This window comes from Triticum aestivum, chromosome 7A (genome assembly GCF_018294505.1).
Source record: "Triticum aestivum cultivar Chinese Spring chromosome 7A, IWGSC CS RefSeq v2.1, whole genome shotgun sequence".
Taxonomy (NCBI): Eukaryota; Viridiplantae; Streptophyta; class Magnoliopsida; order Poales; family Poaceae; genus Triticum; species Triticum aestivum.
The window spans coordinates 379,270,293-379,342,381 of NC_057812.1; positions in this window are offsets into that span (position 1 = coordinate 379,270,293).

Here is a 72,089-nt window from a genome sequence, read left to right on the forward strand (position 1 = left end):
GACATGATAGTTGTATTAGTACTACAAAATTTCTCATTCATTTAAAACATCATCCGTTGGCACTTTATTCAAAATTCGTCTTTCACAGCTAATAAAAAATATCTACAACAACACACACAGTTGTTTTCTAGGAACCGTTTGCGATGAAAATATCTGGGTCTATTTAAGTCTCCCTCCTTAAGCTTCACCGGCTCGTCTGCTCTAGTGCCTGCAACCCCCGAATCCACGAAACCCGATCCCCATTCCCCCACCCCCTTCTTGCAAAGATGACACCGTGGAAACACTTCATGAAGGGCCGTACGATGGCCGCGTCCCCCCCGAGCGCCGCCGCCTGCGCCGAGAGTGCGCCCGCCTACGCCAAGAGTGCTGCCGCATCCGCATTGAGCGCGGCCACTTCCGCCGAGAGGGCGTCTGGGGCAGTCGATAGGGCAGTTGCAGCAGCCGAGATGGCTGCAGCAGCTGCTGCGACGGCGGCTACAAACGCCGTGAGCGCTCGAGCTACCGTCTGTGGCGCTGATGTCGCCCTAGCCCGGGTCGAGGCCATCCACGCCAAGATCGAGGATGCACACACCAAGATATTCCAGGCCACCTCGGACTCCAGCATGCAACCCACGTCTGAAAAGGCGGCGGTGGCCATGGAGCACCTGCTTCCTCATGAGGTCGCCGAGCGGGAGCTGGAGATCAGGAGGCGGCAGAGATCGAGGAGCGCCGAGAGGAGGAGTTGCGCGTAGCCGAGGTCGAGGTAGAGTAGAGTCTGTCCGTCGAGGAATCGGTGCTGGAGTACCAACGCGGGCTCTGGCGCAGCCACTACTACGAGTACTACAACCTTGAGGGCGGTGCCGAGGACGAGGACGAGGACGAGGACACGGTCGACTTCAGCAGGGGGGACGCGGAGTCCACCAACGGCGGCATGTCGCCCGGACAAGTCATCGACGTCTCATCTCACACCGGTGATGCATAGGCCGGCGCGGTGGCGGATTTTTAATTATGCGTACTTAGGCTTTGTTTTTAATACTGGTCTTTTGTTAGAGCAATGTTTAGGTCAATTGGCTCTGTGTAATTACTGAAATTGCTCGATTCAGTAAGTGTGGTCTGTCTGCTGTACGCTCTTTTGTGTGCACAAATTAGCAAGCGATGTTAAATTATGCAATGACATACCCGGGGAACACCAAAATTTGAATTATCAAACTCATCCCGTGCGTGTAAAGCAGAAGAATCATTTGCGATGCACACAATCGTTCAAAGTGAATGGTCCGGCGGCACCGCGCGCGTTCAAAGTGAATGTGCCCATGCCTTGAGACCAAAATTTGAATTATCAAACTCATCCCATGCGCATAAAGCAGAAGAATCGTTTGCGATGCACACAATCATTCAAAGTGAATGGCCCGGCGGCACCGCGTGCAAAGTTTCCCTCCACATTTCCAAAGTTTTGGCCTACTGCCAAAATATCTACCCTTGCCCCCTCCCCCCCTCCCCCACCCCCTTTTCTCCCCGACCACAAGTCACATTCCCCCTGTTTCCTCCTTCCTTCCTTCCTTCCTAAGCTATAGCCGCTCCGTCGCTCTCACCGTCTCACATCCTACCGCCGGGGTCGCCAGGGTCTTCTTCAAAGACATCTCCAGCGGTTCCTCCTCCGGCAACTACTCCTTCACCACCCGGGTATGCCTCTCTTCTCTCTCTCAGGCTACGACTTGGAATGAAGGATTTTTTACCCGGAGGTCGATTTGAGTCGTTTATTCCTCTTGTAGCTCCCTAAGACCATCAGTGGCAACGAATGGAGCATGGTGGCTGAAGATCTATCTGCTCGTTGTCACCATCAATCTCCATGCGTGAAGCTACTTGCGTTTGATTCTGTGGACACTGGGAGGAAGTTTCTGGCATGTGCAGAGAAGGTTAGACCCTCTTCCTTTGTTACAAATCATTTGTTAGATGTGATTCAAACACTGTCACGGTCCCAACCCATTCATACCACACCTTCAACCAAACGCATCCTAAGACAGTGTCACAGTTTGTACCTAGTATCTTAAATTGTTGCCATCTCATCAGCGGTGCCATTAGAAATTTTTCTGGCACCGCTTCAGCAGTTTGTGGAGCCAACTTTGGTCCACACATCGGAGCAGCCAAGCAGTAAAATACTAAATCTTTATGGCACAAAGGAACTGGGCATCGAAGCAACTACGTGCTCTAGAGTCCGGGTCCCTGATTTTTTTTCCGCTACATCGGTTCGCCAGTTCAGGGCACCGGTGTGAGATGTAGCAACAATTGTCTTTACACCAGTTTTGGCATACATAGTGGACGACCTTAGTGCTATTAGTTTTATGTTACTCAATTTGTGCATGTACACACCTGTTAGTATCAATTGCTGTCATCCAAACACTGTCACTGTGCTGTTGCAGTTATATTTACCTTCCTCATAAAATGTTCAATTTGTTATTTATTGTACATGAGTAAGAACTTGTAGCATCGTTGTAGTTAATTATTGCTTCTGACGTTCCAGAATTTGGTTGTCTTCTCAGTACCAATTATTTCATTTGCACATTGATATTTTTGAGAAGATATGTCATAATTAACATGTTTCTTTAGTTTTTCAAAATAAGCATTGGTGATTTTCTATGTTGCTACAAACCCATTCCCCTACAATTGTTACTGATCTAGTTTTAAATATTATAGGATGAACAGAAGTGTTCTTACTTGGAGTGGGTTGATCAAGAGTGGCCATAGTCTTTGAAGATGTGCCTAACGAAGCTCTGGAGCATGCATGAGGAAGTGAACACAACTAGGCTTAGAGAAAGTCTTGTCAACGCTGAAGCATATTTCAAGATGCGGGATAAAAAGTTGAAGGTGGAGACTGAGCTCAGATTAAAAAAAAGACTTTCCTAAGATGGTGTTGGCGAAGGAGGAGGCACTTTCCCAGTTGGCCCGTGCAAAACGGGTTCTTACTAAACTGAAAGCAGAGGTGGATAAGACGAGCCTGGATGATCTCGATTAGGGAAATGAATATATTGTTATGAAGTTGAACTAGCTATATGTTGTACTGTGCTGTTTTCATGTAGCTATCGTACTGTGATATTATAATATATTGATGTGCCTGATATGAAATTGGCAAACAGTCGTTCAATATGAAATGTGAATTTGCGTAATACTGGAATTATTAATTGTAAACTAATAAACCTGCTAAATGTGTCATGGACCTTTGCAAACGGTTCTAGCAGTTAAAGCGGTTGCGATGGATAGCCTAATGCCACACAGTTTTCTTGGTCAAATCATGTGTGATATAGTTGATAAAAGCAAATAGTTAACCAAGGAAGACCATGTGTGATAGTTACACCTTTCACACACGATCCTACACATAAAACTGTGTGGGATTTACGTCTGAACGGAAATGTTTTCCCTGGATTGACTGTGTGGGATGTACATAAGAACAAAACCATATTCCTTGGATTGACTGTGTGTGATATACATACGAGTGGAAATGTTTTTCTGGGATTCACCGTGTGATGTACATACCTATGGAAATGATTTTCTTGGATTACCATGTGGGATGTACATACCTACGGAAATGATTTATGGGATTCACCATGTGGGATGTACATACCTACAGAAATGATTTCTGGGATTCACCGTGTGGGATGTACATACCTACGGAAATGATTGGGTTTTCATGCCTCGCTCGATCGCACACGGCCCCATCCTGGATCCCAGGAGGGCCTATCCCCGACGGTTTCTGGGTCGTGTGGGAAGGACACCCTATCGCAACACTCACTTGGCGACGGTTCCAAATGCCGTCGCGGAAAGGGGTAAAAAACTGTTTGTTTAGGACCGACGCACACCAGTGCTTGTGCTGCTTCAGGTGGTATTCGAGCCCCGTTGATCCATACTAGTTCTTGTTGTTCTCTTTGAGAGTGGGCTGCAACAAGCAATGGAGAAATTGGAGAAGAGGATGGATTCTGCAGAACAACAAATCAAATAGTTGTGTAAAGATCTTAATCTGTGATTTGACTAGCTGGTTGAGATGATAACAAAGGGTGTCCCCCTGCTGCCAATGAAGGAGATTCATCTAAAAAAGAAGAAGATGTTAAACAAAGAAGGAGAGGTAATCTTGGAGCAAGACTGCCACTACAACGTGTTGTTCAACGTGCTTCAAGAAGACCAATTTATGTTGAAGCTTCTGTAGGGATATCGAAGAGTACCCAACCCTACATATGTGAGGGATACATACAAGGTGAAAGCTGAGATCCCAACTATTAATGGAAATGTTATTATTGAAGGGTGCCTAGATTGGTTATATAAAGTGGAGATTTTCTTTGAGGTCATGGAGGTTCCGGAAGATCGTAGAGTTCCTTTGGTTGCATACAAGCTGAAAGGAGGAGCCGGTGCATGGTGGCACCGCGTTCAAGAAGAGCGCATGTTGAGAGGAGAACCTCGTGTGAGAACTTGGCGGCAAATGAAATGTCTTTTGAAGGGGAGAATTTTACCCGCTGATTATGAATAGATCCTATTTATCTAATTCCAAAATTGTGCCCAAGGAAATAGGACCATTTCAGATTACACGGAAGAGTTTCTAAGGCTACAAGTGAGGTGCAACCTTGCCGAAATTGAATATCAATAGGTTGCAAGGTACATCAATGGTCTCAATGATGCTATTCAAGATCGATTGATGATGCAACAAATCTGGTCCATTGATCAAGCAGAAGCTCTAGCATTGAAGACCGAGAGGTTTGCGAGGACAAGAAAGACAACTAAGGCTCCATATCCTCACACCGAATGTTCGTCTAGGGATCACACTTATAGATCGGTAGAAAAGACCGCTCCACCAAAGGCAAAACAACCCATCTCGAAGCAAACTAGGGCCCAATCTTTCACGAATTGGACAGGGATTCCTCGAAGAACACGACGAAGACGGGGAAGAACAGGGAGAAATCACAAGAGGAACACTCAAGAACAAGTCCAATCACACATCCACTAGACTAACAAACACACAAGATCACAAGGTACATGAACAACAAAGGGAAAGATAAAAGGTAGAGTTCATCCCAAATCCAAGGGGAGATGACGTCTTGATGATCTAGATGATCCTTCCCACAATGGGGTCTTGAATTCCTCGGGATCTTCTCACATGTTCACATGGAGGTCTTGAACTCCATGGGAGTGGTCTCTCTCTCTCTCTCTCTCTCTCTCTCTCTCAAGAATAGAAGGTAAGGAGAAAAGCTCAACTAAGATGAGCTATCATATTTGCCGACCCTAGAAAGGAGGTGGAGGAGGTCTATTTATAGTCTAAGCCATAGAGGGGTAAGTGAGGGGCAAAATGGGTACACGGGGCCTCGTCCCAAGTCACGCATGCAGGCACATTTCGGATGATCCGGGAGGTGGTCCTGATGATCCAGGCGTCGAGGGTCTGGATGATCCAGGTGGGGGTTCGGATGATCCGGCTTCGTCTGGGCTCGTGCTGTAGTCTTCGGGCGCGTAGCCGGATCATCTGGGCATTGTCCGGATAGTCTGGGCAAGTGCCGACCTACATTTCTTCTCCTTTCTTCCGTCTTCTTTTCCATGGATCCCTCGCGGATGGTGTAGAAGTACACGTGCGCTCGTAGTGCTCCTCGTTGATGGTGAAGCTTTGGTAATACCTATGCATGCATACGGGAGGAGTGTCAAGTAGTATACCATCCTCAAAGGGGTCAAGTGAACACATGTGAAGGAGATGATTCACCTTTATGTATGTGAAGTAGAGGTCGCACGTGTCACTTTCCAAAGGGACTCTTGACATGGTGATGTCCTTAGGATGCTTCGCATCATCCCCTCCCACTTGGGAAAGATCCGACCTCGGATGGAAAACCATATCACCATTGGAAAGAGATGGCATCGCTGTGTAGAAGTGGATGACCACCAAGTACTCGTCATCTTGATGCTCAAAATGGGCACTCTCCAATGTCACACCATCTTGGGATTCCTTCAAAAGGAGCAAGGACAACAAACACTTGGAAAAACAAATGTGGTTGGCATTAGTGCAAAACCAAGCATTCAAGTGATGATTCACCGAACAAGTGTCGTCATAATGCATAGTGGTGTGACAAAGGATTGTGGCATGTCATGTAAGCATATGGATTGAGCATAATGGAATGCATCATGGAAATAAGCATGCCACTGGGAGGTAGAGATGCTAATATTGTGACATGTGAACAAGCATCTACCGCAAAGTCATAGCAAACATGCACAAAGCGATCAATGAAAGGTCTATGGTAGGCGTATGAATCATTCACAAGACCAAATAAAATGTAGTGTCTAAACACATGGGGCAAGTGCAAGACAATCCAAGCATAACATGCATAGGGTGTAGTGAAGATAGTCTGGCACTCAATACAATAGAAGAGCAATTGTTCATCATGTGTGGGGCAATCAAGGCAAGCATGTAGCGATCAATGGGGCATGGCATATGTGAAGTGATGACATTGTTGCAACCAAGCTATTTGATAGGAGCAAGTAATCCAAGAATTGGATGCAACACACAAGGTATACATGTCACAAGGCATGGCAATGTGGCAATGATAAGTCGAAGCAAGATCTCTAGCATGCATCTGATATTTCATGGTGCAAGCAACGCATGTAGTAGGATCCACAATATTCATGCTCATGGTTTGGGGGTTCTCAAAAGAGAAGGATATCACTTTGAAAGCATGTCCTTGTATGTCCTTCACAAAGCCGAAGCATAAGCAAATGCCGTGTAGAAGTTGTTGGGTTCTACGGTAGGGTGCATCGATTGCAAATTAAAATTTTCCTACGCGCAGAACAACGAAGAACATGCTACGGGAGATGGATCACAGATCGTTACCACTAGATGCGCAGTGCCGTGCAGCGGAAGAAGAGTTGGGGCAGCGCGTCTCCTCCTCGTCCGATTTCCCTCGAACAGCCGGTCGTCTGTTCCCACGTACAGGTTCGGCGGAGCGGCGCAAGTGCACCACCTCTAACGGTATCCACGCGTGCAGGAGGAACACTGTGTGGCGGACTGCTAGGTCCGATCACAAAGTCAGCGGTCGAGTGGAGGTGGCTATTCACAACACATGCAAACCCTAGTGACAACGCCAAAGCGATCAATCTCATGAGTGTGCCGCACCCCCACTTTATATAGGCGTCCGTCGTGGGCTCAACACTTGGGCCTCGCACGGACCCTAACGCCCAAAATCTGTTCGGCCTGGATCCGAGTCCGAGTAGGATCACTTCTGACTCGTGGAGTCGGACCGGGCCTCACAGGTTCCTTCCCTTAAGCGCGCGACCCCTTAGGTTCTCGTTCACTTGGTTGCGAGTCATATCACATCCGAGTTAGTTGGTCGGTAGCGGCCTCTAGCAAAGCGTGCCGACTCCAAGTGTCTGATGAAGCTTATTAGGCGAACCCATACATCACACATCTGTTCCCTTTGCCAAACGATATATATTGTCGGGCTCAAGGCGAGTCTGTCATCCTTGTGCTAGCCCTGACCTCTTTCTTGTTCCAGTGATGTCGACCACAAACCAGATTATCTCATAATCCTAATCGCATGGCCATGCTTATCTTGGTTGGATCACACGACGGGCCCAGAGTATATCTCTCCCGATCGGAGGGGAGAATCCCATCTTGCTCGACCATCTCTCGTAGCATGGGTCTGGACAAGCCCGAAACCAACCTTTGTAACTACCCAGTCACGGAGTAGTGTTTTGTTGTCCCAAAGCAAGTTTGTCACCATCCCGAGTACATGCGCTAGCTCATGTCTTAGGACATAGAACATATGTTGTACTAGAGACTCACATATGACATATCGCTGCGTCTCATAGTTGGGTCTGTCCGACTCGGACCTTATCTCAACTCGGATCCGACTACGTCGAATCTGACCAGATCCTTCTGAGTCCATATTATCCTGTTAGCATCCAATACTCCATGGCTAGTGAGACCAAGTCATTGACCGTGTCATATGTTAGTCTAGTCGGCTGCGCGTCCACACATCCCTTTCGACTAGGGACCTTTTAGGACGTTCACCATACAATGCATATTCCCACAAACAAGTCATGTACTTGCTAATACACATCATTGATAATGTCCAAGGACTATCTTTATTCATAAACACATAGGAAATATCATCATACATGATTGCCTCTAGGGCATATCTCCAACAGAAGTGAGTCATGGTCAAAAGTATGAGGCTCGCTCTCAAGAGCGCGAACAGTCAACTCACTTGAAGTGGAGGTTGACATGAAGTCGAAGCATCCTACACATGCACACAACAAGGCAAAGAACATATGCGTGTGATAGATAAACAAATCATCCATCATGATGGTTCTCTTCTCTTGCACATAACCATTAGTAGCAAAAGTGCATGAATAATATGATGCAACAACCTTAATGTTCATGGCACTAGGTATATGGTGCAAAGAAGTAAGACAAGTATGATTTACAAGAAATATGTTAAAATCTCCAAATATATGCAGGAAGGCTATGGGGCATTCTCATTAGCAAGACTAAAATCACTGGTGCACTCAATACATGGCAAATCATCTAGCATGAGAGAGGCAACATATGAAGGTATATGACAAGAAGCAATAGGAATCATGTGCAAACCATGGCAATAGTGGCTATCAACCGCAAGAAATGAGCAAGTAGGAATCGTGGGTGATGCACTAAACAAAGCAAGCATATCAATCATGTCGTGCAAACTAGTGGATCGAAGATGCAACACACTAGGGGAAGTCATGGCAATCATGTCATGTGAGAAATAGTAGGCATAGGCAATGCACATGACATATCACATGCACGAACACAAAGCAATATCGAAGTATCATCATAGGCATGGGGTACAAGGCAAACATGGTAATAACAAGCAATATCTCCACCAAGCTTGCAAATACACATACAAGCACTAGAATCATGAATCATGAATCATGTGAGATGCAAAGCATGGGTCACCAAAGCATGTCATCCAAATGGAAATGTGCATATCATGAGAAGTGAACATGGCAAGATGGGCATAGAATATGTAATGAACAATAACCCATAACATGCGAGGGCCATGTAGAAGAAATGTGCGAAGTCCTTGCGCAATTGAAATGGTGTAAAAGAATTCATGGGATCCCAAGTCATCGTTGCCCTCAAGATCTCATTTCATCAACTCATGGGATTGCGTGGTTAACGAATATGTGTGATGACCTAGACAAAAGAGACACAAACCAAAGAAAGTGTGTGCGTGGTAAATGTACACATCATCCATCTTGATGTGTATGTGCACATGAGAGTTAGCACAAAATAAGCATCACTCAAAGAAATTTGAAGCATGGCACATGAAAATGTCATCCATCATGAAAGAATAGTTGTTATGTATGACACGATGGGGACGCAAACTGAGCATGCAATTATATATAAGGCACATTAATAGCATTTTTATTCATGGGGAACATATGGTGCACATAATTATCGGGATCATGCAATGGAGATCAAAATCTCCTAACATGTATGTGGAAACTATGGGGGTGTCCTCATGAGTAGTAGTGGAAACACCATATGGAGAATATTGAAAACATGGAAAATAATACATGTCTGAAGCTAGGTGGTCATGGCATGGCATATGATGGAAATGATGCAAAGGGAGCATATCAATATCATCACAAGAAAAACAAATGCCAATAACCATGGGCTTGTCATCTATGCCATAAGTTCAAATTGGGTTTATTTTAATGGCATGTGCATAGTTACTATGATGAGATTGCAAATATGCGATATGGTTGATCTCATGAATAGAATATGACAAGTGATGACCCGCATGTATAGGGGATCAATCGTAGTCCTTCCGGTAAGTAAGAGTGTCGAACCCAACGAGGAGCAGAAGGAAATGCCAAGCAGTTTTTAGCAAGGTATTTTCTGCGGGCACTGAAATTGTCGGTAACAGATAGTTTGATAACAAGATAATTTGTAATGAGAAAGTAATAGTAATGGTAACAAAAGTGCATCAAGGTGGCCCAATCCTTTTTATAGCAAAGGACAGGCCGGAATGGTCTATGATAATAAGTAAAATGTTCTCGAGGACACACCGGAATTCCATCTAGTCACTTTCATCATGTTTGTTTCATTCGCGTTCGCTACTTTGATAATTTTATATATGGGTGGACCGATGCTTGGTTGTTGTTCTTACTTGAACAAGCCTCCCACTATGATTAATCCCCCTCGCAAGCATCCGCAACAACGAAAGAAGAATTAAGATAAAATCTAACCATAACATTAAACATGTGGATCCAAATTAGCCCCTTACGGAATAGTGCATAAGCTAGGGTTTAAGCTTCTGTCACTCTATGTAACATCCCAAATTCTAAATTTTGGAATGTTATAATAAATAGATAGATTGATTGATTGTTTGATTGTTGTGTGAAATTGAGTGAAATTCAAAACCTTTTTGAAAGTTAAATGAGAGGGAATAAAAGGACTTTCCCAAACTTTCATTTTGCTTTCTGATCTCCATGAATTCAAATTATTTTCAAATACAAAACCCTTGAGCGAAGATGATATGACTTCTTCCCTTTAAATGGGGCTCCTAAGGTCGGGGAAGGCTCTGATTACCAACTTGTAACGCCCTCGATGCGGCTATAGCTCCCACGTGTCGAGGCACGACTTAGAGACATAACCGCATTGAAAGCAATGTCGCAAGTTAGGCAATCTTCACAACATCCCATGTAATATAAATAATAAAGGGGAGATACATAGTTGGCTTACACTCGCCACGTCAATCAAAGTACATAAATAGCATTACAACATCCAAACACTCATGGCCCGACTACGGCGCCAAAATGAAAGATAAACCCAACATGCGACACGGTCCCGATCACCCCCAACTGGGCATCACTACTGATCATCAGGGAAAGACACGTAGTATCGTTGAGAGTCCTCACTGAACTCCCACTTGAGCTCAAGCGCGTCATCTGGAGCGGAATCATCAGGCCCTGCATCTGGTTTGGAAGTAATCTGTGAGCCACAGGGACTCAGCAATCTCACACCCTCGCGATCAAGACTATTTAAGCTTATAGGTAAGGCAAGGGAAAAATTATGTGGAGCTGCAGCAAGCGACTAGCATATATGGTGGCTATCCTGTTCGCAAAAGAGAGCGAGAAGAGGAGGCAAAGCGCGAACGAGTAACTAGAGGGCAATCCTGCGGCAAACATTACTCCAACACCGTGTCCACTTCTCGGACTCCGCCGAGAAGAGGCCATCACGGTAACTCACACTATTGATTCATTTAAATTAAGTTAAGGTTCAAGTTATCTACAACCGGACATTAACAAATTCCCATCTGCCCATAACCGCGGGCACGGCTTTCGAAAGTTCAAATCCCTGCAGGGGAGTCCCAACTTAGCCCATGACAAGCTTTCACGGTCAACAAAGGAATAGACCTCCTCCCGAGACATTCCGATCAGACTCGGTATCTCAGTTCTTCAAGACACTTCGACAGGTTAAAACAAATCCAGCAACACCGCCCGAATGTGCCGACAAATCCCGATAGGAGCTGCACATATCTCGTTCTCAGGGCACACTCAGATTGTCTAAACTTCCGGTAGGCCAGCCCAGAGTTGCCCCTGGTAGCCACCGGCGGCTGACGAGTTGGACCAACACTCAGAGGAGCACTGCCCCCCCCGGGGGGGGGGGGGGGGTTAAATAAGATGACCCTCGGGCTCCGGAAACCCAAGAGAAAAAGAGGCTAGGTGGCAAATGGTAAAACCAAGGTTGGGCATTGCTGGAAAAGCTTTAATCAAGGCGAACTATCCAGGGGTTCCCATTATAACCCAACCGCATAAGGAACGCAAAAATCCGGGAACATAACACCGATATGACGGGAACTAGGGCGGCAAGAGTGGAACAAAACACTAGGCGAGAGGCCGAGCCTTCCACCCTTTACCAAGTATATAGATGCATTAAGATAACATGGAAATATAACGATATCCCAACAAGTAAATAATGTCCCAACAAGGAACGGTCTCCAATCTTCACCTGCAACTCGCAACGCTATAAGAGGGGCTGAGCAAAGCGGTAACATAGCCAATCAATGGTTTACCAGGACATGGTGGGTTAGAGGTTTGACATGGAAATTTGGGAGGCATGATAAGCAAGTGGTAGGCATCATAGCATAGGCATAGCAAAAGAGCGAGCATCTAGTAAAGCAAAGATAGTAGTGATTTCGAGGGTATGATCATCTTGCCTGCAAAGTTGTCAGAGTTGACTGGATCCTCGAAAGCAAACTCAATGGGCTCCTCATTAGCGAACTCGTCTCCCGGCTCTACCCAAACAAGACAAACAAGCAACAAGGACAGAATCAACCACATGCAAAGCTCAAACAATGATGCAAAGACGGTATGATATGCGGGATGCGATGCGGGATGCATATGCAAGATGTGACAAGGAACACATGAACCTGGCCTCAACTTGTAAATCAAAGTGTGCCACTGGAAAGATGAGATGAAATCGCTTGAAAACTATATAAAGAACGCCGGAATCCGAGTTACGGTTTGGAAATGGCAAGCGATTCAAATATGACCACGTTCTGCGATTTACAGCAAGTAGCCATCTAAATGCAACAAGATGAACATGCTACAGCACCCAAACATGGCATCAAAATACATGGCAGGGATCCATTCAAGAGGCTTAACAAAAGTCTAGCACTAAGCTACGCCCAATTCATCCATTAACAGGTTCAAACAAGCATGACAAAAATGCATTTGGCAAACAGATCTCAGACTTAGTGAAATTAACACTTGTCTGGAATTTCAGATCAGATAGCACTCTTTGGAGCATGGAAACTATGTGCTACAGGACCTGAACATGGCAAAGTAAAGAATTTCATGGAGCTACTCAAAGAGCTTAACAAAAGTCCCTTAGTGACCTTGAGCCAAAAGGGATCAGAAAATACATTTGCAAGCATGTGAACATGGCAAAAACATAATCAGTTCACAGACTTGGTGAAAACTCGAGCATGCTGAAAACAGATATCAAGTAGGCATGTTTACGAGCTCGATGCACTCACTAAAGAGCAAGTCATGACAATCTAAGCATACACCCATCAAGAATACACAAAATACAAGCTAGACATGGCAAGAACAATAACATAGCATGCACGGGTCAACTACAACATCATCGGCAAAATTGCTAACAAGTAGGCCATCTGCCCAGATTCACGAAATAGCAAAAGTAGAGCTCGATTGACTCAAGCTAGGGTGCTCCATAATTGCAAACAAAGACATGGATGGATAGAGCATTACAAGATTAACAAAACATCCTTACTGATCATCCTCAAAAGAGGCACGGATCACTAGGAAACAATATGAACATATGACCATATGAGATAAACAGTCCAAAGACTTAGTGGAAATGCTAAGTCCCTGAAATCAGCATTAACAAATGCTCCACTTTGCAAGCTCGTGCTAGTCACCACACACATCACAAAAATACATGGGTTGCACCTCTGGAAAGATGACAAAACCCTTAACAAAACATATGTAGAGCTCATGGGCATAACATGCACACAATAATCATGGAAAAAATGACAAATATCTAAATGGAGCAGCAGATCTGACAATTATCTCAAATGGCACTCTTCCAACAGCATTTCGTGCATAAAGGTGAGCTCAAATAAAAATGATGCAATGAGATGAAATGATGTACTCTCTGAGATGAACATTTTGATATGCTACACGCCCAAAACGGAGCTACGGATGAGGAGTTACGACACGATGAACATAGGCAAAAAATTAGGGTTAGGGACGGAAAATCAACCGAATCTCAGATCTGGATCGGGTTTGCACGCGGTTCAAGGTTCGTCGCCGTTCCTACCGGAGTTGACGTCCGAGTCGGCCGGATCGGAGGAAGACGACCGCCAGGGTCAAGGTGGAGCGAGGAGGAGGCCGGCCGGAGCGTGTCGGGGCGGCGAGGCGCGTCGGCGGCGAGGTCGGCGAGGGGCGGCGCGCGGAGGCCGGCCGGAGCGCTGAGGCGGCGGAGCGGCGAGGTCGGGCGCGGCGGACGGCAGCAGAGGCGGCGGTGCGGCGTACGGTGGCGCGGGGGCCCGTCGGGTCGCCCGCGGCAGTGGAGAGGCGCGGCCGGGCCGGGGAGGGCCCCGCGCGGGCTGAGCGGGCCGGCGGCGGCGATGTGGGCATGCCCGCCACATGGCACGATGGGAGTGGGAAGCGGCGATGTCCGGCGCGCGGACGGACGTGTCTGGCGCGCAGATGAGGAGCGGGGCTAGGGTTAGGGTGGTTTGGATCCGGAATTTCAGGGAGGGGATATTTATAGAGGTAGGAGGAGCTAGGAAGCTCCAAATGAGGTGCGGTTTTCGGCCACGCGATCGTGATCGAACGCTCTAGATGATGGAGAGGGTTTAGGTGGGTTTTGGGCCAACTTGGAGGGGTGTTGGGCTGCAACACACACGAGGCCTTTTTGGTCCCTCGGTTAACCGTTGGAGTATCAAACGAAGTCCAAATGGTACAAAACTTGACAGGCGGTCTACCGGTAGTAAACCAAGGCCGCTTGGCAAGTCTCGGTCCAATCCGGAAATGTTTAATCCTCAAACACGAAAGAAAGGTAGAAATGACCACCGGAGGAGAACGAAGCGCCGGAATGCAAAACGGACAACGGGGAAAATGCTCGAATGCATGAGATGAACACGTATGCAAATGCAATGCACATGATGACATGATATGAGATGCATGACACCAATAACAACACACGGAGACAAAAACCCGAACCCGAGAAAATAAAATAACTTAATGCCGGAAACGGCAAGAGTTGGAATACATATAAGGTAAATTACATCCGGGGTGTTACAACACTCCACCACTACAAAAGGATCTTGTCCCAAGATCTCGGACTGAAAGAACGCCGGGTACTCAGAACGGAGGTGATCCTCGCGTTCCCAGGTAGCTTCACGGTCGGAATGGTGTGACCACTTGACTTTGAGGAATTTTATTGACTTGTTGTGAGTCTTGCATTCAGTCTCTTCGAGAATAGCAACGGGGTGCTCACGGTAAGAGAGATCTTCTTGAAGCTCAATGTCCTCGAAGTTGACGGTGCGGTCAGGAGTCTTGAAGCACTTTTGGAGCTGAGAGACATGGAACACGTCATGAACATTTGCAAAGTTTGAAGGAAGCTCGAGTTGATAGGCGAGATCGCCTCTCTTGCTGACAATCTTGAAAGATCCCACGTATCTGGGGGCAAGCTTCCCTTTGATACCGAAGCGACGAGTACCTTTCATTAGAGAGACGCTGAGGTAAACATGATCTCCGATCTCGAAAGCCAAATCACGGTGCTTACTATCATAGTAGCTCTTCTGGTGGGATTGGGCTGCTTTGAGGTTGTCTCGAATGACTTTGCACATTTCCTCTGCCTCTGTGATTAAGTCATTACCCAAAAGCTGACGTTCACCGGTTTCAGACCAGTTGAGAGGGGTACGGCACTTCCTGCCATACAGAATTTCAAATGGGGCCTTGCCCGAACTTGCTTGAAAACTGTTGTTGTAGGAGAATTCAGCATATGGAAGACAATCCTCCCACTTCATGCCGAAGGAGATCACACAAGCCCTGAGCATATCTTCAAGAATCTGATTGACACGCTCGACTTGACCGCTAGTTTGAGGATGGAAAGCTGTGCTGAAGCGGATGTTGGTGCCCATGGCCTTCTGAAAAGAATCCCAAAACTTGGAGGTAAAGATGCTGCCACGGTCTGAAGAGATCACTTGTGGAATACCGTGCAGAGAGACAATTCGAGAGGTATAGAGTTCTGCCAATTGAGCTGCAGTGATTGACTCTTTGATAGGCAGAAAGTGAGCCACTTTGGTGAGTTTGTCGATGACAACGAATATAGCATCATTGCCACGCTTGGACTTTGGAAACCCAGTCACGAAGTCCATCTCAATGTGGTCAAACTTCCATTCTGGAATGGCAAGAGGTTGGAGGAGACCCGCTGGCCTTTGGTCTTCTGCCTTCACTCTTTTGCAGACATCACACTCATTCACGAACTGAGCAATCTCGCGCTTCATTTGAGTCCACCAATAAGCCTGCTTGAGGTCTTGATACATCTTCGTGCTCCCAGGGTGGATGGAGAGGAGAGAATTGTGAGCCTCGTTCATGATTACTTTACGAAGATCACCTTTGGGCACAACAATACGATCCTCGAAGAAGAGAGTATCCTTGTCATCAAGGCGGTAGCACTTGTACTTGGGTTGACTCTTGGCAATCCCAATCTTCACCTTCTTCACCATAGCATCAAGAAGCTGAGCTTGGCGAATCTGGTCTTCTAAGGTAGGAGAGACTTGAAGGTTGGCGAGGAAACCTAGAGGAACAACTTGCAGATTAAGTTTGCGGAAAGCTTCACAAAGCTCGGGTTGATAAGGCTTGAGAATCAGACTGTTGCAATAAGCCTTCCTGCTCAATGCGTCAGCAATCACATTGGCCTTGCCTGGAGTATACTCGATACTCGGATTGTACTCTTGAATCATTTCGACCCATCGAGTTTGCCTGAGGTTGAGATTAGGCTGAGTGAAGATGTACTTGAGACTCTTGTGATCAGTGAAAATGTCCACTTTTCTTCCCAATAAGAGATGTCTCCAAGTCAAAAGAGCATGCACAACTGCCGCCAACTCGAGATCATGAGTGGGGTAGTTCTTCTCATTGGGCTTCAACTGGCGAGAGGTATAAGCAACAACTTTCTTCTCTTGCATCAACACTGCGCCAAGACCTTGGGGAGAGGCGTCACAAAAGACCTCGTACGGCTTGGATTCATTAGGCGGAGTCAGAACTGGAGCAGTGATCAATTTCTCTTTCAAAGTGTTGAAAGCAATGTCACACTCCGGAGGCCAAACGTACTTGACGTGCTTCTGGAGAAGATTTGAGAGAGGCTTCGCGATCTTAGAAAAGTTTTCAACGAATCTTCGGCAGTAGCTTGCAAGACCGAGGAAGCTACGGAGTTGCTTCACGTTCTGAGGAGGTTACCAATTCACAATTGCATACACCTTCTCAGGATTTACCGCAATGCCCTTGGCAGAGATGATATGACCAAGATAAAGAACCTCATCGAGCCAAAATTCGCACTTGGAGAACTTGGCGTAGAACTTGTGTTCTCTGAGCTTATCGAGTACCAAACGCAAGTGCTTGGCATGATCTTCCTTGTTCTTCGAGAAAACCAGAATGTTGTCGAGATAGACCAAAACGAAGTCATTGGTGTAGGCGTTGAAGATGAAGTTCATCATGCGAGAGAAAGTCGGATGAGCGTTGACGAGGCCAAAAGACATGACAGTGTACTCATATGAACCATAGCTTGTCCTGAAAGCCGTCTTGGGAATATCTTGCTCACGGATTCAAATCTGATGATAACCCATACGGAGATCAAGCTTGGAGAATACTTGGGCACCTTTGAGTTGTTCGAACAACTCGTTGATGTTGGGAAGTGGGTATTTGTTCTTAACGGTCTTCTTGTTCAATGGACGGTAATCAACACAAAGTCGGTCCGTTCCATCCTTCTTCTTCACAAAAAGAACACCACAACCCCACGGAGAAGAACTAGGCCGGATGAGACCCATACGCTCTTGAATATCGAGTTGCTTCTTCAGCTCCTTCAACTCTTCAGGTCCGAGCTTGTAAGGACGCTTGCACATTGGTTCCGTGCCAGGCTCAAGATCGATGACGAATTCAACTGGCCGGTGCGGAGGCATTCCTGGAAGCTCTTCTGGAAAGACGTCTTGATATTCGCAAACGACTGGAATTTGCGAGATAGCATCCAGTTCACCCTTCTCATTGAGGGAAAACAGACGGATTGTATTATCACGAGCGGCAAAGACAATTACATCCTCAGACGAATGAGTCAATTGAATCTGCCCGGCTGCACAATCAAGCTGAGCCTTGTGCTTAGAAAGCCAATCCATTCCGAGAATAAGATCAATATCCGAGTTACCAAGGATCATTGCAGAAGCCAGAAACTTGAAATCACCCATCGAGATAGAAATATCCGGAACCTCGTAGTTAGCGAGCAAACATCTACCCGGAGAGACATCTGCTAACGGTTTATGCATGACTTGAGAAAACCAGCCATGCTTAGATGCAAAAGGTCTCGAGATAAAACAATGCGATGCACCAGTGTCAAAAAGAAATTTTGCAGGAACATCATTAATAGGAAGGTTACCCATGATGACATCTGATGAATCCTCTGCCTGAGCTGCATTCACCATATTGACCTTGGCGTACTTGGGGTTATGCTTGACCACAGTTGTACTTGCCGATCTCACAGGAGGAGGAGGAGGGAGACGCCTCTGATTGAGACACTTGTTGGCATAGTGACCCTTCTGTTGGCACTTGTTGCACGTGACCTCTGAAAGCGGACGGTGGTACGGAGCACTGGATCTTGGAGCATGAGACAAAGTCTTGTTCTGAAAGCCAGGGTTGGGCGGGTGGGAAGATCCACTGCCACCTTTGCTTTTCTGCTGATACGGCTGACGGAACGGAGGAGGAGGAAGCTAATACTTCTGCTGCTTGGCCATTTGAGTAGAGGAAGAAGGAGTAGTGTCTCTGACTCGCTTCTTGGAAGCATCACACCTCAGTTGAGCAGCCTCTTGCTTCAATGCCATGTTGTAGAACTCATCGTACCTCAAGGGCTCAAAGAGAACAAGAGCTAGCTGGATTTCTTCTCTGAGACCACCCCTGAACTGGTATATCATGCTCTTCTCATCAGGGACGTCCTGCTTAGCAAAGCGGGCGAGCTTCTGGAACAACTTGTTGTAGTCATAGACAGACAAAGAGCCTTGCTTCAGGTTGCGGAATTCCTCACGCTTGCTTTCAACCATGCTCTGGGGAATATGATGAGCTTTGAAGTCTTGACGGAATTCATCCCAGGTAATCGCACGTCCACCTCTGGAGTCCTTGTACTGCTGGAACCATTCTACAGCTTGATCTTTGAGTTGGAAGGAAGCGAACTTGACGAAGTCCTCAGGCCTGACGTTACTACACTCGAAATGCTTGCACAGATCCACGAGCCAATCGTCAGCATCGGTTGCCTCAACACAATTGCTGAAAGTCTTTGGCCCATTAGCAAGGAACTGGTTGAGTGTAGCAAAGTGATTCTGATTGTTTCCTTGGTTCCCTTGGTTGCCTTGATTGCGCTCTTGAAGAATTTGCATGATCAACTGTGTGTTTGCATTGGTTGCGGCCATCACAGCTTGTCATGCCTCCGGAGGAGGGGGAGGTGGTGGCGGATCCTGATTCTGATTCTGATTGGTGCTCTTAGCGGGAGCCATCCTGAAGAGGTTGACCACCGTTAGCACATTGACAGATAAAATGAAGCTGAATCAAACAGAATGAAAATTGCAACGTATAGTCTTCACATCCTGAACAAAATGAACGAATGCATTCCTCTTGAAATGGTCACATATCCATAAATTGAGAAGCCACTTAGAATTTAGGTAGAGAAATAAATCAACAAGGTACGGATCAAGAACGAATACTCGGTAAGAAATCCCAATCTCAAACCAAATATCCGTGGAAGAAGAACTAGAGCTACAAGAATTCCCACCTATGAAACTCCCGAACCTTTCCGGTTATGCAATCAGGTGTTGGGGATACAGGGGAAGCATAATATCTCACACAATTCTAGCAAATCCTACATCCAGCTGTATCCATCCTTCAACACATAACCGAGAAAAACTTCGGAAACCATGTACCTCAACCTTCGAAAAGCATCCGTTATGCAAGTTATGGCGATACTCCCGAACTCCTACCCCAGTACTGGATGGCGTCGAGGTTATCTCACCAACGAACTGCATAAAAGAGATTTTCGATGTCGGCGTACTAAACTCAGGTATTCCAGAACTGCAACGATAAAATTATGACGACAACACCTCAGAGCTCAACTCCCCGGGACACTTCCACAAAACCCCTGACAGGAGGCACCAAGACAATGTTCTCGTCACAAAACCATCGGAACGATTCCAAGATACCCGCATGATCCTAATTTTTTTAGTGAAAGTTGAGAAGAGAAGAGTCAAAACTCTACGTCGGGATGCCTTACCAGAGCGATGAGGAGACTGGGAAGTAAAAAGAATTCCTAAACTCTCCGATATATAATTCCTAAATGACTCAAAACATTTTTCTAGACACAACTCGGCTGCTAAAACGATCAAGCAATGGGGCTCCTAAGGTCGGGGAAGGCTCTGATTACCATCTTGTAACGCCCTCGATGCGGCTATAGCTCCCACGTGTCGAGGCACGGACTTTAGAGACATAACCGCATTGGAAGCAATGTCGCAAGTTAGGCAATCTTCACAACATCCCATGTAATATAAAATAATAAAGGGGAGATACATAGTTGGATTACACTCGCCACGTCAATCAAAGTACATAAATAGCATTACAACATCCAAACACTCATGGCCCAACTACGGCGCCAAAATGAAAGATAAACCCAACATGCGACACGGTCCTGATCACCCCCAACTGGGCATCATTACTGATCATCAAGGAAAGACACGTAGTATCGTTGAGAGTCCTCGTCGAACTCCGACTTGAGCTCAAGCGCGTCATCTGGAGCGGAATCATCAGGCCCTGCATCTGGTTTGGAAGTAATCTGTGAGCCACAGGGACTCAGCAATCTCGCACCCTCGCGATCAAGACTATTTAAGCTTATAGGTAAGGCAAGGGAAAAATTATGTGGAGCTGCAGCAAGCGACTAGCATATATGGTGGCTATCCTGTTCGCAAAAGAGAGCGAGAAGAGGAGGCAAAGAGCGAACGAGTAACTAGAGGGCAATCCTGCGGCAAACATCACTCCAACACCGTGTCCACTTCTCGGACTCCACCGAGAAGAGGCCATCACGGTAACTCACACTATTGATTCATTTAAATTAAGTTAAGGTTCAAGTTATCTACAACCGGACATTAACAAATTCCCATCTGCCCATAACCGCGGGCACGGCTTTCGAAAGTTCAAATCCCTGCAGGGGAGTCCCAACTTAGCCCATGACAAGCTCTCACGGTCAACGAAGGAATAGACCTCCTCCCGAGACATTCCGATCAGACTCAGTATCTCGGTTCTTCAAGACACTTCGACAGGTTAAAACAAATCCAGCAACACCGCCCGAATGTGCCGACAAATCCCGATAGGAGCTGCACATATCTCGTTCTCAGGGCACACTCAGATTGTCTAAACTTCCGGTAGGCCAGCCCAGAGTTGCCCCTGGTAGCCACCGGCGGTTGACGAGTTGGACCAACACTCAGAGGAGCACTGGCCCGGGGGGGGGGGGTTTAAATAAGATGACCCTCGGGCTCCGGAAACCCAAGGGAAAAAGAGGCTAGGTGGCAAATGGTAAAACCAAGGTTGGGCATTGCTGGAAAAGCTTTAATCAAGGCGAACTATCAAGGGGTTCCCATTATTACCCAACCGCGTAAGGAACGCAAAATCCGGGAACATAACACCGATATGACGGAAACTAGGGCGGCAAGAGTGGAACAAAACACTAGGCGAGAGGCCGAGCCTTCCACCCTTTACCAAGTATATAGATGCATTAAGATAACATGGCAATATAATGATATCCCAACAAGTAAATAATGTTCCAACAAGGAACGGTCTCCAATCTTCACCTGCAACTAGCAACGCTATAAGAGGGGCTGAGCAAAGCGGTAACATAGCCAATCAACGGTTTGCTAGGACATGGTGGGTTAGAGGTTTGACATGGCAATTTGGGAGGCATGATAAGCAAGTGGTAGGCATCGTAGCATAGGCATAGCAAAAGAGCGAGCATCTAGCAAAGCAAAGATAGTAGTGATTTCGAGGGTATGATCATCTTGCCTGCAAAGTTGTCAGAGTTGACTGGATCCTCGAAAGCAAACTCAACGGGCTCCTCGTTAGCGAACTCGTCTCCCGGCTCTACCCAAACAAGACAAACAAGCAACAAGGACACAATCAACCACGTGCAAAGCTCAAACAAATGATGCAAAGATGGTATGCTATGCGGGATGCGATGCGGGATGCATATGCAAGATGTGACAAGGAATGCATGAACCTGGCCTCAACTTGGAAATCCAAGTGTGCCACTGGAAATATGAGATGAAATCGCTTGAAAACGATATAAAGAACGCCGGAATCGGAGTTACGGTTTGGAAATGGCAAGCGATTCAAATATGACCACGTTCTGCGATTTACAGCAAGTAGCCATCTAAATGCAACAAGATGAACATGCTACAGCACCCAAACATGGCATCAAAATACATGGCAGGGATCCATTCAAGAGGCTTAACAAAAGTCTAGCACTGAGCTACGGCCAATTCATCCATTAACAGGTTCAAACAAGCATGGCAAAAATGCATTTGGCAAACAGATCTCAGACTTAGTGAAATTAACACTTGTCTGGAATTTCAGATCAGATAGCACTCTTTGGAGCATGAAAACTATATGCTACAGGACCTGAACATGGAAAAGTAAAGCATGGCATGGAGCTACTCAAAGAGCTTAACAAAAGTCCCTTAGTGACCTTGAGCCAAAAGGGATCAGAAAATACATTTGCAAGCATGTGAACATGGCAAAAACATAATCAGTTCACAGACTTAGTGAAAACTGGAGCATGCTGAAAACAGATATCAAGTAGGCATGTTTACGAGCTCGATGCACTCACTACAGAGCAAGTCATGACAATCTAAGCATACACCCATCAAGAATACACAAAATACAAGCTAGACATGGCAAGAACAATAACATAGCATGCACGGATCAACTACAACATCATCGGCAAAATCGCTAACAAGTAGGCAATCTGCCCAGATTCACGAAATAGCAAAAGTAGAGCTCGATTGACTCAAGCTAGGGTGCTCCATAATTGCAAACAAAGACATGGATGGATAGAGCACTACAAGATTAACAAAACATCCTTACTGATCATCCTCAAAAGAGGCACGAATCACTAGGAAACAACATGAACATATGACCATATGAGATAAACAGTCCAAAGACTTAGTGGAAATGCTAAGTCCCTGAAATCAGCATTAACAAATGCCTCACTTTGCAAGCTTGTGCTAGTCACCACACACATCACAAAAATACATGGGTTGCACCTCTGGAAAGATGGCAAAACCCTTAACAAAACATATGTAGAGCTCATGGGCATAACATGCACACAATAATCATGGAAAAAATGACAAATATCCAAATGGTGCAGCAGATCTGACAATTATCTCAAATAGCACTCTTCCAACAGCATTTCGTGCATCAAGATGAACTCAAATAAAAATGATGCAATGAGATGAAATGATGTACTCTCTGAGATGAACATTTTGATATGCTACACGCTCAAAACGGAGCTACGTATGAGGAGTTATGGCACGATGAACATAGGAAAAAAATTATGGTTAGGGACGGAAAATCAACCGAATCTCAGATCTGGATCGGGTTTGCACGTGGTTCGAGGTTCGTCGCCGTTCCACCGGAGTTGACGTCCGAGTCGGCCGGATCGGAGGAAGACGACCGCCGGGGTCGAGGTGGAGCGAGGAGGAGGCCGGCCGGAGCGTGTCGGGGCGGCGAGGCACGTCGGCGGCGAGGTCGGCGAGGGGCAGCGCGCGGTGGCCGGCCGGAGCGCTGAGGCGGTGGAGCGGCGAGGTCGGGCGCGGCGGACGGCGGCAGAGGCGGCGGTGCGGCGTACGGTGGCGCGGGGGCCGACTCGGGTCGCCTGCGGCAGTGGAGAGGCGCGGCCGGGCCGGGGAGGGCCCCGCGCGGGCTGAGCGGGCCGGCGGCAGCAATGTGGGCACGCCCGCCACATGGCGCAATGGGAGTGGGAGGCGGCGATGTCCGGCGCGCGGACGGACGTGTCTGGCGCGCAGATGAGGAGCGGGGCTAGGGTTAGGGTGGTTTGGATCCGGAATTTCGGGGAGGGGATATTTATAGAGGTAGGAGGAGCTAGGAAGCTCCAAATGAGGTGCGGTTTTCGTCCACGCGATCGTGATCGAACGCTCTAGATGATGAGAGGATTTAGGTGGGTTTTGGGCCAACTTGGAGGGGTGTTGGGCTGCAACACACACAAGGCCTTTTTGGTCCCTCGGTTAACCGTTGGAGTATCAAACGAAGTCCAAATGGTACGAAACTTGACAAGCGGTCTACCGGTAGTAAACCAAGGCCGCTTGGCAAGTCTCGGTCCAATCCGGAAATGTTTAATCCCCACACACGAAAGAAAGGTAGAAATGACCACCGGAGGAGAACGAAGCGCCGGAATGCAAAATGGACAACGGGGAAAATGCTCGAATGCATGAGATGAACACGTATGCAAATGCAATGCACATGATGACATGATATGAGATGCATGACACCGATAACAACACACGGAGACAAAAACCCGAACCCGAGAAAATAAAATAACTTAACGCCGGAAACGGCAAGAGTTGGAATACATATAAGGTAAATTACATCCAGGGTGTTACAGATTGATAACATGTGGGTATTGGGAAGTAGTTGATGAGGTAGGAACCTATTGCCCTGCATTCAAACCTTGGGAGTTACTTTTACGTTATGCTTACATTGCGATGCTATGCTCGTAGACGTGGATTGGGTTTTGAGAGTATTCATGACAGATGTGAGATTGTTAATTAATGGTTTACTTAAGGTGGCAAGTTAAACACACATCTGGGTGGATTGAGGCACCTTGGTATTCCAGGATTGCCTGTCTAGGCACCTGGGCAGACCAGGATTGCCTGTTTTTTATGGACCGCCACCCAGGCTCAAAGGGATCATGAGATTTTTCATACTAGAAACTTCCGTGTGCAGCCACAAGCTATTATGGGCTCTAGCATAGTTGATTAAGTCGTGTGAACTCTTACAGGGTGGACTAGCAAATGTAGGGGAAAGTAGGTGTAATGGTCTATCCATCATAAGGTGCTAGCGCTTCTGAAAGACTATGTCTCGGTCATCCGTCTTCTCAAACACCATGTAGTGCGAGAAACCAAACGGAGGCGATCGAGTCTTGTGGGGAAAAGTGCGCAAACCTCTGCAGAGTGTATAAACTAATCATGATTAGCCGTGTCCTCGGTTATGGACGTCTTGAGTATCTAGTACTTGGATTATCATGTGAATCTCATCATGTTACTTTAAATTAAGTTTGTTGGGTTTAACGATGTTACTTAATTGGGATTGAGAATGATGTCAACCATTCTCAATGTTCAACGACCACCATGATAGTTAAATAAAATTTATTCCTTTGCAGTAGGGAAAAATTGGCTTTTCGCAAAAACCATAACCATAGAGCTTTTCCACCAGCCATATGTGCATGTAGTGATAGCCATTGTTCATCATTCTCTATGGTGTGAATTTGCCGGTACATTCAATGTACTGACCCTTTGTGGCTGCAACGTCTCATGTTGCAGGATTACCTTACGACGAGTAAGTGATACGATAGGGTTACGATTTCTACACTCAACTTTGCCGTTGGTGTTGATGGGAATCCAAAACCTTGTTATTTCCGCTATTTTGGATTGAGGTAATAGTATTTACGTTACTTTTACATGTGATTTACCTCTGTTATAAATCCTCGAGTACTGTGTGTGTCAGCATACCGATCCAGGGATGACACTTAAGCACAGAGACTTGATCCATTCGAGTTAGGTCGCTACAAGATGGTATTAGAGCACATGTTGACTGTAGGACGTGACCCTAGAAACTGGCAAGCCCATAGCAAAGATTTTTCTCTACAACTTTCCCTTTCAAAAAGATCTTTTACCTCTCTTCTCTTCTGAGCTTATTCAAATATTCCCTTTTAGTGAGACCATACCCCCCTTTTCCTTTTTGACCACACGAAAATTCGGCTGATGAGATCACTTCAAGAAGTATAAGATATCGAACAACCGAGATCATTCGGAATGAAGAGGATTTTACCATACATTATGATAATGGAAACTACAACTGTTGAAGACTCTGAAGACTAGGAAAATTGGAGGCTCCGAAAAATTTCTAGATTTGTGTGACCTAGGAAGGCTACCCTTATGGAACTTGACAGACTATGGAAGTTATCAATACCCGAGATCAAGGTGTATCAGAGAAAGATCGGAGCATGGAGCATGAGAACTCAAAGTTTTGTCAAGGAAAACCCTAAGGTAGGAGATATCAACTATGGAGACTTAGCTCATGGAAATGACAAGAGCGGAAACCCAGCCATCCATGATGTTATGGCCCGCTTACGCTATTGTCACCGTACTGAGTTAAGCATGCATATGCATGAAAGGATTTGATGGTAGAAGGCTGATGGAGCATCTATCAGCAAGAGGTGAAGTTTTAACCTTAGCTAAGTGTATCACCAGGATCTGGAGTGTTACATCAAGAAGTTAAGATGGACCTACAAGAAGCAGTATTTTGACAAGGAAGTATTTCATGAGGAACTCAGGACCTAGAAGCTGAAAGTAGCCAAGCTAGAGGAGAAAAACCTTGAGATACTGGAGATTCGTCAGGAACTGAAGGACAGTAGGACCATGGTTCATGCGAAGGATGTTGAAACCAGAAGTTGGAATGAAACTACAGAATATTAAAGGACGTCACGAGAGACTTCGCATCAACAGAGATGATCTGGCAAAAGAAGTTGAGAAAGACAAGCATGATCGGAAGAAGCCATTGGAGGCATGAACAAGGCTTGAAGAGTTTGAAGACGTTGAAGATTTATTGACCTTTAGAAGACCAAACCCCTGTTATATACCTACGTTAGATGCGACGTTTGTGAGCTGTCATTTGTTTGATGTTTTTCCGACAGCCACAGATAAAATCTGTCTTTTCAAAACCATTGTTTGTATTGTGCATCCCTTTCCCTCTCTATCTCTCTTATCTCACCCCAAACCCATGGACCCAATAGAGGATGAATGAAGATGAGCTTGTATTTTCTGGACTGATGAGTCAGTTGGAGACGGACCGATGGATTCAGAACATGGAGGATCACATGGAGAATAACCCTATAGTCAGAAAGGATATGACCCAGCATGCTCTTTAGTGTTTTGAAAGAGGTGCTGCTACTTGGTGGAGGATGTACCAAACCATCAATGGATGGCAAGGAGTAACCACTTGGAGAGAATTAAAGTTGACTCTGCAAAGATCTCACCTTGTGTCCCAGAAGTTGAAGCCTTATGGAAAGGATATGAGGAAACCTTGTGCATGCAAGATTTGTGGAGAAATAGGACACACCCATAAAGAACACAAGGATGAATGCCCTAATTGTGAAGGAAGTCACCCAGTTGAAGAATGCCCAACTAGGCAGATTACTTGTTTCTTGTGTGAAGGGACTACCCACTATCCTGCTCAGTGTCACATTTACCCCATGGTACAACGAACCATCCAATAGAGGAAAGAAGTAATGAAAGGAGCCCTCATGGAAATTTTAGAAGAAACTTTGATGAAGGAAAAGGTGGGGGACACACCCAAAGAAGAACCAATTAAACCCTGCACCAAGTCATGCTATTCATGTGGAGAAGAAGGACACATCTCCCAAAATTGTTTGAATGGGGATCTAGTAGAATTCCCGATAGAGGAAGTAGAATATGACCCACAAGAAATAGAAGCCATGATTGGCATGGAAAGGTCTAGGAAGAGAAGCAGATTGGATTCCTGGAAGGACCTGAGTCATATCAACTGTTACAGGTGCAAGGAGTCAGGGCACTACCTCAACAATTGCCCAAAAAGGAAGCCAAGGACCCAAGGAGGCTATAAAATCACAAGGAAACCTCGAAACTTGTCAGAAGTAATATGTTTCCGTTGTAATGAAGCAGGGCACTTTGCCAGAGATTGTCCGAAGGAGAAGGAGACTTGTGAAAAATAGTTGAGTTTGTAACAGAAGAAATGGAGTAGTAGAAGTGAGAACATTTTCTTTTATATTGAGGTGTTGAGTTGAGACATGTAATGGAAAAAAACAGGAGATTGTAATAATTGAGAATCAATAAAGTTAGCATCATTGGTACTGATATGGATTTTATGAGTTGTTACTCTATGAAGAAGAATTTTGGCCATTCTGAGGATATGAGAAATATGGTCTATGGAAGATTTGTGCATTTTAAGGGTGGTAGTACCCTGTAAGAACCGTTGACCCCTGGAAAAGATAAGGATACTCCACTAAGTGGATTTCGGACAAAATGAATACGAGTTTTGTCTCAATATGTGTGATACCCCAAGAGTGTGTGGGATGAAGTTGGAGACCTTCAGTTGTTTAGACCAAATGTGATCAAGGAGTCAGAAGAGAATGTTAAGTTGATTCGAGATAGACTGAAGGTAGCTCAGTCCAGGCAGAAGAGTTATGCAGACTTAAAAACGCAAGGAGGTAGTCTATGAAATTGGAGACAGAGCATGTCTTCGTGTGCCCCCTCTGCGAGGAGTTAAACGAATCGGAGTTAAGGGACAGTTAGCCCCGAGATTTGTAGGACCATACCGAGTTTTGGAGCGTATGAGAGAAGTGCCCAACAAGTTGGAGTCACCCGAAGGACTGTCAAGAGTTCATGATGTGTTTCATATTTCCCAGTTGAAGAAGTGCCATGAAGAGATGGCCAATATTCCCCTGTAAGGACGCTTGACCCTGGAAAGGATAATGATGTTCCACGAAGTGGAATATGGACTTCATAAGTATAAGTTTTTATCTCGGTATGAGGGATATCCCACGAGGATGAAGAGATAAATTACTATTGGATATAAAGAAGGTATGATGTCGGAAATATGGATCAATGGAACACCATGATGAGTCTGAGTAATCATGTCCTAGTTTGATGCCAATAGAAGGAAGGAAGACAATACAATTGGATGGATTTTAAGTATGCTAGGAAGCTGGAAGTTGGATGTTGGAATAACGATAAGTTGCCCAGAGGATAATTTCAAGGTTTACAAGTGATGAGATGGGCCATAACCCATAGGTCCAAGGACCTGCCAAGAAGCAAGCACACTCTTGCTGAAGGAAAGACCCTGGAAGAGGATATGCCCTTATCGATAGATGATTTTATAGGAATAACGCAAAACCTGAGAGTTGTGACGGAACGATAGATGTTGTTTGGCTTGCAGAATTAATGGATTTAACCGAACTTGGTTCGTCGACAAGAGAAATTCCGCAATGCTTGTGAGGATGACCGAGTGTTAGAATGCGAGATTCACTAAACCGTATACAGGGTAATGATTTGGGTGCGGGATGGATTGATCACCATATCGACTTACTCTTATTATTCGCCTTGCTATGTGGGATGGTAAATCTGAGTGACTTACCTATAGTAAAGAGACGACGATCAAAACCCTGTTTAAACCTTAGAATGGTATAGCAATTTTTCCCTTGTATAAGGCTACTTTTGCCAACCGTAGGTTATACGGTGAGGATCAACCCACCATTTCCTGCAGGAGAAACCATAAATTGTTGACCACCATGAGATATCGATAGTTGTTTAGTTTTGGCGCCAGACCCGTCAGCTAAGAAGACCCAGTCACAGAAGAACCTTACCAAGATGAAAGACAGAAGAATTGAGGAAAATGTTATGCCACTATCGAAAGAGCCCAGATAAGGAATTATCCTGAAGATCTGAGAAGACTGACACTGTTAACAATATGGATGAAGTATATGAGTTTTGATGAAACCGTAACCATGCTTCTAAGGGTGGTAGCACCCCAGACCCCGGAGATGATCGATGGATTTTGAGGAGACCCCCAAACCCTAACCTTTTCTTGCTAGCCTCTCCGAATCTCGAGGATGAGATTCATTTTAAGGGTGGTAGGTTTGTAACATCCCAAAATTCTAAATTTTGGAATGTTATAATAAATAGATTGATTGATTGATTGTTTGATTGTTGTGTGAAATTGAGTGAAATTCGAAACCTTTTTGAAAGTTAAATGAGAGGGAATAAAAGGACTTTCGCAAACTTTCATTTTGCTTTCTGATCTCCATGAATTCAAATTCTTTTCAAATACAAAACCCTTGAGCGAAGATGATATGACTTCTTCCATTTAAATTAAATGAAAGGGTATTTGAAAATAATTGAATTTCATTTGGAAACATTTCAATTCATAAACTTCATGCAGCTCAATGATTTTCATGAGAGAAGATAAAATGACTTCTTCAAATTATATGAAATATGAGTTGGGAGTTTCAAAGAATTAAATTCAAAGTTCTTTTGAATTTATTTTCAATTTGGAATGTTATACATTAGACCATCATTGCATATCATAATTTATTTGCTTTTGGTTTTGATCCTAGAAATTCCACGCAACTCAAGGACCCACAGAGAGAGGTGGGGATTTCGTTATTTTCATATTTGAGTTTTCTCAAATTTTGCGAATAGGATCATTTGATTTTAATTATTTTATCATCAATTATTTCTATTACAAAAATATGAGAGAGGGAATAAAATGACTTTCCCAAAATAAAGAAATATTGAGGATTTAATAATAAAATCAAACAAGATTTTATTTTGGAGTTTTTGGGTATTTTATTTGAATTTAGGAAAAATGTGCGTTTCTCAAAATTGCATTTAGGCCCCAAATAAATGTTCACCTTGTGCGGCTTGATTTTAGAAGACCGGGAAAATTTCTTTCAGGATTTTTGGAGTCCGTTTAGTATTCTTTTATTTGTTTTTCTGCGCGGAATTAAAAAAACGCGAACCAACTTCGGGCCGTACCCGAGCGGGACTCCGCCCGGGGGCAGCCTTTAAATAGCCGCCGCCCAAGCTGCCCCAGCCCACCAGATCCGCGCCTCGATCCACGAGCCACCGCCGCCGCCCGCCCGCCGTCGCCGGACCCAGGTCAACCTCGTTTTCGCCGCCGTTTTAAAAAAAGTCACGGTTAAAAAAATCGCGGTTTTTTTAGTTTCGGTTTTTTAAATAGATCGGTTTTCCGGTTTATTTATTTAGCGAGCGTTCGTCCGTTTGTTCGTTCTAGCGAATGTTTGTCGTTTTTCTTTTTCTAGGATTAAATCCGCGATTTTTCTGATCGCGATTCCTGATCCGATTTTCGTTTTAGTATAACTTTTCGCTCGGTTATCGGAATCAGGCGATTCAAGCGCCTGGAGTTTCATCTCGAAACCCTCTAACCGTTTAACCAACTTAAACAAGTTTTTGCCACTGTAAAAATTTCCCTAGATCCAGAATAGTAAACGAAGCCTGTTTCTTTTGCCGTTTGACTTTCGTTGCTTCGTTTGATTTGATTCTTTTTGCAAATCGAAGCTCTTGACCTAAACTTTCTGATAAGGCCAAATTCATATAATTTTGGTACTGTTAGAAATTGTTTTATGTTGCAAGAGTTATTTGCTTGTTTTCGAAGTTTTCTGTGATCTTTTCTTCGCTTCTTTTGCTTGATTGCTTATGTGTGGTTACTATTGCTTGCTTACGATAGATTGACCGGAGTGTGACGAGTAGAACTATCAAGGGTTATGAGTGTGAATCATCTTCATCAATATTGCAGGCAAGTTCACACTTTGATCATATCCCCTTTCATACCCAGTTTTATGCATTAGTTTCACCCTCGAACATTGCATGTGTAGGATTGATAACATGTGGGTATTGGGAAGTAGTTGATGAGATAGGAACCTATTGCCCTGCATTCAAACCTTGGGAGTTACTTTTACATTATGCTTACATTGCCATGCTATGCTCGTAGACGTGGATTGGGTTTTGAGAGTATTCATGATAGATGTGAGATTGTTAATTAATGGTTTACTTAAGGTGGCAACTTAAACACACATCTGGGTGGATTGAGGCACCTGGGTATTCCAGGATTGCCTGTCTAGGCACCTGGGTAGACCAGGATTGCCTGTTTTTTTATGGACCGTCACCCAGGCTCAAAGGGATCATGAGATTTTTCATACTAGAAACTTCCGTGTGTAGCCACAAGCTATTATGGGCTCTAGCATAGTTGATTAAGTCGTGCGAACTCTTACAGGGTGGACTAGCAGATGTAGGGGAAAGTAGGTGTAATGGTCTATCCATCGTAAGGTGCTAGCGCTTCTAAAAGACTATGTCTCGGTTATCCGTCTTCTCAAACACCATGTAGTGCGAGAAACCAAACGGAGGCGATCGAGTCTTGTGGGGAAAAGTGCGCAAACCTCTGTAGAGTGTATAAACTAATCATGATTAGCCGTGTCCCCGGTTATGGACGTCCTGAGTATCTAGTACTTGGATTATCATGTGAATCTCATCATGTTACTTTAAATTAAGTTTGTTGGGTTTAATGATGTTACTTAATTGGGATTGAGAATGCTGTCAACCATTCTCAATGTTCAACGACCACCATGATAGTTAAATAAAATTTATTCCTTTGCCGTAGGGAAAAATTGGCTTTTCGCACAAACCATAACCATAGAGCTTTTCCACCAGCCATATGTGCATGTAGTGATAGCCATTGTTCATCATTCTCTATGGTGTGAATTTGCCAGTACATTCAATGTACTGACCCTTTGTGGCTGCAACGTCTCATGTTGCAGGATTATCTTACGACGAGTAAGTGATACGATAGGGTTATGATTTCTACACTCAACTTTGCCGTTGGTGTTGATGGGAATCCACAACCTTGTTACTTCCACTATTTTGGATTGAGGTAATAGTATTTACGTTACTTTTACATGTGATTTACCTCTGTTATAAATCCTCGAGTACTGTGTGTGTCAGCATACCGATCCAGGGATGACACTTAAGCACAGAGACTTGATCCATTCGGGTCAGGTCGTTACGCTCTCGCAACATATCATCTAATAACTACTCCACAATGCATTCCTTAGGCCCAAAGATGGTTAAGTGTCATGTAGTCGATATTCACATAACACCACTAAGGGAATCACAACATACATATCATCAAAATATCGAACGAATATCAAACTCACAGGATTACTTGTAACATGACTTCTCCTGTGCCCTCAAGAACAAAAGCGACTACTCACAAATCATATTCATGCTCATGATCAGAGGAGTAATAAATATCATAATGGATCTAAACATATAATCTTCCACCAAATAAACCAACTAGCATCAACTACAATATGTAATCAAGACTACTAGTCAGCCATAGGTACCAATCTGAGGTTTTGATACAAAGATTGATGTGGGGACCCCGACTCATAAGTCGTGATCACCGAATGCACGTGTACAGTGATCCCAAAGATCAATGCTCACTGAACACACAGAAGCTGAACAAGAGTCTTACATCCATACATATCGTCTTACACAAATTATTACCATTATGGTCAAGTCTTACATAGATAAATCCAGAAGGGCTGAATACCAAATAAACTTTAGCAGCGGAAATCTTCGTCGATAAGTAGAACCCATGCCGGCTGCCTTAACCCTACATGCATTCTGACTAGGAAACGTCCTAGTTCGCATGTTCGTCTCCAAAGAACTCTTCTTCGAACTCCTGTTCTTCCATGCCTGGCCAATTAAATAACAAGTGGCAAGCCAATGAGTAGTTTGAATGTACTCGCAAGCAACCCATGTTTTGGCTCAAGATACAACAATGCATGCCATAGGTAAATTTTTGCAGAAGGATAATTTTGTTGTGTTATGACATGTTCAACAACTGGTAAAACATGCATCATATGAATTCAAGTAACCTTAGGAACTGGTTACAGATATCAACATAAAGGGAGTGGGCTCCAAGCCAACTCATCCATGTCAAGTCCTTTGACTTGACCCAAGTAGTTCTTCCCGCACACAGTGGTTTGTAAACAAGTGGACGTAGCCCAAGAGCGGTTACCCAACTGTCCTTGACCGTGGACACGGCTATTCGAATAGTTTTACACTCTGTAGAGGTTGCGCACTTTACCCACAAGATCCGGGGAACTTCCGTGTCATCCACGACCCGCGGTACCTCAAGTACCCGGGGTAAGCACCCGATCATTACTTTTCCCTAGACGACACTAACATAGAGTCCACTCGATTGGTAGCAACCCCCGTGCCCAACATTTCTCATCTTAAGAATTTGGAGCCACGCTCCCATATTCATCTCATACCTCAAGCACGGGGTACCAACGGTGTGTCCGGTGCCCTGTAAAAACAGTCATGGCCGCCCTACCTGACACGACCCCGTCCTGAGAGAGCGCAACAAAAACTCTCTCGTCACTAGTAATGCGGTCTCCAAGCTAGTATCTCCCTAGGTAATCAATAATGCCCTTTCCCATATAAGGGTAGAGTGGTTGTGCATGTAAGGTTGGAATAATGGTCGCAACTTAAACCAATCCGTTTTGAAAACAACACACACACTTTCCTCGGTACACCACTTCGTCATCAAGTGGTTACCCAACTCATTATCTCCCTCGGGCATAAGTGGCACCAGACGGGGTTTTCAAAAAGTTTTTGAAAACAATCTTGCTTCCATCACCATGCATATACCCAACCCATTTGCGTAGCAGCTATTTAGCATCCTAACTACACCCACTCGCATAACCCTCATAGAAAGGTAGGGTCATGCGTCATGCAAGTGTCAACGAGAAAAGCAGCGGAGGCAAACCACCTCAAGTGGTCACCACATTATCATGACTTCGATGCAAGCAATAAAAGTGCCATATGACATGCATAAAAAGGGTTTCTTAGACATGGTCAAAGGGCTACTTGCCTAGCTCAGCAAAGTCTTCTGGGTCTTCAAAGTCTTCTGGTCCAACTCCATCGTCAGCAACACAATCTATCGTCGCAAAATAATAACGAGAAAAATAAGGCAATAATAAAACAGAAAAACCGAAGTGCTCAGAAAAATGTCAACCCATTTTTGTTCAATACTAGGGTGAAAACTAAGAAGGGGAAAATTCCTAGTTTTGGTCTTGGAGTGGCAGAATAGGAGAAATGGATTTTCAGAGGGGTTTAAACATATTCAAATTTGAATATGAATAGTACATAAAAGTTGTTTAGGCATGAGTAAAAGTTATACCATTAAATAGGTGGGATTTTTAGAAAAATATGGGAGTTGGAATTATTGCATTCGGATGAATATTTAGTCTTGTGGATTTTTTTGGAAAAGTGACAGAAAAGGAAAAAGGGAAAACGCCACTATGCAACTGGGCCAGAACAGCCGCAGTGCACAGGCCCAGAGGCGATTCGGCCCAGGCGAGCCGAGCGGCACACGCGCGCCATGTTTGAACCTGACGGGCGGGGCCCAGGCGCCAGTGAGAGAGAGGGAGGCGAGGGAGAGGAGAGGTTGACAGGTGGGGCCCGCCTGTCATCCCTAACCCTGCGACAGAGGGCGGCGAGCTCACCGACGATGTTTCCGGGCTCGGCGGGGTGAGCTGATGGCACTGTTGGACTCCTCGTCGTGTCGCCATTCGGATGGTGCCAGAGTTGGCTGGAGGGGAGCAGCGGTTCGCCGGCGGCCAGGTTCGCGACTGAGGAGCGTCGGGCGTCGATGGCTCCGGCCGTTTCCGGCAGCTACAGAGAGGGGAAACAGGGGGAAACGGATCAGTGGAGTGCGGGGGTTCCAGATCGGGGCTTAGAAGCAGCGGGGATGGCCTGTACCTCGCAAACTCTGGCAAGCCGAAGCGGCGGAGCTCGAGCTCGAGCTCGGGCGGCTCTGGAGAGGAACTGGGGTGCAGGGGGATGATTTGGTGGTGCAGAGGGCAAGTGGTGAGGAGAGGAGAGTTCGGGGAGGCCCTTAAATAGGCGAATAGCGGGGTGCCGTGGACCCGTGCGCCGACGAGCTCCTTCTCGTCACCACAGGGCTCGGGAGGAGCTGGCGCGGTGTCTGGGGTTTTTTTGGGCGTGGACTACGCCGAGGGGAACTAAGGGAGAGAGCGGGGGAAGGCCAGAGAGCATCGCGCGTGTGAGCCGCGCCATTGGCGCGCTCGGGCGACCGGTGCGCATGCGAGCAGGAGCAGGAGAGAGGGAGGAAGGAGGGGGCCAACCAGCTGCCGTGTCTCAGACGCCGAGGCACATCGTCGGGCGTGTTGGGGAGGCCCGAGGTGGCCGGAGGTGGTTGGCAGGGGGCGGCTACAGTGCCTGGCCGCACTGTAGCGCGCTCTGGAGCGTGCAAATGACATGCCATGGCATTTTATATGCATTGTGGGCACGAACACTGATGTCTAGCTGCCCTAGGGGGCAGTAAAGAAGAGGGGAGGGGCATTGGGTGCCCTGGAGAGCCAGTAGGAGAGGAGTGGGGTTAACAGAGAGAGAGAGAGAGGGAAATGGGCTGTCCAGAGAGAGAAAGTGGGGTTTGGCCCCTCCAATAATTGAGATGTGGATTTGACATTGTTACTGGAGGTGCAAGGGGACTAGGAGGGGCTGTCGTAAAACTTTGAGCCCATGGAGATTAGTGGAAGGGGTCAGAATGGTGTGTTTGGAAATGTGGCAGAAGGTGTTTGTTGCTTGTTTGGGTAAGCAAATGAACTCCATTTGGCATAAGACTCCATAGGGTGAAATGGAACATATAATTAGGGCCTTCCACCAAATGTGAGCTCATTTGGGAAAAGTTGCCAATGCAACTTTTGTAAACCCTAGAAATTAGCAGAAATGAACTTGTGTAGATCTAGTTGAGCAAATCACTTCCCCTTGATGCACCACTTGGTTTAGTGGCCTCATTTGGTCATGTGAACATGCTCACAAAAGTTGGGGTCAAGGAGAGAAAGTTGGTAGTACAAAGTTGTTCAAATTTGATTCTGGTCAGAGAGGGTTTTGGGGCATTTTGGTGAGCCAAAATTACCTTAATTAATATGAGGCTTTGCAAGATGATCACAATATGCATTTGTGACTTGCTGGATTTTCCTTGGATTTTTATGAAATATTTTCTGTAGAAATATTTCAAATCCTTAAAATGGGCATAAATGGTTTTGGGAGGTTTTGTCCAATATTTTGAACATGACCATGTGTTGAAACTCTTATATATGGAAAATATATGTCCACTGAGTTTCCCTGATTTTTGTCAAATATTTTTGAAACAATAAAATAATTTTTCCCTATTAAAGACCATTTCTCCCCTTAAGAAAAATCTTTTAAATAAAATAGGAAAATAACTTCTAAAACTATATTTTTGTGGTTTATGGGAATCCTATATCTAATAGGTTTCAAATATACTTTTTGAAATATTTTTCATACCCCAAATCAAGTACTTGTAGTGCAAACCTCAATTCAGGGTTTTTTGGAAAACTAATTTTTGAAAATACTATTTGGCCAAATTATTTTTGTAAGAAAATACTATATTGTACTATACACATGGCATGATAATTTGGCAGAAGTTTGGGGCAAGGAGATGAAGTACAGAAGGTGGAGTAGTTGACTTTAAAGAGCACTTGAAAAACCACACAGAGAAAACCAACTCAAAAATAAAAGCCAAATAATGCAAAAGTTTTTGTCAAACCACACTTTATCATGATTTATTAGCTTAAGTGTTGTGGCATGAAAATCAGGGTGTGACAGACCTACCCCCTTACAAGAATCTCGTCCCTGAGATTCCCAAACTAGGCATGGAAAGGAATACAAAAACTGGACCTGGGGTAGTCTTCACGTCCTCATACTGCTTGTGCTTCCGAGTGGTGCTTCATTGATCCTTGATGTACTCAATGGCGTGGCTTCGTGTATGACGTCCTACTTGGTCCAGGTTGCAATTTGGGTCTCTCGCATAGGTCATATTGGGCTGGAGGTCGATGGCTCGGTGATCGATGTCCTTGTAGAGACTAGACTAGTTAGGAAGTTGGAAACATTTTCGGAGTGGTGTTGTGTGGAAAAATGTTGTGCACAGTGGGTGACTCAGGTGGTAACTCTAGCTGGTAGCTGTCTATCCTTTGTCTTGAAGTGATCTTGGAGAGGGCCGATAAATCTTGGTGTGAGCTTCCCTTTGACATGGAAATGCTTGATTCCTTTGAGAGAAGTGGCTTGCAGATACACCTGGTCTTTGATGAGAAATTTCACTCCTTGACGATGGTGGTTGGTATAGTTCTTCCTCCTTGGCATGGCAGTCTTCAAATGTTCCTTAACCAGCTGAATAGCTCTTCTTCCGTCTTCGGGTAGACAAGTAGGTTACCAAATAATGATGACAACTATCTTGTCTAAGTACTCCATGGAGACTTGTTCTCAGGGTACATAAAGTAGGCTGGGGAGTGGTGGTGGTCACGGTTGAGTGTTGGTCAGGGTCTACTTGACCTAGAGCCAAAGCTCATGGTCATGATCCGACCATGTTGTGGCTTGGTAGGGCTTAAGGGTTTCAAGGATTCTAGTGTGCGAGTGAACATTTATCATCTTATCCTTAAGCACAGCCAATATTCTATCTTGTCCCTCAAATAACCTTATACCACCGAAAGCATTATTTCGTATAGGTCAAATCCAATCATCACTCATGTGATCCATATTCTCGTGACTCCTGAGAGGAGGTCTAACAAAATCATATATGTCTACGATCCCAAAACTCATATGTATGGCTACCCCTAAAAATTCATGGGCAGAGCATACAAGCTTCCAAGCGGGAATAAAACACAACAACCTAAGTGCTCATCCTATTCTTCCAAGGTCCATGTTAGTGTATCTCTATCCTAAGGAAACACGTCGTATGCCACTCCAAAATCTTGTTTCCTTCCTATGAATCAACTCCAACAACACGTTAACTTCCATTAATCACTACATAATCCTTTAATTCTACAAATCCTAGTGTCTATGGTGTTCCACATGATCTCCTAAAGTCCATATAATCCCCAAATACTTGAAAGGGCTGTCTCTACTATAGTAAGTCCACCAACTTCCATGGTCAAGTAAACTCCAAAGTCAAGCTTATATCAACTCCGACAATTAATCCGATCTCCTAGTTTATCGCCCACCGAGAAACATGGTACCATGATGGAGATCATCATTCTAAATCCAATTTACTCTGAACCATGTAGACTTACTCACCACCTATACTCCACTAGGATCACCTATTTAAATCCAAATCTCCATATACTTCCAAGAATTCCAGCTTGCGATCATAATTGTCCTACTAAATCCAGTTTACTCAAGGGTAAGGAAAGTTATGCTACTCCATAAACATGATCCCACCAAGTTCATCTACCAAGATGAAAGCCTCATAATCCACCAAATAGTCTCATATAATTCCTCAAAGTCATTGATATAAACTCATCAAGTCATTTGTCCCCTATTCCTATATCCTCAAACTGGTCTTCCCTATGGCATCGCCAGTTCTTGTGCTATATTAAGATGATAATGTGCTCATTCCCTACGTCCACTAGTTCCATAATGAACCCAATGTTGAGCGAGGTTACAGAGGCTTAAATGGTTCTCTTGCAATTCTTTGGGTTAAGAACATGGTTAAGGATTCAAGATGGGTTATCTCATGAAGTCTCAAAGGGTCTAGGGATGGGGTTCCGGCCATGAGGGTTAATACTACGGGATTGCACTTGGTCGAGGAGGCTGTAGCAAAAGTCAGTTGCTTGCCGAGGTGGAATCCTTGGTGCATTTTGTCTTGCTGGTCTTCAGAGATGAGAGGGAGAAGTAGTATAGAAGGGGGATGCCTAAAAGGGGGTTTTATGGTGCAAGTGTAAACAAACAAGTGCCGTAAAGGCCACACACAATTCCATTAAGACATGGTAGGTGATACAGTCGCGTACAAGGTGCCTAGGGCAAATGTGCGACTTATATCACAACACAAACAAATAAAAACAAGCAACACAAAACGTGGTTCCATTCGAACCATCACACGGACTCGACTACGCATATGGGGGTACACGACTCATCCTACCCTAGGGGTTCTCGGACTTGGTAGTCGTGCTTGCTCGGAGAGAAGGGCGTTCAGTCTTCAGTTTCTGGGTTCCCCTTGTGGTGCCAATGGGTATGCGACAGTCGGCCACCTGTTGGGACACATCCTTTTAATGTGCCCAATTTCACCACACCCGTGACAAGTGACGGAAGCAAAAAGGTTTTCATTCAGTCTTGGGTTATGTCATCGGTGGCCTGACGACGATCTTCTACGAGGTGGATATGGAAATTCATTCCTATGCCTCCTGCGTGGGTTTGGTTGCGGGTTTTCCGAAGTTCCTCGATTTGTTGCTCCTGATTGGCAATGTGGGCTTGTAAGGCAGTGATTTTCTGTCCTCGCTCGGCCACCTTCTTCTTCTCGAGGCAGTGGAGGTGCAAAAGTGAAGGGAGGTCTTGGCGAGCCTTAAGGAATGCTTCGGTAAGGTGACGTAGAAGGTGGTCTCCTGCGTTGATGAAGAGGATCTGGTACTTGAGATTTGGATCCTCATCTTCTGGGGAAATCATCACTTGAGTCGGGGCTCCAAATCCGTTCTTGCCCAGTAGGTAGCGGGTGGCATGTTCTTCTTTTCATTTCTGGAAGGAGGTCTCCAAGACGGAGGAGCGCTTCATATGCCACTTGCTGAATGGCCAGGTCTCTTGTTGGCATGGGCGGCCCAATGAAGAACCACCCCTGGGGTGAGGTCTTCGCAGGCACAAAAACCTTGGCATAGAACTCCTTCTCGAGCACTTCATTTTCCAGTTCTTGCAGGGTGTACATGGGCAGCAAGGGATAGTGGCATTGTTGGAGGCAGTCTTTTAGGAGTGATGGAATTCTTGTCATAAGGAGTCTCAAGGGGGCGACGACCATCTACAAAAGTTGAATAGGGGAGGTCAATAAGGAGAAATATCCCTTAGGTTTGGGAAATCTCAGCAAAGAAGAGGAGTATAGAGGGTCTTGCAAACGGTTTTTGTCCTATCTAACGCCCATGCTAACTAAGGCTTCCTACAGTCAGGATGGCTATGATACCAGCTCTGTGGGGACCCCCACTCATAAGTCGTGATCACCGAATGCACATGTACATTGATCCCAAAGATCAATGCTCACTGAATACACAGAAGCTGAATAACAAGAGTCTTACATCCATACATATCATCTTACACAAATTATGACCATTATGGTCAAGTCTTACATAGATAAAGCCACAAGGGCTGAATACCAAATAAACTTTAGCAGCGGAAATCTTCGTCGATAAGTAGAACCCATGCCATCTTCCTTAACCCTATAGGCATTCTGACTGGGAAACGTCCTAGTTCGCATGTTCGTCTCTAAAGAACTCTTCTTCAAACTCCTGTTCTTCCATGCCTGGCCAATTAAATAACCAGTGGCAAGCCAATGAGTAGTTTGAATGTACTCGCAAGCAACCCATGTTTTGGCTCAAGATACAACAATGCATGACATAGGTAAATTTTTGCAGAAAGCTAATTTTGTTGTGTTATGACATGTTCAACAACTGGTACAACATGCATCATATGAATTCAAGTAACCTTAGGAACTGGTTACAGATATCAACATAAAGGGAGTGGGCTCCAACCCAACCCATCCATGTCAAGTTCTTTGACTTGATCCAAGTAGTTCTTCCCACACACACTGGTTTGTAAACAAGTGGACGTAGCCCAAGAGAGGTTACCCAACTGTCCTTGACCGTGGACACGACTATTCAAATAGTTTTACACTCTGCAGAGGTTGCACACTTTACCCACAAGATCCAGGGAACTTCCGTGTCATCCACGACCCACGGTACCTCAAGTACCCGGGGTAAGCACCCGATCATTACCTTTCCCTAGACGACACTAACATAGAGTCCACTCGATTGGTAGCTGTTGGGGAACGTAGTAATTTCAAAAAATTTCCTACGCACACACAAGATCATGGTGATGCATAGCAACGAGAGGGGAGAGTGTGATCTACGTACCCTTGTAGATCGACAACGGAAGCGTTTGGTTGATGTAGTCGTACGTCTCCACGGCCCGACCGATCAAGCATCGAAACTACGACAACTCCGAGTTCTAGCACATGTTCAGCTCGATGACGATCGCTGGACTCCGATCCAGCAAAGTGTCGGGGAAGAGTTCCGTTAGCACGACGGCGTGGTGACGATCTTGATGCACTACCATCGCAGAGCTTCGCCTAAGCACCGCTACAATATTATCGAGGACTATGGTGGAAGGGGGCACCGCACACGGCTAAGAATATGATCACGTGGATCAACTTGTGTGTCTAAGGGGTGCCCCCTGCCCCCGTATATAAAGGATCAAGGGGAGGAGGCCGGCCGGCCCTCTATGGCGCGCCAAGGAGGAGTCCTCCTCCTAGTAGGAGTAGGACTCCTACTAGGAGGGGGAAAGAAGTGGGGAGGGAGAGGGAAAGGGGGGCGCCGCCCCCCCTCTCCTAGTCCAATTCGGACCAGGGGGAGGAGGCGCGCGGCCCACCTTTGGCTGCCCCTCTCTCTCCACTAAGGCCCATATGGCCCATTACTTCTCCCGGGGGGGGGGGTTCCGGTAACCCTCCGGCTCTCCGGTTTTCTCCGAAATCACCCGGAACACTTCCGGTGTCCGAATATAGCCGTCCAATATATCAATCTTTATGTCTCGACCATTTCGAGACTCCTCGTCATGTCCGTGATCACATCCGGGACTCCGAACTAACTTCGGTACATCAAAACTCATAAACTCATAATATAACTGTCATCGAAACCTTAAGCGTGCGGACCCTACGGGTTCGAGAACAATGTAGACATGACCGAGACACGTCTCCGGTCAATAACCAATAGCGGAACCTGGATGCTCATATTGGCTCCTACATATTCTACGAAGATCTTTATCGGTCAGACCGCATAACAACATACGTTGTTCCCTTTGTCATCGGTATGTTACTTGCCCGAGATTCGATCGTCGGTATCTCAATACCTAGTTCAATCTCGTTACCGGCAAGTCTCTTTACTCGTTCCGTAATACATCATCTCGCAACTAACTCATTAGTTGCAATGCTTGCAAGGCTTATGTGATGTGCATTACCGAGAGGGCCCAGAGATACCTCTCCGACAATCGGAGTGACAAATCCTAATCTCGAAATACGCCAACCCAACATGTACCTTTGGAGACACCTGTAGAGCACCTTTATAATCACCCATTTACGTTGTGACGTTTGGTAGCACACAAAGTGTTCCTCCGGCAAACGGGAGTTGCATAATCTCATAGTCATAGGAACATGTATAAGTCATGAAGAAAGCAATAGCAACATACTAAACGATCGGGTGCTAAGCTAATGGAATGGGTCATGTCAATCAGATCATTCACCTAATGATGTGATCCCGTTAATCAAATAACAACTCTTTGTTCATGGTTAGGAAACATAACCATCTTTGATTAACGAGCTAGTCAAGTAGAGGCATACTAGTGACACTCTGTTTGTCTATGTATTCACACATGTATTATGTTTCCGGTTAATACAATTCTAGCATGAATAATAAACATTTATCATGATATAAGGAAATAAATAATAACTTTATTATTGCCTCTAGGGCATATTTCCTTCAGTCTCCCACTTGCACTAGAGTCAATAATCTAGATTACACAGTAATGATTCTAACACCCATGGAGCCTTGGTGCTGATCATGTTTTGCTCGTGGAAGAGGCTTAGTCAACGGGTCTGCAACATTCAGATCCGTATGTATCTTGCAAATCTCTATGTCTCCCACCTGGACTAGATCCCGGATGGAATTGAAGCGTCTCTTGATGTGCTTGGTTCTCTTGTGAAATCTGGATTCCTTTGCCAAGGCAATTGCACCAGTATTGTCACAAAAGATTTTCATTGGACCCGATGCACTAGGTATGACACCTAGATCGGATATGAACTCCTTCATCCAGACTCCTTCATTTGCTGCTTCCGAAGCAGCTATGTACTCCGCTTCACATGTAGATCCCGCTACAACGCTTTGTTTAGAACTGCACCAACTGACAGCTCCACCGTTTAATGTAAACACGTATCCGGTTTGCGATTTAGAATCGTCCGGATCAGTGTCAAAGCTTGCATCAACGTAACCTTTTACGATGAGCTCTTTGTCACCTCCATATATGAGAAACATATCCTTAGTCCTTTTCAGGTATTTCAGGATGTTCTTGACCGCTGTCCAGTGATCCACTCCTGGATCACTTTGGTACCTCCCTGCTAGACTTATAGCAAGGCACACATCAGGTCTGGTACACAGCATTGCATACATGATAGAGCCTATGGCTGAAGCATAGGGAACATCTTTCATTTTCTCTCTATCTTCTGCAGTGGTCGGGCATTGAGTCTTACTCAACTTCACACCTTGTAACACAGGCAAGAACCCTTTCTTTGCTTGATCCATTTTGAACTTCTTCAAAACTTTGTCAAGGTATGTGCTTTGTGAAAGTCCAATTAAGCGTCTTGATCTATCTCTATAGATCTTAATGCCTAATATGTAAGCAGCTTCACCGAGGTCTTTCATTGAAAAACTCTTATTCAAGTATCCCTTTATGCTATCCAGAAATTCTATATCATTTCCAATTAGTAATATGTCATCCACATATAATATCAGAAATGCTACAGAGCTCCCACTCACTTTCTTGTAAATACAGGCTTCTCCAAAAGTCTGTATAAAACCAAATGCTTTGATCACACTATCAAAGCGTTTATTCCAACTCCGAGAGGCTTGCACCAGTCCATAAATGGATCGCTGGAGCTTGCACACTTTGTTAGCTCCCTTTGGATCGACAAAACCTTCTGGTTGCATCATATACAACTCTTCTTCCAGAAATCCATTCAGGAATGCAGTTTTGACATCCATCTGCCAAATTTCATAATCATAAAATGCGGCAATTGCTAACATGATTCGGACAGACTTAAGCATCGCTACGGGTGAGAAGGTCTCATCGTAGTCAATCCCTTGAACTTGCCGAAAACCTTTTGCGACAAGTCGAGCTTTGTAGACAGTAATATTACCGTCAGCGTCAGTCTTCTTCTTGAAGATCCATTTATTCTCAATTGCTTGCCGATCATCGGGCAAGTCAACCAAAGTCCATACTTTGTTCTCATACATGGATCCCATCTCAGATTTCATGGCTTCAAGCCATTTTGCGGAATCTGGGCTCACCATCGCTTCTTCATAGTTCGTAGGTTCATCATGATCTAGTAGCATGACTTCCAGAACAGGATTACCGTACCACTCTGGCGCGGATCTCACTCTGGTTGATCTACGAGGTTCAGTAGTATCTTGTTCTGAAGTTTCATGATCATCATCATTAGCTTCCTCACTAACTGGTGTAGGTGTCACTGAAACAGTTTTCTGTGATGCACTACTTTCCAATAAGGGAGCAGGTACAGTTACCTCGTCAAGTTCTACTTTCCTCCCACTCACTTCTTTCGAGAGAAACTCCTTCTCCAGAAAGTTTCCGAACTTAGCAACAAAAGTCTTGCCTTCGGATCTGTGATAGAAGGTGTATCCAATAGTTCCTTTGGATATCCTATGAAGACACATTTCTCCGATTTGGGTTCGAGCTTATCAGGTTGAAGCTTTTTCACATAAGCATCGCAGCCCCAAACTTTCAGAAACGACAACTTTGGTTTCTTGCCAAACCACAGTTCATAAGGCGTCGTCTCAACGGATTTTTGATGGTGCCCTATTTAACGTGAATGCGGCCGTCTCTAGAGCGTATCCCCAAAACGATAGCGGTAAATCAGTAAGAGACATCATAGATCGCACCATATCTAGTAAAGTACGATTACGACGTTCGGACACACCATTACGCTGTGGTGTTCCGGGTGGCGTGAGTTGCGAAACTATTCCGCATTGTTTCAAATGTACACCAAACTCGTAACTCAAATATTCTCCTCCACGATCAGATCGTAGAAACTTTATTTTCTTGTTACGATGATTTTCAACTTCACTCTGAAATTCTTTGAACTTTTCAAACGTTTCAGACTTATGTTTCATTAAGTAGATATACCCATATCTGCTTAAGTCATCTGTGAAGGTGAGAAAATAACGATATCCGCCACGAGCCTCAATATTCATCGGACCACATACATCTGTATGTATGATTTCCAACAAATCTGTTGCTCTCTCCATAGTACCGGAGAACGGTGTTTTAGTCATCTTGCCCATGAGGCACGGTTCGCAAGTACCAAGTGATTCATAATCAAGTGGTTCCAAAAGTCCATCAGTATGGAGTTTCTTCATGCGCTTTACACCGATATGACCTAAACGGCAGTGCCACAAATAAGTTGCACTATCATTATCAACTCTGCATCTTTTGGCTTCAACACTATGAATATGTGTGTCACTACTATCGAGATTCAACAAAAATAGACCACTCTTTAAGGGTGCATGACCATAAAAGATATTACTCATATAAATAGAACAACCATTATTCTCAGATTTAAATGAATAACCGTCTCGCATCAAACAAGATCCAGATATAATGTTCATGCTTAACGCTGGCACCAAATAACAATTATTTAGGTCTAATATTAATCCCGAAGGTAGATGTAGAGGTAGCGTGCCGACTGCGATCACATCGACTTTGGAACCGTTTCCCACGCGCATCGTCACCTCGTCCTTAGCCAATCTTCGCTTAATCCGTAGTCCCTGTTTCGAGTTGCAAATATTAGCAACAGAACCAGTATCAAATACCCAGGTGCTACTGCGAGCATTAGTAAGGTACACATCAATAACATGTATATCACATATACCTTTGTTCACCTTGCCATCCTTCTTATCCGCCAAATACTTGGGGCAGTTCCGCTTCCAGTGACCAGTCTGCTTGCAGTAGAAGCACTCAGTTTCAGGCTTAGGTCCAGGTTTGGGTTTCTTCTCTTGAGTAGCAACTTGCTTGCCGTTCTTTTTGAAGTTCCCCTTCTTCTTCCCTTTGCCCTTTTTCTTGAAACTAGTGGTCTTGTTGACCATCAACACTTGATGCTCCTTTTGATTTCTACCTCCGCAGCTTTCAGCATTGCGAAGAGCTCGGGAATAGTCTTATTCATCCCTTGCATATTATAGTTCATCACGAAGCTCTTGTAGCTTGGTGGCAGTGATTGGAGAATTCTGTCAATGACGCAATCATCTGGAAGATTAACTCCCAATTGAATCAAGTGATTATTATACCCAGACATTTTGAGTATATGCTCACTGACAGAACTGTTCTCCTCCATCTTGCAGCTATAGAACTTATTGGAGACTTCATATCTCTCAATCCGGGCATTTGCTTGAAATATTAACTTCAACTCCTGGAACATCTCATATGCTCCATGACGTTCAAAACGTCGTTGAAGTCCCGATTCTAAGCCGTAAAGCATGGCACACTGAACTATCGAGTAGTCATCAGCTTTGCTCTGCCAGACGTTCATAACATCTGGTGTTGCTCCAGCAGCAGGCCTGGCACCCAGCGGTGCTTCCAGGACGTAATTCTTCTGTGCAGCAATGAGGATAATCCTCAAGTTACGGACCCAGTCCGTGTAATTGCTACCATCATCTTTCAACTTTGCTTTCTCAAGGAACGCATTAAAATTCAACGGAACAACAGCACGAGCCATCTATCTACAATCAAGCATAAACAAGCAAGATACTATCAGGTACTAAGTTTCATGATAAATTTAGGTTCAATTAATTTACTTAAAGAACTCCCACTTAGATAGACATCCCTCTAATCCTCTAAGTGATTACGTGATCCAAATCAACTAAACCATGTCCGATCATCACGTGAGATGGAGTAGTTTCATTGGTGAACATCACTATGTTGATCATATCTACTATATGATTCACGCTCGACCTTTCGGTCTCCGTGTTCCGAGGCCATATCTGTATATGCTTGGCTCGTCAAGTATAACCTGAGTATTCCGCGTGTGCAACTGTTTTGCACCCGTTGTATTTGAACGTAGAGCCTATCACACCCGATCATCACGTGGTGTCTCAGCACGAAGAACTTTCGCAACGGTGCATACTCAGGGAGAACACTTCTTGATAATTAGTGAGAGATCATCTTATAATGCTACCGTCAATCAAAGCAAGATAAGATGCATAAAAGATAAACATCACATGCAATCAATATAAGTGATATGATATGGCCATCATCATCTTGTGCTTGTGATCTCCATCTTCGAAGCACCGTCGTGATCACCATCGTCACCGGCGCGACACCTTGATCTCCATCGTAGCATCGTTGTCGTCTCGCCAATCTTATGCTTCCACGACTATCGCTACCGCTTAGTGATAAAGTAAAGCATTACAGCGCGATTGCATTGCATACAATAAAGCGACAACCATATGGCTCCTGCCAGTTGCCGATAACTCGGTTACAAAACATGATCATCTCATACAATAAAATTTAGCATCATGTCTTGACCATATCACATCACAACATGCCCTGCAAAAACAAGTTAGACGTCCTCTACTTTGTTGTTGCAAGTTTTACGTGGCTGCTACGGGCTTAAGCAAGAACCAATCTTACCTACGCATCAAAACCACAACGATAGTTTGTCAAGTTGGTGCTGTTTTAACCTTCGCAAGGACCGGGCGTAGCCACACTCGGTTCAACTAAAGTTGGAGAAACTGTCACCCGCAAGCCACCTATGTGCAAAGCACGTCGGGAGAACCGGTCTCGCGTAAGCGTACGCGTAATGTCGGTCCGGGCCGCTTCGTCCAACAATACCGCCGAACCAAAGTATGACATGCTGGTAAGCAGTATGACTTATATCGCCCACAACTCACTTGTGTTCTACTCGTGCATATAACATCAACATATAAAACCTAGGCTCGGATGCCACTGTTGGGGAACGTAGTAATTTCAAAAAATTCCTACGCACACGCAAGATCATGGTGATGCATAGCAACGAGAGGGGAGAGTGTGATCTACGTACCCTTGTAGATCGACAACGGAAGCGTTTGGTTGATGTAGTCGTACGTCTCCACGGCCCGACCGATCAAGCACCGAAACTACGGCACCTCCGAGTTCTAGCACACGTTCAGCTCGATGACGATCCCCGGACTCCGATCCAGCAAAGTGTCGGGGAAGAGTTCCGTCAGCACGACGGCGTGGTGACGATCTTGATGCACTACCGTCGCAGGGCTTCGCCTAAGCACCGCTACAATATTATCGAGGACTATGGTGGAAGGGGGCACCGCACACGGCTAAGAATATGATCACGTGGATCAACTTGTGTGTCAAGGGGTGCCCCCTGCCCCCGTATATAAAGGATCAAGGGGAGGAGGCCGGCCGGCCCTCTATGGCGCGCCAAGGAGGAGTCCTCCTCCTAGTAGGAGTAGGACTCCTACTAGGAGGGGGAAAGAAGTGGGGAGGGAGAGGGAAAGGGGGGCGCCGCCCCCCTCTCCTAGTCCAATTCGGACCAGGGGGGAGGAGGCGCGCGGCCCACCTTTGGCTGCCCCTCTCTTCTCCACTAAGGCCCATATGGCCCATTACTTCTCCCGGGGGGGGGTTCCGGTAACCCTCCGGCTCTCCGGTTTTCTCCGAAATCACCCGGAACACTTCCGGTGTCCGAATATAGCCGTCCAATATATCAATCTTTATGTCTCGACCATTTCGAGACTCCTCGTCATGTCCGTGATCACATCCGGGACTCCGAACTAACTTCGGTACATCAAAACTCATAAACTCATAATATAACTGTCATCGAAACCTTAAGCGTGCGGACCCTACGGGTTCGAGAACAATGTAGACATGACCGAGACACGTCTCCGGTCAATAACCAATAGCGGAACCTGGATGCTCATATTGGCTCCTACATATTCTACGAAGATCTTTATCGGTCAGACCGCATAACAACATACGTTGTTCCCTTTGTCATCGGTATGTTACTTGCCCGAGATTCGATCGTCGGTATCTCAATACCTAGTTCAATCTCGTTACCGGCAAGTCTCTTTACTCGTTCCGTAATACATCATCTCGCAACTAACTCATTAGTTGCAATGCTTGCAAGGCTTATGTGATGTGCATTACCGAGAGGGCCCAGAGATACCTCTCCGACAATCGGAGTGACAAATCCTAATCTCGAAATACGCCAACCCAACATGTACCTTTGGAGACACCTGTAGAGCACCTTTATAATCACCCATTTACGTTGTGACGTTTGGTAGCACACAAAGTGTTCCTCCGGCAAACGGGAGTTGCATAATCTCATAGTCATAGGAACATGTATAAGTCATGAAGAAAGCAATATCAACATACTAAACGATCGGGTGCTAAGCTAATGGAATGGGTCATGTCAATCAGATCATTCACCTAATGATGTGATCCCGTTAATCAAATAACAACTCTTTGTTCATGGTTAGGAAACATAACCATCTTTGATTAACGAGCTAGTCAAGTAGAGGCATACTAGTGACACTCTGTTTGTCTATGTATTCACACATGTATTATGTTTCCAGTTAATACAATTCTAGCATGAATAATAAACATTTATCATGATATAAGGAAATAAATAATAACTTTATTATTGCCTCTAGGGCATATTTCCTTCAGTAGCAACCCCCGTGCCCAACATTTCTCATCTTAAGAATTTGGAGCCACGCTCCCATACTCATCTCATATCACAAGCACGGGGTACCAACGTTGTGTCTGGTGCCCTGTAAAAACAGTCATGGCCGCCCTACCTGGCATGACCCCGTCCCGAGAGAGCGCAACGACAACTATCTCGTCACTAGTAATGCGGGATCCAAGCTAGTATCGGCCTAGGTAATCAATAATGCCCTTTCCCATATAAGGGTAGAGTGGTTGCGCATGTAAGGTTGGAATAACGACCGCAACTTAAACCAATCCGTTTTGAAAACAACACACACACACACTTGCCTTGGTACACAACTTCGTCATCAAGTGGTTGTGTAACTCATTATCTCCCTCGGGCATAAGTGGCACCCGACGGGGTTTTCAAAAAGTTTTTGAAAATAGTCTTGCTTCCATCACCATGCATATACCCAACCCATTTGCGTAGCAGCTACTTAGCATCCTAACTACACCCACTCGCATAACCCTCATAGAAAGGTAGGGTCATGCATCATGCAAGCGTCAACGAGAAAAGCAGCGGAGGCAAACCATCTCAAATGGTCACCACATTATCATGACTTCGATGCAAGCAATAAAAGTGCCATATGACATGCACACAAAGGGTTTCTTAGACATGGTCAAAGGGCTGCTTGCCTGGCTCAGCAAAGTCTTCTGGGTCTTCAAAGTCTTCTTGTCCAACTCCTTCGTCAGCAACGCAATCTATCATCGCAAAATAATAACGAGAAAAATAAGGCAATAATAAAATAGAAAAACCAAAGTGCTCAGAAAAATGTCAACTCATTTTTGTTAAATACTAGGGTGAAAACTAAGAAGGGGAAAATTCCTAGTTTTGGTTTTGGAGTGGCAAAATAGGAGAAATGGATTTTTAGAGGGGTTCAAACATATTCAAATTTGAATTTGAATATGAACAATACATAAAAGTTGTTTGGGCATGAGTAAAAGTTATGCCATTAAATAGGTGGGATTTTTAGAAAAATATGGGAGTTGGAATTATTGCATTTGGATGAATATTTAATCTTGTGGATGTTTTTTTGGAAAAGTGACAGGAAAGGAAAAAGGAAAAAGGCCACTATGCAACTGGGCCAGAACAGCCGCAGTGCACAGGCCCAGGGGCGATTCGGCCCAGGCGAGCCGAGCGGCGCGCGCGCCAAGTTTGAACCTGACGGGCGGGGCCCAGGCGCCAGTGAGAGAGAGAGGGAGGCGAGGGAGAGGAGAGGCTGACATGTGGGGCCTTCCTGTCATCCCTAACCCTGTGCCAGAGGGCCGACAAGCTCACCAGCGACGTTTCCGGGCACGGCGGGGTGAGCTGATGGCACCGTTGGACTCCTTTTCATGTCGACGTTCGGGTGTTGCCAGAGTTGGTAGGAGGGGAGCAGCGGTTCACCGACGACGAGGTTCGCGGCAGAGGAGCGTCGGGCGTCGATGGCTCCAGCCATTTCTGGTAGATACAGAGAGGGGAAACAAGGGGAAACGGATCAGTGGAGTGCGGGGGTTCTAGATCGGGGCTTAGAAGCAGCGGGGACGACCTGTACCTCACGAACTCTGGTGAGCCGAAGCGGCGGAGCTCGAGCTCGAGCTCGATCTCGAGCTCGGGCGGCTCTGGAGAGGAACTGGGGTGCAGGGTGATGATTTGGTGGTGTAGAGGGCGAGTGGTGAGGAGAGGAGAGCTCGAGGAGGCCCTTAAATAGGCGAACGACAGGGTGCCGTGGACCCGTGCGTCGGCGAGCTCCTTCTCGTCGCCACAGGGCTCGGGAGGAGATGGCGCGGTGTCTGGGGTGTTTCTGGGCGTGGACTACGCCGAGGGGAACTAAGGAAGAGAGCGAGGGAAGGCCAGAGAGCATCGCGCGTGTGAGCTGCGCCATTGGCGCGCTCGAGCGGCTAGTGCGCGTGCGAGCAGGGGCAGGAGAGAGGGAGGAAGGAGGGGGTCGACCAGCTGCCGTGTCTCGGACGCCGAAGCGCATCATCGGGCATGCTGGGGAGGCCCGAGGTGGCCGGAGGTGGTTGGCAGGGGGCGGTTACAGTGCCTGGCCTCACTGTAGCACGCTCTGGAGCGTGCAAATGGCATTCCATGGCATTTTATATGCCTTGTGGGCACGACCACTGATGTCTGTCTGCCCTAGGGGCAGTAAAGAAGAGGGGAGGGGCATTGGGCCCTGGAGAGCCAGTAGGAGAGGAGTGGGGTTGAGAGAGAGAGGGAAATGGGCTGTCCAGAGAGAGAAAGTGGGGTTTGGCCCCTCCAATAATTGAGATGTGGATTTGACATTGTTACTGGAGGTGCAAGGGGACTAGGAGGGGCTATCGTAAAACTTTGAGCCCATGGAGATTAGTGGAAGGGGTCAGAATGGTGTTTCTGGAAATGTGGTAGAAGGTGTTTGTTGCTTGTTTGGGCAAGCTAATGAACTCCATTTGGCATAAGACTCCACAGGGTGAAATGGAACATTTAATTAGGGCCTTCCACCAATTTTGAGCTCATTTGGGAAAAGTTGCCAATGCAACTTTTGTAAACCCTAGATTCAGGTTGGCCAAATGATTTTTGTAAGAAAATACTATATTGCACTGTACACATGGCATGATCATTGGGCAGAAGTTTGGGGCAAGGAGATGAAGTACAGAAGGTGGAGTATTTGACTTTAAAGAGCACTTGAAAAACCACACAGAGAAAACCAACTGAAAAATAAAAGCCAAATAATGCAAAAGTTTTTGTCAAACCACACTTTATCATGATTTATTAGCTTAAGTGTTGTGGCATGAAAATCAGGGTGTGACAATTGAACACAAGAGATGAACTAGTGTTGTAGGGTGGATACCATAAATGGTGATATTTCATGAATTGGAGGGGAAATCCAGGAAGAACGCGAAGAACACGGAGAACAAGAGTGGAAATCACAAGAGGAACACTCAAGAACAAGCCCAATTACACATTCACTAGACTAGCAACACATGGATCCACAAGATACATGAACAACAAAGGGAAAATAGCAGAAGGGAAAGTTCATCCCAAATCCCAAAGGGAGATGAGGTCTTGATGATCCTATGATGGTGATCATTCCCTAGATGGGGTCTTGATGTCCACTAGTGATCTTCTCCTAGGAGGACTTGATCTCCATGGGAGAGGGTAGATAGGAGCAAAGCTCTCAAGATCATACCATGTACTTTGCTAACCCTAATTTTGAGATAGGGAACTTCTATTTATAGTCTAGGGAAGACTTGGGGAGAAACATGGGTACATGGATGATTTGGCCCTTAACGCACGCATGCATCGTCTGAGGGGTCCGGGCACATGGGGTAAAGGGGTCCGGGCACCTCGGGGTCACTGGGCACCCGGGGTAGCGCTAGGTGAGGGGTCGGGCACCCGATGGTGAAATCCCGGGCACCCAGAGTGGACAGAGGGTCCGCGCCCCTTGGGGCCGCCAGACCGGGCACCCGGGGTGGTCAGGGGCCGTGCCCGGTTGGTGGCGGGGGGTCCAGGCACCCGGGGCGTAGAAGGCTGGGCACCCGGGGTAGTCTGAGGCCTCCGGTGCTTCGCGTCTTGGGGTCCCTCTTCCTTGATGCGGAGCATCCCATGATCATCCCCATGGACGCACTGACACATCCAACGACACCACTTGGACCAATGACACGAGCCCGAGCCAAAGCTATCGAAGATAAGATGAACTCACTCCTCTCCGAACTTCCACTTTCTATGCATGAGACATGGCTACTACCTAAGTGCGAGGTGTTGTGCATGATTAGGCACCAAGAGGGCCCTCCCAAAGATGCGCATGAAGATGTACAAGTCCCCAAGTCCATGGATGAGGAGAACCAACGGAAGGAGGCAAGAGCATCTCCCAGGCCCCGGACATCCGGCCAAGGCCCCGGACATCCGGCCCCTGGAGCGTCTTCCTCTACAACAGCCCAGCCGCAGAAGGCTACAGGCCCCGGACATCTGGCCCCGGCAGCCCGGACATCCGGCCCCTTCTGAGCCCCCGGACATCCGGCCACCGGCCCGGAAATCCGGCCCCTCCGAACCCAAGAGCAACAAATGCCACCGCTCCAGCCCGAACATCCGCCCCCAGCCCGGACATCCGGGGTCGCCTGAAAGCCCGGACATCCGGCCCAACCAGCCCGGACATCCGGCCTCCCCTGTCTGCGCACAGTGAAGGGCCGAGGCCCATGTATCCCTTCTCCTCCCTAGACTATATATACTCCACCCCGTACAACTTTCTAGGGTTAGCAAAGGATTAGCTCATATTTTGTGTGAGAGCTTTGCTCATCCACTTGGTTACCTTCTCCTCGGAGATTCGAACCTCCACCGGAGAAGATCCCCCAAGCGGATTCAAGACCCCTCTTTAGGGAAGAACATCAAGACCTCCTCACGGAGAAGAACCGGCTACCCTTTTGTATCGTCCCTAGTTGATCGTGGATCGTGTATCTTACTTTATGTACTCGAGGATCTAGCCCATGTGTGACTTGTTCTTGTTAGTTTGAGTGTTCCTCTCGTGTTTTCCCTTGTGATTTTCCCTCGTTCCCCTCTTTGTGTTCCTCGTGTTCTTCGCGGGATCCGCTCCTTTCATGAAAGATCGAGCGATTAGGGTTCTACCCTACATCATCTTGGTATCAAGAGCCACGTTGATCACGATTTCGGAGCCTCCCCGTTGTGTTTCTAGCCTTGTTTTGTTGTTTTTTGTCCTAATTTGAAAATTCCCCACCAAAAATAGCCCCAATTTTTTTTGTGATTTGTTGGTGTGTTGAGATTTTGTTGGTTTGGATCCGTGGATTTGCTTTGTTTTGAGTGGATCTAGCTTCCCATCCTTTTCCCCCCAATGTCCATCCACAAATTCCTTCGAATTTCACCCGGTTTTAACCTCTCCTCGCGGTGTTCATCCTGTTCGTCCCCGGATCCAGAGCCCGGACATCCGGCCCGTCCAGCCCGGACATCCGGCCCCCGGACTTCCGGCCTTCCACCCGGACATCCGACCCTTGGCAGCAACATCTCCACCCACCGCCCCGTTTTCCGCCCAATTTCCATCAAATTTTGTTCCGGTGCCCACCATATACCATATACCATATACATTTCCACATACCTCCACCACTTCCGCATAAACCAACCATTTTTTGGACCGTTTCACTCTCCGACACATTTTCTACTTCGAGGTTTGAGAATTTGAGTTGCGGTACCGTATCCTTTTGTGTTTCGGCTATCTAGGTACGGTTCGACATCGACATCACCGTCGCTCATCTTCTCCACGGACGTGTCCTACATCATCACCGCCGTCCTACATCGTCATCAACAACGACCACCTCGACTACATCCTGGTATTCGTGCCACCATTTTGACACCATACCGGAAGCAAGACCGGTAACCTCATCTTGGTATTGGACATATCACTCTTGCCATTACATTGATAACCATCATAGCCTTACTCCTTTGCGTTGCTTACCCGTCGAGACTAGCCATTGAGTATTGCCGGCAACGAGACTTGTGCACATTAGTGATCATACTTCCCATAGCATACATACATCATTGTTGCATATATTGTATCATCTCTTGTGTCACAAAGTGCCATCGCATACTCATTTGCTATCTTGGTTCGTCAAGCATTGCATGAGAAAAGAGCTCAAACATCAAAGTGCCAAACAAGCTTTTAAGCAAAGAGGAAAGATAAGCAAAGAGCTTTTAATCAAGAACCATAGCATCTTACAACATTAAGATTGTCATACTCGATCATCTTGGATCATATCATAGAAACACCTTGCATACAAAATATTTGGGATATAAGTTGTTGCATTTTTGCTAAGTAGGTGGTGCACAAGTTCTTGTATCCGCCTATTGTGCAATCGTGCTAGTGTCTCTCTAGTGTTGTGCAACAAGAGCATTTTTGTGGATTCCACATTTTGGCTCACCCTTGGTTGCACAAACCCACTTATCTTTTTGCGTGTGTGTTTCCGTGTACCTTATATGCTTGGTCTACTTGTTACATTGCATCCTGCGAATCTTTTCCAACATTATTGAAGCTCACTTACAATTACATCAAATTTTGTGCCACTATCCGAACCAAGCTCCACGAAAAGCTTTTACTTGTGTAGGTGTGAGAAACCGACAAGAACTAGTGCCAATTGTGCTATTTCCTTGTCCTACATTGGAGTGATCCTCGATCCACTTTCAACTTCGGTCAAGGTACATTTGGTACTCGTTCTTCTCTTTCTACCACTCACATTTGTCTTTGAATGATGGATAGGCCAAGTACTTCTACCAACCCACTCTTCATGGAGCAAGACGACGACATGAACTCCTTCGTCACCAAGAGTCACTATAGGATCGAAAGTATGTCTAGAGGGGGGGTGATTAGACTACTTGACCAAATAAAAATCTAGCCTTTTCCCAATTTTAGTTCTTGGTAGATTTTAGCTATCTTAGCACAAGTCAAGCAATCTCCACACAATTCAAGCAAGCATGCAAAAGAGTATATGAGCAGCAGAAAGTAAAGCATGCAACTTGCAAGAATGTAAAGGGCAGGGTTTGGAGGATTCAAACGCAATTGGAGACACGGATGTTTTTGTCGTGGTTCCGATAGGTGGTGCTATCGTACATCCACGTTGATGGAGACTTCAACCCACGGAGGGTAACGGTTGCACGAGTCCATGGAGGGCTCCACCCATGAAGGGTCCACGAAGAAGCAACCTTGTCTATTCCATCACGGCCATCGCCCACGAAGGACTTGCCTCACTAGCGGTAGATCTTCACAAAGTAGGCGATCTCCTTGCCCTTACAAACTCCTTGGTTCAACTCCACAATCTTGTCGGAGGCTCCCAAGTGACACCTAGCCAATCTAGGAGACACCACTCTGCAAGAAGTAACAAATGGTGTGTTGATGATGAACTCCTTGCTCTTGTGCTTCAAATGATAGTCTCCCCAACACTCAACTCTCTCTCACAGGATTTGGATTTGGTGGAAAGAAGATTTGAGTGGAAAGCAACTTGGGAAGGCTAGAGATCAAGATTCATATGGTTGGAATGGAATATCTTGACCTCAACACAAGTGTAGGTGGTTCTCTCTTAGAAAATGTGTATTGGAAGTGTAGTTATGTTTTGATGGCTCTCTCCACGAATGAAGAGTGGGTGGAGGGGTATATATAGCCTCCACATAGAATCTAACCGTTACACACAATTTGCCAAACTCGGAGGGACCGAATGGTTAAACTCGGTCGGACCGATTCAGCAAACCTAGTGACCGTTAGGATTTTCGGTGGGACTGAGATGCAACTCAGTAGGACCGATATGGTTAGGGTTAGGGCATAACGTAAGGTGTGACTGATTACACAAACTCGGTGGGACCGATTTTGGTAATAAGCTAACCAAAGAGTTGGTCAGGTAAACTCGGTGGGACCGATTCGCTCATCTCGGTGAGACCGAAATGTTAAAAAAGGGAAACAGAGAGTTTACATTGCAATCTCGGTGGGACCGATCGCTCATCTCGGTAAGACCTAAACGTTACGAAGGGAAACAGAGAGATTATAATTGCATCTCGGTGAGATCGAGATCCCTATCGGTGAAACTGAATTGCTAGGGTTTGTGGCAGTGGCTATGACATTTGAAACTCGGTGGCGCCGGATAGAAAGAATAGGTGGGGCCAAGTTTGACTTTTGGTTTAGGTCATATGTGGATGTGGGAAGGTAGTTGAGGGTTTTGGAGCATATCACTAAGCACTTTGAGCAAGCAAGCCATTAAGCAACACCTCATCCCTCCTTGATAGTATTGGCTTTTCCTATAGACTCAATGTGGTCTTTAATCACTAAAATATAAAATGTATAGTCTTGGTCTTGAAGCTTGAGCCAAACTTTTTGTCCTTAGAATTTTGAGGGATCCACTTTCCTCATCCATGCCATGCCATTCATTGCGCTTTTCCTGAAATATTATTCTTGGAATAATGTTAGCTCAATGAGCTATATGTTGTTAGGAATTACCAAAATCACCCGGGTATAGTTGCACTTTCAATCTCCCCGTTTTTGGTAATTGATGACAACATATAGATCAAAGCTTCGACAAATAATAATAAGAGTGAAAGATATTGTCGCTTTGAGAAGTATGTGAAAAGCAAGAGCTCCCCCTAAATTTGTGCATATCTTAAGATTTGCTTTGGACTGCAAATGCACAATGAGTTAGGATCTTGGGTTACTCTTCCATGTCACATACATCTTGGTGGAGCACTCAAAATGATAAGAATTAAATACATGCACTCATCACCAAGCAAAGTGAATGATCATATAAGGATAAGTAAGATAATATCATCCAACAAGCATAAGTGTAGCTTATGATCAACCACACGATCATCAATGTCTCACAGATAATAGCATAGCATCTCAAGCAATCAAAAGCAAACAAAGTTCAACCACCAAAGCAAGAGAGAATAAAAAGCAACGCTCTCTCTCGAAGCCTATGATCTATACATTTTTCTCCCCCTTTAGCAACAACTTACCAAAAAGTTCATAGAAAATGCATAGCACTAGAACGTCTCTCAGGCTTGGTCTTCAAGTGGTGGTGTCCGGAGAACTCCAAGGACGAAGGCTTTAGTCGAAGTAGACGGAGCTGATGGGGTAGGTGCTAGAGCTGGTGGCACTGAAGCTATAGCTAGTGCAGATGAAGTGGCTCTAGTGTCTGGTACAGGCACTGCAGCAGATCTCTGAGCTCAAGGCACTCTGGCAAATGCATCAGTGGTTGTCTTTCCCTTCCTCTCCTGCATGTCATCCTATAGCTGCTCCACAACAAACTGAATCTCAATTACTTTGACATCTAAATCATAGAATTTTTGTTCCACGATTCTTTCTAGGATCTCCTGGTTTTGAGTTAGGGTGGCCAACCCCTTCTCAATCCTTAGAGATGATGCTATCAAGTAACCAAGCTGGTCCTACTTGCTTTTCAAAAAGTACTCAGATGCCTCCTCTTGAGTTGGCATCTTGGCAGCCTTCTCTCTTTGCCTTCTCCTTCTTTGCTTGTGCTTGCACTGAGGAGGGTTCATCTTCATTCATCACAACTTGGTTGTCCTTGAAGTCAGGATAGATAGGCAAGTGTTCCTTATCCAACAAGTATGTGCCTGTGCTCATCTTTGAGTTTATCAACTCCTGGATCTGTGAGGCATATCCACAACTTCTTTTCTGGTCAGCTGCTGTCCTCTTGATAGTCTCAACTATAAGGCTCATGACCCTTAACTTCTGTGGCACATCAAATATATGTAGCAAGTTAATTGCATGCCCTCTGATCATGCTGTGGTCACCTAACTTGGGCAAAAGAGTGTGCCTTAGGATCCAGTTGATCGTTGGCAGTCCTGACAGAAGAAAATGGACTGACCCAAACTTGAAAGTTTCAAGGGCATCTTCAGGAATCTCCTTGTACATCTGTGACATAGAATTGTGATCCATCTTTTTCTTGGCATAAACATCCAACTTATCTTCACTTTCCTTTGGGGCATTGATCAGATTAGCCCATTCCTCAATAGTTGATTGGTACCTTGTACCTTCAGACATCCATACTATCCTGCCATCTGGATAGAAGTGTGCTGTGGAGTAGAATTGCATTATGAGCTCCTCATTCCACTTTGTGAGCTTCTGCCCAACAAAGTCTGCAACTCCACAAGCATGGAAGCTTTCAAACACACCAGGATAGTGTTCCTCATTTTCCTTCATGTAGGTCTAGTTGACCCACCTCATATCATACACTATAGGCTTCTTGTCCAACAAAATTGTCTCATAGAAATCCTGATGTTCCTTTGTCTGGAACCTGTAATCAACAGCAGTCCTTCTCCTTGTAGCATATGGGTCTGTCTCTCTCCATTTCCTCAGTCCTGAGTCTCTCCTGATCTTCATGTTCTCAGCCACAGGATGAGCATCATTGTGGTCTGGAATTTTTGGCTTTAATTTTCTTAGAACATGCTCTTCATCTTCTTCTTCAGCAACAGTCTCAGGCACTGGGGCCTTGTTCTTCTCAACAACTGGTATGTTTCTGGTATTTCTCTTTGGTGCAGTCTTGGGCTTGGAGGCAGCTTTGGGTGCTTCTTTGGGCTTTGATGATGCAACCCCTGTCCTGATAGCATCACCCATAAGCTTCTGTGCCTTGGGTGCTGGTGCAGCAACCTCTTATTCCTCTTCTTCTTCCATCATGGAAGCCTTTCCAATCACTCTGGCCATGGTCTTCTTGACCCTTTCCTTCCTTTTCTTTCCTTCTGCAGCAGGCTCTTTGGGTTGAGATTCCAAAGATGCTTGAGAGGATGCTCTGGCCTTAGACATTGGTTGTCTTCCTGCTGGCCTTTTGATCTTCATCCCTGGCTTAACTGCAGCTGAGCAGTACTCCTTCTTAACCACTTTCTTCTTTGATGTGGCCTCATCCTCAGTGGCCACATAGTCTTCATCCTCAGACTCTGAAGTTTTCTTCTTGCTTGCTCTAGTGGAAGCCTTTGGCAAATTGCTTGGGGTGCTCCTGCTACCATCATCTGAACTGCTAGAGGGACTAGTGCCCTCACTCAGGTGAACCTGCTCCTCTGACTTGTTCTGGCTGTCACTCTGGTCAGACATGTTGCAAACACTGACAGCAGACCCTGTGAATAGATATAGATGAGATAGAGTGGATGAGCATCACAAAATACAGAGATTTTTGCAAAATAATGAGTCAAAAACTTAGTTTTAGTTTTCCACAGAAAGCATTTCAGATCAACCGATTTGCAAACTCGGTGATACCGAAGTAGCTGTTGGAACCTAAACTAGTGAACTCGGTCAGACCGAGTTACAGTTCGGTGGCACCGAGGCTGCTAGGGTTTCACAAAGTCCTGAACTCGGTCACACCGATTTGCAATTCTTGGTCAGACCGAGAACCACATGTGCAATGGCCTTGGCCGAATTGGTGGAACCGTGTTCTGCAACCCGGTGGGTCTGAGATGGTTTCGGCGGAAACCTAACCCTAAATTTTTGATTCAACTCTAATCTACGGAGTGTTTTGACTAGATAGAAGCGTTTCAATCGTGGTAAGAATTATAATGAACACAATGTGCTAGGAATCGGACGGGGATAGCACTGTGATCGAGTCCATACCCTAGTTCGGCGGTGAACTCGCTACGGCGGCAATGGCGAGGAAGAATTCCGTTGACGCCAGCGGAGACCAGCGACAGGAGGCGGCTGGCGACGAGGAGGACGATCCGGAGACCCTAGAGGCAGAGCGAGCTATGTGCGGGCGAAGGGGTTTCGGAGAAATTTCCAAAATTTTGCCCGTGAGTATATATAGCCCGACCTTGTCGGTGTGACCGAGTGGAACAACTCGGTGGCACCGAGATGCATAACTGTTGTCAGTTACAGCAACTCGGTGTGACCGAAAAGTTCAAATAGTTGCACCAAGATTGAAAACCTAGATCGACTTAGTGATCTCGGTATGACCAAAATGGAGGAATCGGTCAGACCGAAACACACAAAGAAGTTTTGGAAGTTTAAGTCTATGACGAATCGGGGACTCCGAGTGCTCCTCACACAGAGTGGTTCGAATCTGACTTGATCAAATTTTGTGATGTAGCATGAACAGAGTTTGAGACGAGAAAAGCATAGATAGCTAGAGAGGGTTCTTAGGCATTCTTGTCCATCCACTTGGCAGAAGAAAAGAAACCAATCAATCAAAACAACAAGTGGATGTCCTCGAATGAGTAAAATATGCAATCAACATCCTCACACAATAAAATGGCAATTGAAATATGTGGCAAAGCATGCACAACCAATTCTAGCATCTATCAAACAATTTGCGATGACTAGGTCATCTATATATGAGTATATTGACATAGGAGTCAAATGAGAACATTTGATCATAGGTCATACTCATCGTTTAAGCACAAGTGGGTTACCACTTTTACATAAAGCATTGTTGTGTTCACACCATTAGAGTTGCTTTATCTCAATTCTTAGAGTAAAGCTCCCCCTAGATGTGAGATCCCCCCTAAGAGGGATGAACTAACCTTGGGTTTTGTCGATGATGACTTCATGTAGATGTTGAAGATGTGGATGCTCAATGTTGATGTAGATCATTTGGAGCTATCCATTGGAGTGAGTTGCACTTTCAATACCTACACAGGTTAGTCCTACAAGGAACAAACAAGGATATCCATAGACATAGAGTGATGCACACACAAGATGATGTCTATGAAAGCTTTTAGGTTACCTTGTCCCTTGTCTTACCAACAAGAGGGTTTGTGACTCCTTGAACTAGTGCAAGATGTGGAAGTTGATTGCACTTGTTCTTGCCAAGATGATAAGAGTGAAGTATGTTGGCGGAGTCACCCTCAAGAACTCTCTAGTTCTTCTTCTTCGGGATCCACACCATCTTGATGGGAATCCTTGGTGTTGTAGTTGTACTTGATGAAGTGGAACTTGAAGTAGTCTTGGGAACCCACTTGACCAAGGCCTTAGGAGCTTCCTTCAAATGCATCAATTTCCTCTTGAAGCTTGTCCTTGCCTTTTTGCTTGTGGTCTTGTGGTGGAAGATCATCTTGAGCTTGTGTCCCTTTGGAGAGAAGTAGGATCATACTTCTCTTGTTGAGGAACAAACTTTGTCTTGGGGTATTGATCTTCTTCCCACTCAACTCCATTGCATTGAACTTTCGTTCAAAACCAACACCTTGATTCTTCCGGTGCCTTCCTTGCTTGCGTACAATTTCCTCGAATTGCTTACTTCCGGCAAGGCTCTTGTAAACACCTTTCTCTATAATTCCCTTCAATAAGCTATTTTCTTGCTCAAGTGTAACTTGGCTAAGAGAATCATTAGTCGAATCAAGAGAACTACTAGAAGCAACAATATTGGATTTAGCATGATTATTGTTACTACTAGAGGAAGAATCTTTCTTGTTCTTGTTACTAGACTTGACTTGAGGCATGTAAGTGGATAAGAGTAAACGCTTGGCAATGTAAGAAGAACTTTTCTTGCGAAGATCATCATTGATTTCTTTTAAGAACTCATGCTCTTGCTCAAGGTTGAGCTTTTCAAAGCGCAATTTCTCATGAGTCCTTAAAAGTTCTCGATGATCTCCTAAGATAGTTTCATGAGCTAACTTAAGAGTGTTTAGTTCTTTAGTTAGAGACTCAATCTTCTCCTTATCATTGTCATTCGTTTTATCTTGATTAGCATGATTAATTGACGTTTCATCATAGTATTCATCACTAGAGTTGTCAACAAGTAAATCATCATCACCTAACAAGTCATCTTCATCACTATTGAAATCAACATACTCGGGGTGTAATACCTTTGGGCCTTTAGCCATGAAGCATGTTCCAACTACATCATTTGGTGAGTCAAATATGTCGTAGGAGTTGGTTGTCACAAGTGCTAGACCGGCAACACCTTCATCTTGAGTATATTCGGAGTCGGAGTGATAGCTTCTCTCGGAGTGGTTCTCGGAGTCGGAGCCGGATACCCATTCACCAACATGAGCTTGATGTCTTCGTTTTGTGTAGCTCCTTGATGACTTGTCCTTTCTTTCCGAATCCTTGCTTCTCCGTGAGGGTCTTCGTTCATAACGATCATCTCTACTCCTTCTTTCTCTAGATGGTGATTCTTCTCTTCTACTTCTTCTCTTGGGAGAATCTTCTCTTCTCTTGTAGGGGGTCGTACACTCATTGGAATAGTGTCCGGGCCTTCCACAATTGTAGCAGTTTCGCTCTTGACTAGAAGATCTTTTGTCATTGTAGGACCTTGATTTGGAGCTTCTCTCTTTGCTTCTACTCTTGTAGAACTTGTTGAAGTTCTTCACCATTAAGCTCAATTCTTCATTGAAGGTTTGTTTCTCACTCGATGATGTGGGGGCTTCACATGAGGCTTTGTAAGCACCACTTGATTTGTTGTGAAGTACCTCTTTATCCTTGAGTGACATCTCATGAGCAACAATTCTTCCGATGACTTCCGTTGGCTTGAGATCTTTGTAATTGGGCATCATTTGGATCAATGTTCACACAGTATCATATTTTCCATCCAAGGCTCTTAGGATCTTCTTGATGATGAATCTATCGGTCATCTCTTCACTCCCTAAGCCGGCAATCTCATTTGTGATAAGAGCAAGCCTAGAGTACATTTCAGCGACACCTTCACCATCCTTCATTTTGAACTTGTCAAGTTGACTTTGAAGCACATCCAACTTCGATTCCTTGACGGAGTCGATACCTTCATGCATGTCAATCAAAGTATCCCAAATTTCCTTTGCATTCTCAAGACAGCTGATTTTGTTGAATTCTTCGGGGCACAATCCGTTGAAGAGGATATCACAAGCTTGAGCGTTGTATTGTAGCATCTTCAACTCATCCGCGGTAGCTTCACGATTTGGTTCTTTCCCATCAAAGAATTCACCTTGCAAGCCAACACACACAATAGCCCAAACGGCGGGGTTATGTCCAAGAATATGCATTTTCATCTTATGCTTCCAACTAGCAAAATTAGTACCATCAAAGTAAGGACCTCTATGGTGATAATTTCCCTCGCTAGACGCCATACTCAACTAGGTTGTGAAACCAAGGCTATGACCACCAAAAGCTACGGAAATCAAAGCAAATGGAGACCAAAGCTCTGATACCACTTGTAGGATCAAAAGTATGTCTAGAGGGGGGTGATTAGACTACTTGACCAAAAAAAATCTAGCCTTTTCCCAATTTTAGTTCTTGGCAGATTTTAGCTATCTTAGCACAAGTCAAGCAATCTCCACACAATTCAAGCAAGCATGCAAAAGAGTATATGAGCAGCGGAAAGTAAAGCATGCAACTTGCAAGAATGTAAAGGGAAGGGTTTGGAGGATTCAAACGCAATTGGAGACACGAATGTTTTTGTCATGGTTCCGATAGGTGGTGCTATTGTACATCCACGTTGATGGAGACTTCAACCCACGGAGGGTAACGGTTGTGCGAGTCCATGGAGGGCTCCACCCACGAAGGGTCCACGAAGAAGCAACCTTGTCTATTCCATCACGGCCGTCGCCCACGAAGGACTTGCCTCACTAGCGGTAGATCTTCACGAAGTAGGCAATCTCCTTGCCCTTACAAACTCCTTGGTTCAACTCCACAATCTTGTCGGAGGCTCCCAAGTGACACCTAGCCAATCTAGGAGACACCACTCTCCAAGAAGTAACAAATGGTGTGTTGATGATGAACTCCTTGCTCTTGTGCTTCAAATGATAGTCTCCCCAACACTCAACTCTCTCTCAAAGGATTTGGATTTGGTGGAAAGAAGATTTGAGTGGAAAGCAACTTGGGAAGGCTAGAGATCAAGATTCATATGGTTGGAATGGAATATCTTGACCTCAACACAAGTGTAGGTGGTTCTCTCTCAGAAAATGTGTATTGGAAGTGTAGTTATGTTCTGATGGCTCTCTCCATGAATGAAGAGTGGGTGGAGGGGTATATATAGCCTCCACACAGAATCTAACCGTTAAACACAATTTGCCAAACTCGGTGGGACCGAATGGTTAAACTCGGTCGGACCGATTCAGCAAACCTAGTGACTGTTAGGATTTTCGGTGGGACTGAGATGCAACTCGGTAGGACCGATATGGTTAGGGTTAGGGCATAACGTAATCTCGGTGTGACCGATTACACAAACTCAGTGGGACCGATTTTGGTAATAAGCTAACCAGAGAGTTGGTCAGGTAAACTCGGTGGGACCGATTCGCTCATCTCGGTGAGACCGAAATGTTACAAAAGGGAAATAGAGAGTTTACATTGCAATCTCGGTGGGACCGATCGCTCATCTCGGTAAGACCTAAACATTACGAAGGGAAACAGAGAGATTACAATCCCATCTTAGTGAGACCGAGATCCCTATCGGTGAAACCGAATTGCTAGGGTTTGTGGCAGTGGCTATGACATTTGAAACTCGGTGGCACCGGATAGAAAGAATCGGTGGGGCCGAGTTTGACTTTTGGTTTAGGTCATATGTGGATGTGGGAAGGTAGTTGAGGGTTTTGGAGCATATCACTAAGCACTTTGAGCAAGCAAGCCATTAAGCAACACCTCATCCCTCCTTAATAGTATTGGTCTTTCCTATAGACTCAATGTGGTCTTGGATCACTAAAATATAAAATGTAGAGTCTTGGTCTTGAAGCTTGAGCCAAACTTTTTGTCCTTAGAATTTTGAGGGATCCACTTTCCTCATCCATGCCATGCCATTCATTGAGATTTTCCTGAAATATTATTCTTGGAATAATGTTAGCTCAATGAGCTATATGTTGTTAGGAATTAGCAAAACCACCCGGGGATAGTTGCACTTTCAGTCACCTCTTTGGTGCACAACGTGCTTTGCATCAAGAGCAACAAGCTATGAGTGAACGCATCGACAACCTTGCCGCCGACTTGCGACTTTCCGAGCAACGTACAAGGGACTACTTCGACCACAAGCTCGATGATCAAAAGCAAGAGAATGACGCAAGGATGTACGAAATTCGTGCTTTGTTGCTCCACCGCTCGTCTTCAACTTCAAGAAGGAGCCGTTCAAGCCGCCACTCCGACTTCACCCTCTCCGGCTCAAGTACACCGACATCGAACACTCTTCGCCGAGCCGCATGCACCGACCGTCAAGCAAGCCTCAATCCCCTATGAGACACCGACTCTCAAGAGCGCCGACAACGTCAAACTCAAGAGGCCTTTGCGCTAGCACGAGAATGGCAACGACAACGCCAACATGAAGAGGAAGAGCGAGCACGTCTACACCAAAATGCTCAAGATGCTGAGGCACAACGTCAAGAACAACAACTCCGTGACGCTCAAGCACTTGCGGCGCAAGAAGATCTACGCGATTCAAGTCGAGCCGTTGCCGACCGAAGCTGAAAAGCCCGTGAACAAGAGGAAGCACCCCGCGAAGAAATTCAAGAACGAAGATTTCAAGCTCGCATGCATCGTCAAGTTCCTCCTCGAGCTCGACAAGCTCCTCCACAAGCTCGCCAAGAACAACAAGTCAATCCAGAGCATGAAGACAATGGAGATCCTCCACGACAAGAACAACATGACGATAACAACCCTCCGCACCAAGAGCACCACGAGTTGATCAATCATCAACAACATGGGCGTCATCATCCCCGACCCCAACACAATGAAGAACAATGTTATGGCAAACTCAAGTTCACCATGCCCAAGTTCAATGGAAGCAACGATCCCGAAGAGTACCTTCGATGGGCATTGAAGGTTGACAAGATCTTCCGTTTGCACAATTATGAAGAAGAGAAGAAGATCGCAATGGCATCCCTTGAGTTCCAAGACTATGTACTCATTTGGTGGGAACAAATCATAGAGCGACGAGAGGCAAGAGGTGAACTACCCATCACTACTTGGGCGCAAATGAAGGATGTCATGAGAGCACGCTTCTTACCTACCTACTACAACTGCGACCTCTTCAAGAAACTCCAACAACTCAAGCAAGGAACAAAGAGCGTTGAAGAATACTACAAGGAGATGGAGATTGCAATGATAAGAGCAAATGTCACAGAAGATGATGAGCAAACAATGGCACGTTTCTTGAATGGACTCAATCATCCCATCAAGAAGATCGCCGACTTCCAACCATACTCAAATCTCATCGAGCTAGTGCACCAAGCTACCAAAGCGGAATGCCAAGTGCAAGATGATTTCAAGTATGCCAAGTTCTCATCCAAGTCCTACGGCTTCTCCAACAACCAAGCTTCAACGACTCCAACACCAACTACACAGCCTTCTTCTACCAACATCGACAAGTTGACTTCCAAGAAAGCTTCATCAACTACAAGCCATCCTCCTACGAGCAACTTCAAGCCGAGAGCTTCATCATCATCAACCCCAACCGACGAGACTGTTAAGACGAGTTCCTTCAAGTGTTTCACTTGCGGAGGCCGAGGCCACAAGTCCTACGAGTGTACCAACAAGCGAACCATGGTCTTCAACGACGATGGCACTTATGACTCCATGAGTGAAGGCAAAATGGAAGCCCTTGAGCAAGTCGCCATGCACCGCCAAGTGAACAATGAAGAAGAACAAGTCTTTTGCGATGAAGACTCAAGCCCCGTACTTGTTATCTCCAAAGTCTTGACTCTCCAACATCACCAAGAAGAAGACCAACGATGCCACATATTCCACACCAAGGCTGACATCAATGGACGATCCATCAAGGTCATCATCGATGGAGGGAGTTGTCATAATCTCGCAAGCGAAGAGCTTTGCTCCAAGCTACAATTGCCCAAGACGAAGCATCCACATCCATACAAAGTGCAATGGCTTAGTGACTCCGGCACCATCCAAGTCGAGCACCGAGTACAAGTCTCTTTCAAAATCGGCACCTACGAAGACACCTTGGAGTGCGACATCGTTCCAATGACCGTTTGTCATCTTCTCCTTGGACGGCCATGGCAATTTGATAGAGTCATCCACAACGGCCGAACGAACCACTACATCTTCAAGATGAAGGGCAAGGAGTACGTCCTCCATCCAATGTCGCCAAGTCAAGTGATCGCCAACAAGCAAGCCACCCATCATGGAGATCACAGTGAGAGAGCGAGCCACCAAAAAGAGAGTGAGCGCCACAAGCCAAAATTGAGTGCCTCCACGATGAGCGAAAACAAGAACCTAGTTCTATTTGCCACCAAACGTGAGATGAGAGAAGTGTGTGAGAACCCATCTAGTGTCCTACACTACGTCCTCGTGTGCAAGGATAATGCACCACAAACTAACAATTGTCACACTCTTCCTCTAGTGTTGTCTTCTCTTTTGTAGGAATTTCAAGATGTTTTCCCCGATGAGCTACCTCCGAGTCTACCTCCTCTATGAGGCATTAAGCACCGAATCGACCTCATCCCCAGAGCACCTCTTCCGAACAAAGCTCCATACCGTGTCAACCTCAACGAAACAAAAGAAATACAAAGGCAAGTAAAGCATCTCATAGACCATGGACATGTGCGTGAAAGATTGAGCCCTTGTGCCGTTCCGGTCATTTTTGTGCCAAAACGTGATGGTAGTTTTCGCATGTGCTCCGATTGTAGACCTATCAATGCTATCAATGTTCGCTATAGGTATCCCATTCCACGCCTAGATGATATGCTTGATGAGCTTAGCGGTGCCACTATATTTTCCAAAATTGATCTTAACAGTGGTTACTATCAAATCCGCATACAAGAGGGTGATGAATGGAAAACCGCCTTCAAAACCAAGTTTGGTTTGTATGAGTGGTTAGTCATGCCTATGGGTCTTTCGGAAGCACCGGGCACTTTTATGCGCCTTTTGAATCATGTTTTTCTCCCTTACATTGGTATATTTTTTGTGGTCTACTTTGATGACATTCTTGTGTTTAGCAAATCTATCAAAGAGCACATCACCCATGTCCGCACCGTTTTGCAAACTCTTAGAAAAGAGTGCCTCTATGCTAATATGGAGAAATGCCTTTTTGGTGTTGATAAGCTCGTTTTCTTTGGTTTTGTTGTTTCTTCTAAGGGTGTTCATGTTGATGAGTCCAAGATCAATGCTATTAAGACTTGGTCGCAACCAACTAACTTGCATCAAGTGCGTAGTTTTCTTGGCCTTGCGGGTTTCTATCATCGCTTTGTGAAGGATTTTAGCACCATTGCTTCGCCTTTGCATGCTATGAGCAATAATAATGCACCTTTTGTTTGGGGACCATCCCAAGATATCACATTCAATGAGCTTAAGAATTTGCTTACTCATGCTCCCGTGCTTGCTTTACCCAACTTCGATAAACCTTTTGAAATTCATTGCGATGCTAGTGGTAATGGCATAGGAGGTGTGTTAACACAAGAGAAGCGCCCCATAGCTTACTTTAGTGAGAAACTTTCCGGAGCGCAACTCAATTACCCCATCTATGACAAAGAGCTATATGCTTTAGTCCGTGTTTTGCATGAATGGGAACATTACCTTCGTCCCCATGAGTTTATCATTCATACCGATCATGAGACTCTCAAGTATCTTAAGGGACAAACAAAGTTGAACAAGCGTCATGCTAAATGGAGTGAATTTATTGAGTCTTTTCCCTATGTCATCAAGTACATCAAGGGTAAAGAAAACATCGTAGCAGATGCTCTTTCCCGCATATGCATGCTTGTATTTCAACTTGAGTTAGATGTCATTGGCTTCGAGCATATCAAAGACTTGTATGAGCATGATGAAACTTTTGCTACTCCTTATGCCAAGTGTTTGTCGAATACATCTTGGGAACGCTATTACATCAAAGACGGCTATCTTATGAGAGCTAACAAACTTTGCATCCCTGAGTCCTCTCTTTGTTTGTTGCTTTTGCAGGAATCTCATGGAGGAGGCTTAATGGGACAATTCGGACGCGACAAGATGTTCGCCACGCTCTCGAAGAGCTACTTTTGGCCAAAGATGTTTTGGGACGTCAATCGTTTTGCCAACCGATGTTCTACATGTCGCAAAGCTAAGTCCAAAGCTCAATCTCATGGCCTCTATATGCCTTTACCAATTCCATACCACCCATGTGAAGACATTAGCATGGACTTTGTACTTGGTTTGCCTAGGACTCGAAATGGGAAAGATTCCATATTTGTCATTGTGGACCATTTCTCAAAAATGGCACATTTTATTCCTTGCAACAAGATAGACGATGCTTCACATGTTGCTAATCTCTTTTGTAGGGAAATATTGCCTCTACATGGTGTGCCAAAGACTATCATCTCGGACCGTGACGTCAAGTTCCTTAGCTACTTTTGGAAGACCCTATGCGCCAAGATCGGAATCAAGCTACTCTTCTCCACGGCGTACCATCCTCAAACCGACGGCCAAACGGAGGTGACAAACCGCACACTCTCTGCTCTCCTTCGAGTACTCATCAAGAAAAACATCAAGGAGTGGGAGGAGTGTCTACCCATCGCCGAGTTCGCCTACAACCGAGCAAGACACTCAACAATCGGCAAGTCCCCTTTCGAGGTCGTCTACGGATTCAACCCTTTGTCACCATTGGATATTCTCCCTCTACCACTCCAAGAGCGCATCAATTTGGACAAAAGTGCACGAGCGACCCATCTCAAGAAGGTGCATGAAGATACAAGAAACACCATCGAGCGCCACGTACAACGCCTTGCGACCAAGCTCAATGTCAACAAGCACCCTATGATATTCAACATTGGAGACCTCGTGTGGCTACACCTTCGCAAGGACCGCTTTCCCCAAGGACGCAAGTCCAAACTTCGACCGCACGCCGATGGACCATTCAAGGTCCTTGCATGCTAGAACAACAACGCATACAAGATCGACATCCCTCGTGACAAGTACTCCATGAGCGACATCTTCAACATCACAGATCTCTCACCCTACCATGGTGATGAGGATTTCGATCCGAGGATGGATCTTCCCCAAGGGAGGTGAGATGATGCGGAGCATCCCATGATCATCCCCATGGACGCACCGACACCTCCAACGACACCACTTGGACCAATGACACGAGCCCGAGCCAAAGCTATCGAAGATAAGGTGAACTCACTCCTCTCCGAACTTCCACTTTCTATGCATGAGACATGGCTACTACCTAAGTCCGAGGTGTTGTGCACGATTAGGCACCAAGAGGGCCCTCCCGAAGATGCGCATGAAGATGTACAAGTCCCCAAGTCCACGGATGAGGAGAACCAACGGAAGAAGCCAAGAGCATCTCCCAGGCCCCGGACATCCGGCCAAGGCCCCGGACATCCGGCCCCTGGAGCGTCTTCCTCTACAACAGTCCAGCCGCAGAAGGCTACATGCCCCGGACATTCGGCCCCGGTAGCCCGGACATTCGGCCCCTTCCGAGCCCCCGGACATCCGGCCACTGGCCCGGAAATCTGGCCCCTCCGAACCCGGGAGCAACAAATGCCACCGCTCCATCCCGGACATCCGCCCCCCCAGCCTGGACATCCGGCGT